Raw genomic sequence first — 72,089 nt, 5'->3', positions numbered from 1 at the left:
GCAAATGAACATTTTTTGGTAGATAAAGAATGTGAGACATTTGAATATGACTCTTTATTTGACTTCAGAGCAGCCAGGATGCTTGTGCCCTTACGTTCCCTTTGGGAATTCTTCACAGCGGAAACAGGAAGGTCCTAAGAGAGGCCGCAGCCACCACATTTACAGTTCCATATTTTTCATTCCCCTTATTCTACAGCATGGGCTACTTTTGGTTTTCCTTATTTTCTAAAAATTTTAAATCCCTACCACTGAACAAGCCTTCATTGAGATTCATTGAGTATCAGGAGTGGGACTGTGTTGCTAACTGCCTCAGCAGAGCTATAAACAAAAGCCCTGCTATATTAATATGTAACTATAGATATATTAATATTGATATAGATATAAATGATATAGGTAATATAGATGATATAAAAACAGATACAGATAGATGCAGATAAATATATAGAATCTCCTGGGAATAACCAAGCTTTTATCTTGCACAAATTAGGATTGAGTCTACTAAAAAACAAACACCAAGATATGGTTATTGGGCAAGAAAGGGCATTATACAAACAAGGAAGCTATTTGTCAGCTCCCAAGTGAGCTGATAACCACAACCCATGTAAAGGAACATCAAGCAACAGGAGATGATGTTAGAGCTGAATTGTGTATGGCAGGCACATTGTGCAGCGTTTAAAGGGACAGCATTGTTGGCACTGGAGTTGGGATGCTTTCGAGGGAGCTTTGTGCTCTGATTTGTAGGCACAAACATTGCACGCTGAGCGTATAGTGAAGCCTTGTCCAAAATCGCCATCCACAAGAGATAAACAGCTGCCTCGGGAGGTTATGGGGACAGAAACGGTGTGGTCCTCTTTACTCTCTTAGGGATCCACCACACCACCTCACTGTTGACTATAGCTACCAATAAAAACATCCACGACAGAGGCATGGGGACACTCAGAATAAAGTTCCCACATGCCCTGATGTGCTCAATCTAAACTACAAGACACACAGACAGCGTAGTTATGCACAAGGCCATTGGCAGACTGCAGAGAGCAGTCCTCAACTCCTCCACCCGGCTAAGTGATATTCTGAGCCAACCTCACTAAAGAACAAACACCAAGACACGGTTATCAGGCAAGAAGAGGCACTATACAAATAAGGAAGCTGTTCTTTCAACGTGGCCAGTGGGACCACTTTCCGGAACAGATGGGAGGTTATAAAAAGGTACTTGGAACTCTACTGTGGGAAGCAGGGAGTGGAGAGTGTGGAACGGGGCTTGCAGTAAGGGAGGAGCCAGATCTGCTGATGACAAGTGAGCCTTTTGTCACAAGTAAGCCTCAGTATCATTTGTCCTTTGGCTGCACTAGAAAGTACTCATGAGAGTGATAGTAACCGAATCACTAGGATTATTTTGGTACCCTTATTTCAGAGGAGGAAACATTGTTCTGTAATAAGTGAACACAACAGTCGCTGGGTAAAAATTGTAAAATGTATCTCAAATATTTATATATTCTCTGTGCGTGCCATTTCAGTGTGCATCCAGTTTATAAAATGTTAAATGATGACATGAACATGTTCAGCCCCTGAAGTTACATCACATGCACCCGAGAGGCTCTAAGGGAATATCATGAGCTGGAACTCTAGGCGAATAAGTGATGCTACCTTCACTCCTCTGTCAGGTTGGAATGGATAATGAGATATCTTTGATTAGCCATATCAACAAATCTTTTTGTGTCCTCATACTTGGTAGGCGCTGTGGTGGATAATGCAGGGATGGGAGTGGATGGTCCTGGCTCCCAAGAGCTTAAACATTAAAGGAAGGGACACTAAACAATTCAGGCTTTTGGTAGGGATATATGCAGAATGCTAGGGAAGCACTAATGAAGGGAGCTGTCCTGGATTTGCACGTGTGGGTGCAAATATTGAACCACACCATATGAGACATTTTATAGGCAATGCCTGTTACCTGGGAATTGAAAGATGATTGCTAACTAGCTAAGAATTATTAAGATATAGTCTAAAGACCTGGGAAGGTGGTTTAATTGGTAAAGTTCCTGTCATGCAAGGATGAAGACCTGAGTTCAGATTTCCAGCATCCACCTCCAGTGCAGAAAAAGAGGGAGGGATAAACGAGAGCCAATCATTTCCTGTTAAAGGATGTGTTGGGCATGCTGCCAAGCCACCTTCTAAATGTTTGTGTTTGTACATATCAAAATCTGCTACTCTTAACTTTGGCCAGAGAAGCCTCTTTTTGCAGTGGGTAATGATTAATGCAGAGTCATAACTGGTCAAAATGCCTAGGATGGTGTAGAGAGTTCCATTCCTTTAGAGATGTAGCCACGAGTAGGTTCTTCATTATGCAGTATATGGACTCACAGCCATGTACATATTAGGCAACACTAATTGAATGAACGGACTTATTAATAACAATAAAAATGGCATAAATTTGGTAGAAAGGTGGGCTGGGGCACTACGAGGAGCTGGAGGGAGATAGTGGTAAACAGCTGTGGATAAACTACATGCGGAGAGGACTGTGGGTGAAAGAACTGACGAGAAGCACAGGTATAGAGGCCCGACATTAGGCTGCTGTGATGGTGTAAGAATGGCCCCAGAGGCTCACACAGCGGGCTCTCAGTCCCTAGGGAGCAGAACCGTTTGATAGGATCAGAAGGATTAGGAGGTGGGGCCTTGTTGCAGGAAGTGTGCCACTGGGGGGTGCCCTTTGTGGTTTCAAAAGTCCATGCCAGACCCAGTCTCACTCTCTCTGCCTGAAGATCAGGGTGTACCCCTCAACTACGTCTCCAGCACCACGCCTGCTGTGCCTGCCACCATGCTCCCTGGCCATGCTGATAATGAAGCTAGCCTCTGAAATGGTAATCAAGCCCTTAATTCAATGCTTTTTTTTTTTTTTAAATAAGAGGTACTGTGGTCACTCGGAATCTCTTCACAACCATACAACGGTGACTAAGATGGAAACGTATCACAAGTGAATTCCCAGGGTTGTATACTTTGATAAGTAAATTTAGTTGTCCTTAAAAAGAAATTTAAAACTGCAGAGCATGCACAGACAGAATAGACCCAGTCTAAACAGACCATCTTTGTTATTGTCTATTTGTGTTTGCTTACATAATGACAAGTGTGCACATATGTGTCTGGAACTAGGGGAGCCAATAAAATGATGTTTAGGCAGTCGTTGTGTCCCAGCTCACAAAATGCCAGTCTTCCCAGTCCCCCGTACTCACTGGTTCTGTGACAGCAACTACTAAGAATGCACAGCACAGATGTGCTGTCCGGGAGAACCAACAGATTCTGTCAGGAGCTGGGTTTTGTAGGTCTCTTCTTTTAGAAAAGAAAATAACCTGTTCAGACTATCTGCTGAGTAATATTGCATGTGTGTCAATATCCCAAACACTGGATTTTTGTCTTTAATAGTGTCATATCTGAAGTGTGAGTCACTTGGATGTTCTCTATTGCTCATAAGAGCCAGGACATAATTAATTACTTCAAAGTCCTTTTCTGCCACTAAGCATTCTTGGTAAATTGTGAGGTTTCATTCACAACCTCCCACCACTTCTTCCCCACCAGCTCTTGTGGTCACACATATGTGTTTGGCTTTGAAGAGAAATGGAAAACTAAAAGGATTAGGTGACCTTGAACTTGACCAGGAGCATCATCTGCCTCCTGTTAAAGACACTAGGATTACACTCAGCCCGATGCTTCCCAAAGCCTGTGCCCTGGGTCTCATATCAAAATGCATGGCCCATATTTCTACACTCCACTTTCAAATTAACTTGAGATCTGACTTAAAAAAAAAAACTAAACTAAACTAAAGTTACTAAGCTTTTCATGACCTATCCTCTTGGAGAAGGTTACTGTTTTCTCATTCATTCATTCACTCATTCTATAAATATTTATTTACTAGGCCTTGGAAAGATAGGCATTTTGTAATTCAAGACCTGACATAAAACTCCACACTTAAGATGGACAACTATTCATGCAAACTGTGAATAGAATACAGTTAAAGAGGGGGTAGTGGGAGTGCTGCTTTCTGGGATTATCAGCAGCTTGGGTGATGAGTCCACTATCAGAATTTGGGGCAGAGGAGGGAAACTGCACCAAAGAAAGTGCGTGTAGAGGTCCAACTGACAGAAGACTATGACTTTCAGTTAAAGGGTGCTGTTAGCCCTCCATTACTGTGAAGGAAAAGCATTAGCTAGAATTATCCTGACTTCACCCCTTTCAATCTTTCATTAGTCTGTTCCATTATCAAACCCTGTCGATACTGTCAGCACAGATGAATGGCACAGGACACGGTGGTATAAGCACACAAGAGAGCGAACCTGGAGAAGCCAAGGGGGTTATGGAACATGGAGATGAAAAAGACAGGAGCCTAGGTCAGGGCTCCCACAGTTCGGCAGATATGAACGCAAAGGGCAGGGCTCATGGAAGCACATAGAAATGCCTCCAGGATTTTAACTCAGTGGATTCAGAAGGGACACAGGAAAGACAGCCTAATATTTTGACTGTGTCTCTTCTGCAGGTCACTTCAGAAGAGGGCTGGATAGCCAAACAGCACTAATGACATTCAGAGCTCAAGGAAGATCATTCCATCTTCTCATGTCATCTTCAATTCTTTCTTCAGAGTTTTGAATTTTTTTTTCAAACAAGCCCTTCACTTGCTTGGTTAGAGTAACTCCTAAATATTTTATATTGCTTGTGGCTAACGTGAAGGGTGTAGTTTTCCTAATTGCTTCCTCTGCATGATTGTCATTTGTATATAGGAAGGCTACTGATTTTTTTTTAGTTAATTTTGTATCCAGTCCATTTGCTGAAGGTGTTTATCAGCTGTAGGAGTTCTCTGATGGAATTTTGGGGGTCACTTATGTACACTATCATATCATCTGCAAATAGGGATAATTTGACTTCCTCCTTTCCCATTTGGATCCCTTTGATCTCCTTTTGTTGTCTTATTGCTCTGGCTAGAACTTCCAGTACTATATTGAAGAGATATGGCGAGAGTGGGCAGCCTTCTCAGGTCCCTGATTTTAGAGGAATTTCCTTGTGTATCTCACCATTTAATTTGATTTTGGCTATTGGTTTGCTGTATATAGCCTTAATTATGTTGAGGTATGTGCCTTGTATCCCTGCTCTCTCCAAAACTTTAAACATGAATGGGTGTTCGATTTTATCAAATGTTTTCTCTGCATCTAAGGAGATGATCATGTGTTTTTTTTATTTTCAGATTGTTTATTTGGTGAATTACATTGATGGATTTCCATATATTAAACCATCCCTGCATGCCTGGAATGAAGCCTACCTGGTCATGGTGAAGGATATCTTTGATGTGTTCTTGTATTTGTTTTGCACTCGGGGACTCGTGTTCGAAAAGATAGATCAGTTATTTTACACAAGAACCAACTGATGTCTGATATCTAACTTCAGTCTTTGTCTCTTTCATTCCCCACTCGCCACTCCCGGATCATGTGCCTTCATCCCTCAAGCTTCTCGTTACAGTGGATTGAATTCCTTCTCTCACCCCTTTCTTCCCATTTATCCTTTGCCCCAGTAGTAAGCCTACTCCTTGCTAGGCCCATGGACCAAAGCATCTCTCAACCCTCATCAGAGATGCCTCTATTTGTAGTAGATGGCAATTATCACAGAGACCCACCACTAGTCAAGCCTATCAACAGCGATGCAGTGAATGTCAGGCACTTGGCTGGCACTCAGTAAATACTGGATGGGTGAAACGCTGACGTCTGCTCTGTGTAGAGTTGTAGGGAAGAGAAGCTGTGGTCAGACATGGCAACCCGTAAGCGAGCCAGTCTGGATGTGAGTTCGAATACAAGAACAAGAGGGTAAATGCTTCCTTCCACAATGAATGGAAGAGATTTCATTGTTCTCAGAAAGTTGACCTGAGAATGTCTTTCTCAAGGCTCGAGGACAGCCTCTTTGAAATGCCAGTCTCCAGGCTTCTGTGGTTTGGTAGGAACTTAAGTTCAGTGGGGGCATCTTTCTCAAAACTGTAAAGCCCACTTCCATCCCTGAGGCCTGAGAGGTCTATTCTTCTGCACAGAGCCACTTAACTAGCAGTTCCTTCCATTTCTGGTTTAAGCGGGTTGAACTTTGTCAGAGTGCTGTCACCCCTCTTACCCTGGAGATAGTTGTTTGACTGGAAGAAGTGTAGATAAAAGGTTTAACTGTGACTATACAAAAGTGAAATTTCTTTCTTTCTTTGCCATCCCCCGTGATAAACCACATTGCATTTTGTTTTAATACTTATTAAATAATAAATGTTTTCTGTTTCTATGGCCTTTACAAGAGAGGTTTCCTGGGATGGGAAAAGATGTTGTTTCTATTTATTTATTATTTATATTGGAGACAGCGTCTCACCATGTAGCTCATGCTCACTTCAGACTCAGAATCCTCCTGTCTCAATCTGCCATATGCTGGGCTTACAGGTGTGAACTTGACTTTGTTTTCATTTCTGTGTCCACAGTACAGACAGGGACAGCTGGTGGAGAACAGATGGGAGAGCTGGAGTTATCAGAGTGAGAAAACAGAAGAGTGTTCCGGTCCTGTGAAAAGGGCACGGAACACCAGAAAGGGCTACAAGAGAGATGCACGGAGAAGCTCAGGACTGAGGACCCTCTCACCATAGGGCGATGTGGCTTCATCCTACGAGAAACTGAACAAGCAAGGTGGAGTTGCCATAGGCAACTTTAGAAATGGTGCTTTAGAAATGGGTGCTCTTGTGATGCGTAGAATGGAAAGAAAGGCATCGCTGGCTTATGAGGAGATGCGTTAGATGAGAGACCAGGGAAAAACATGGCTTTCCAGAAACAGTAGCTATAATAATCACACTAATTACAGTAGTTAGATACTTGGTATCCCCGATTGCTCCTGCACGGGGGCTTTCTTTTAAGCCAGCACGTGCATTCCCATAAAATGTCACAACCTTTTGGGATTTGATTTATTGTAATGCCTTTCATGATGAGAAAGCTACAGCATAAACCAAATAAATGGCAATTTTCATACTTCTTATGAAGTAGAGATGGAATTCATGAGGTCATTCTTTTAATCTCTCATCTCTTCTGCCTTTGATGGCATAATTGGAATTAAAATGATAGCAAAATGGCTAGGGCTAGAAAGACTGGTTTAATAATTATTTAGAAGTATGAAACAGAGCATGGAAGGTGGCTGGGTACAGAGAGTGATCGGGAAGAAGGAGTTTAAAATGTTGTCCACTTTCTCACTAGTGGGCCACTAGTGGACGCAGAAATAACAAGCATGTAGGGATTTTAGAGGCCAAGCTAAAGACTGTGAAGAAGCTGAGATGCCTCAGGCAGTGGTGTCAGGTAGCTCTGTAGCTAAGGGGAGCACGTGGATGGGAATGGCCGTTGTAGGAACAGACCAGAACCCCTGTGGACAGTGAACACGGCAAAGAGATAAAGCCCAGACAAACCGCAGGAATCACTCACACGCGACACAGGCCACAGGACAAAATAGATGGAAAGTATGGTGTTTGAAAATCTTAGCCAAAAAAAAAAAGTCTCTGAAGGAGGTGAGGCTGATGTTGTTAAGTGCTCCCACAAAACCTTTCAAATTCCAGAAAGAAGATAATGATGCAGTGATGTGCTGACAATGCAGCTCAGTTAGTAGGCTGCTTGCCTGGCGCGCGTACAGCTCTCGGTTCTTTCTCTAGCACCTCATAAGACAAGTGCGGTGGCACACACAAGGTGCAGAGGAAGTTTGAGGCCAGCCTTGGCTACAGGTGACCCTGTCTCAAAAACAAAAGCCAACAAGTAAGCAATAAAGAAAGGGATCCACCAGGCACAACACAAGCCTAAGCCGGCTTTTCCTGGACGTGTACCACGGCGGTACTTACACTCCGCCCTCTCTCTTTTGTACTAGATGCTTAGGCGGCAGTCGTTTTTGCCTGATTGCTATACCATATTGCTTTCCTTCTGTGAGGTGAACTATGTAATGTAAGACTTCACAGAGTTTCTCTTTCGGGGCCTCGGGAGAAAAAACCCAGAAACTGAATAGTTGTGTCATTTCCCAACGAAGAATTCATCTCCACAAGATCAAGACAGCAGACTCCATAGTCTCCCTTGAAACCTTTGCAAGCCCCGGTCGGGGGGGGGGTGGGGGTGCTGTTGGTACTGCTGTTTTTCCTTGGTTTTGACCCACATCTTCCTATTAACATCCTTTTGTAAGTTGGCGAGGATCTTGACATTTTCCTTTGTGAGCGGCTTTAGAGTGAGTTAATGATGTTTGCAGATGGGGTTTTGTTTTGTTGTTTCTTTTCCAAAATAGACCTGCTAATGGGATTTGTGCCTGCTTTGGGTGGGCTACTGTGGAACCCATTATTTTTTTTTTTTAAAATATTTTGATGAGTGACTGCATAACATTTTTATTACGTACATCTGGGAAGCTTATTTCATTCTGTCCCTTAACATTTAAAGTGGCTTTAGGGTTTCCTCTTCTCTCGCTTCTTATTTATTCTCTTTTAACCTTTCCCACTCTCCTTGCCTTACCCACTATTGGCCTGGAGACAGGCTTAGAATGTGATTTTCCATTTAGTTTCAAGTGGAATGGAATTTTTAAAGAAGGTTTTTTTTATCTTCCCTGCATGTGGGTGACAAAGAAAACTTTCTCCATCCAGGAAGACTGGGAAAGTACTGCAGTGTGTCCTCATGAGAGGGTAGAACCTGAAGCAAAGAGGCCTAAGCCAGTCCTGACTCATAAAGCCAGTCCTGAAGGAACCACGTGACTAAAGCTCTAATGGTGAGTCTTAAAGTGCTGCTCTGACTGTATTGGTCCCACAAGGAAACGGCCGCAGATTGGTTGATTCTGCCATGCCTGTTTCAACACTGGACATAGGCAGAGCTTGGTGCTTGATGCAGGACGTGAGAGAGTAGGCAACCATTCCCAGTTTTGCGATTGATTTGCTGACCGTCTAGCAAAACCCATAAGCATGGTTTAATCGCTCTTGAGATGCAGGTGCATAGTCACTGCAGGATCATGGATGCTTTGGGTTTGGAAATGGAGAAAGTTGCCCTGTGAGACAATTAGCTTATAACTTCTCTTTTCACTATAAAGTAAGGTCCCAATCAGGGTAACTTCTGTGGTGATGCCGGGAGATGCTGCCTGTCCATAAAAAAGTCGAAGCATATTCCTTTGTAGCCAGGGAAGCACGTGTATTCCCATGTGGCCAGGTGGAATCAAGCTAGTGGGGCTGGAAGAGGGTGAGGTTCTGAAGGAGCAATGGTGGGGCACTCAGTAGACCTAGCTGGGTGTGTGGGACACTCAGTATTCATGACATGGGATCCAGCAGTGTGTTTCCTGCGCCATCTGCACATGCCATGCATAAAGCTACACAGCTTCACACAAATGACCCAGAGAATATGATACACGATTTTGCTTGTGAGTAAATTCGAGTTCTAAAAGATTGTAAGAGTCACTCATCTGGTAAAGGACAGGAATGACATCGGAATCTAAGTGTGCCTGACATCAAAGTCCAGCCTCTTCCCAGCTAGCCTGCTGCCAGCACCCACTCTTTTCCCTGGCCTTATGGAAAAGGAAGACCACTGTGGGGTCCACGTGTTTTCTTTCCACACACTGGGGAGAGAGGGAGTCGGTTCTGGTTCTAGGCTTTAGAGATGAACACATGGCCTAGACCTGGCGACAGATTTCTGGGTGGTCGCTTGGAGATCGTGATTAGATAAGATTCGAGTTTCCATGGCTGGAAGCCCTGATATGTGGTACATATACACTATGGAATACTATTCAGCTATTAAAAACAAGGACTTCCCGAAATTTGTGGATAAATGGATTGAGCTAGAAATGATCATAATGAGTGAGTTAACCCAGGAGCAGAAAGACTCAAATGGTATATACTCACTTATATCTGCATATTAGCCCAAGGGGCATGTCCCACGAAAGCCTTCACTTACCAGGAAACTGAGACAGAGGAGAGGACATTCTAGTGGGATTCTAGATGAGAGAATCATGGGAGAAAGGCAAAGTAGAAGGACCCAGAGGGTCCTAGAAGCCTACAAGTAGAACATTATGATAGGCAGATTTGGGCATAGGGGTCCCGCTCAAACTAAGGCACCAGCCAAGGACAATACAGGCGGTAAACCTTAAACCCCTACCCAGATCTAGCCAATGGACGGAACACTCTCCACAGTAGAGTGGAGAGTGGGATATTACTTTCTCACATACTCTGGTGCCTCACCTTTGACCATATCCCCTGGAGGGGGAGACCTGATGGCACTCAGAGGAAGGACAGCAGGTTACCAAGAAGAGACTTGATACCCTATGAACATATAGAGGGGGAGGTAATCCCCCTCAGGAACAGTCATAGGGGAGGGGAGTAAGGGGAAAATGGGAGGGAGGGAAGAACGGGAGGATACAAGGGAAGGGATAACCATTGAGATGTAACAAGAATAAATTAATAAAAAAAAAAAAAAGAAAAAAAAAAGATTCGAGTTGATGAAACAAATCAGTCCAGCATCTAGAGCTGAGGAAAAGGTACTTCCGTTCTGGCAGGTGCACTAAAACTGAAGAATGCCAGCCCGGAGTGGGTACTGAGTGACTGCCACCAACATCGAAGGCTTCGACACCTGTCTTCTGCTGTACCTGAAGCTAAACTTTCCCTTGAAGTTTTCATTTATTGAGCTAGGTTCAGGTTTAAAAAAAATTCTACTAGAGCTTCCATTACTTGCAGCCCAAAGAACCTTGACTGTATGTGCGCTGGCAGAGGGAGCTTTTTACATTGTTTCTTTTATGTTTTACAATTAGAATATAATTACATCGTTTTCTCCTTCTCTTTCCCCTCTCCAAGCCTTCCCTGAAGACACTTATTTTTTCTCTTTAAATTGGTGATCTCTATTTTTCACTAATTGCTGTTATATATACATACATAGGTTTCTAAATACATAAATACAACCTGCTCAGCCTGTCTATTGTTACTAGTATGTATGTCTTCGGGGCTGACCACTTGGTATTTGATAACACTAAGACTGCAGTACTGGCACTCACACCTTGGAGGTAACAATCACCTCTCTAACTGGACTTAAGACTCACTCAACAAGAGGGAAATAATGCCTGGTACTGGAAGTCTAGTCAACCATCCACAGTTAGTGAAGTCATGGGTCCTGGAGGAGAACTGATAAACACTTATTTACAAAACCAGCATAATTTCTAACTATTTGTCCTTACACCCACAGGTTAGTATATTCCTTGCTTCACATCAAGAAAACTTCCCTTTGCAATAGACATAGACCATTACAAAACACCACAACCTATCAAAACGCAGAGTTGCAGAGCCCAGTCCCGATGGATACGTCTATATATGGAAGAAGAAGGAGTAGGTGGAAAGACTGTTAACAGCCGAAAGATAACGGGGTTCGCTACGATGTGGTGTCTCCTGGTAATGTCTGAGGATACATGCAATAAAGTCTCACCATGTAACTGCCTAAACATGAGCTGAACAAAGCAACAACAACAGATATGCTAACAGAGATGCGGGAAAGCCCACGATACCTCAGTCCTACACAAACAACTAAAGGGCGACTAGTGAACTACAAGAGCAGGAGAAACAGCCTTCCCCAGGGCAGAGGGAAATTTTAACAGTGTTTCATTCGTTGCCTTGGGTCTTTGAGAACTGGCAGTTCACTTTGAGCTTAAAACACATACTTCTGAAAAAGTTAAACGGCCACCGAGTGCTCCATTAAGACTTACTACTACAGTAAAGGTGAGTGGCTTAATATAATATTCATTATGGCACAGTTTTGCAGTCAGAAAGACTGACACAGGTGTAGTGGGGCTAAAATCTAAGTGTGGTGGAGGTGCAGTCCTTGTGATTGGTGCATCCTTGCTTTCCCCAGTCACCCACACGGTTTGCCCTTGCTATCTGCCTCTAACTTCCCCCATCACTGGCTGTTATCCTCCATACCTAAATGCCTTTGTAACTATACTAGACAACCTAGGGATCTCTTCCTAGTTTAAGGTCAGCTGAATGGCTAATTTCATTGACAACCTCACTTTGGCCTTTGCTATGTAAAATAACAAATTCACATATTTGGATACTCGATATGGACATCTTTGCAGAGTATAGCCTATGACAGCATTCTGCCTACTATTCACACACCCTCTATTCCCCCATCACAGCTAGGAACACGTTTGGTTTTGTTTTAGTCACCTGTTTAATTTCCTGGTTCTCCCACAGATTATCGTCATCTCTTGTCCCCAGTTCAGTCTGAATGCCAACGGTGGAGCCACGAAACCCTAATTCCTGCAGAAGATCAGCGGAACGCCAATTAAATAGGGAAGGATGGGCTTCCCAGAAAGCAGTGGATTTTGTTACTGCTATACCTTTGTTACCTAATACTTCACAGGTTTTCAAAAATCAAATCCCACAAAGGAGGGATTTGAGCTGGTATTTGGAAGGTGGGCACCATTTAAGGCTTAGTCTTTTAAAAGAATCCCGGAGCTAAGTGGAGATCCTGGGAAAGTGCTGGTACTGCTGCTGGTGCTGGTGCTGCTGGTACTGCTGCTGCTGCTGCTGCTGGTGGTGGTGCTGGTGCTGCTGGTGCTGGTGCTGGTGCTGGTGCTGGTGCTGCTTTTGCTGGTGCTGGTGGTAGTGGTGCTGCTGGTGCTGGTGCTGCTGCTGCTGCTGCTGCTGGTGCTGCTGGTGCTGCTGGTGCTTCAGAGAAGCAGAGATTGCACTAGCCCAGGCAAGGCCAGTGGTTGCAGCCGGTGTGAGGAAGCAGCCTGTGGAGCAAAGGCTTCTTTTTCTTCGCAGGCAATGAGCACAGCCTCCTGCACCAGGCCCATTGTTGATCTCATGCAGCCTCCATCAGGACCACCACCATTTCAGAATGTAGAGCTCCTTGAAAGGCTACATTCACAAACCCAACACATGCTGTTGTTCACCTACCTAAGACAAAACAAAACAAAACAACAGCAATGGGGGAGGGGGGACAGCTCAAATTCTTCAAAATAGACTTTGTATGTCCAGATGAAAAGTCCTGAGCTTCACTCTCCTTCCCCCAGCCTTCCACATGTAAATGAAGGGATAGTCCAGTCCTCCCTTCATAGCTCACACTTAACACAACAGAAAGTGCTACTTGCTGAACTTTAAAAATATTTCGACCATTGTTAGTCCCCATCACTCAGGATCACTGTAATGGCTCCAGGTAGCTGCTCTCACCCACCACTGCCCACTACTCTCTATAAAGTACCCAGAGCACTCTGTTTATGATTCTAATTATACCCTCATTCCTGCCTCCACTGGCTGAGAATCTCACATAGTATAAAAGCTAAGGCCTCACAAGAAATGTAAGTCTTAGCCCCTTTCTCTTTACCAGCCTGCCACGCCCCCTCGGCCTCAGATGTGCTGTCTGCTGAAGCTCCATAGGCATCACTGCTGCCCTGTTAAAGCCACCCAGCATCTTGGGACTTTGGCGCTGTAAGGTTCTCTTCATAGACTTCATGGAGGGAACAGACAACTCTTGTTTTTAAGGCTGGCCTCTCATTCATCCATTTCCTTCCAGTCTCTGTTAAAACATCATCTTCCCAGCAGGGCTTTTCCTTACCACCCATTAAAAAGTAAAACTCTCCTTCCCACAATCCTATTCCCCTTCCCATAATCCTTTTCCCCTTCCCATAATCCCTAGCCTTTTTCCGGGGCTTTCTTCTCCTGCCCCATCAATCACCATCAGATGAACTCTGTGAACTTGCTTAATCTGTGTCTTCTTCAATAAAAGTGAGAGCTCCAAAATGGCCAAAACAAGGATTAAAAAAAAAAAATCTTATACTCAGGGCCTGAACATAATATGAGCCAATAAATCTTTGCTGCCCGAGTGAATACAGATTGGAAAATAAGTGAGGGAGAGCCACCGAGTAGTCAGCTAGGGAAGAACGAGGTAGGAACAGATGACTCACACAGAGACTGAGACAGGGCCCCGGACTGTGCATTGAAGAGTAAGAGAAATCAGACTGAGACAAATTTGCAAGTGAGAAGCTTGCATAAAATGTTAGAGTGAACACTGTAAATGAAGATGAAAGAAAAACCAGGTGGCCAAAAGATTTGGCATGTCTACAGAATGTCCAGTTGGAGGACTTTCTCAGGAAAAAACAAAGAGGCTCGAATGGCGCCTGGCTTCTTGCAGGAGTTTATGAAGTTGATCCTGTTGGATGAGGAGGCTCTCCTTAACTACTCATACTCTAATGTATGAGTGGGGTATTGTATCCAGCCTAGTTTAGGAAGTAATCAGTGTGACCTGCTTAAGTTGCAGCATGTTTGGAGCTTGGAATGCTGGGAGTGATGACCCATGCAAAGTCCTAGGGAAGTGTCTGTGTAAATTATAAATAACCCAGTGAAGAAGAGCAGGAATGTGTTTACAAACGGTCAGGCCGCTGAGAGAATTGGGGATTTATTAGAACATCAGAAGACAAGAAAATATTATATCATATATCTATATATTCATCTATGTATATATATGATATATATAAATATCTGTATCATGTTACAAAACATGTTATACACATGTGTTTCATGGACTGAGTGACTCACGGTTGAAAAAATCTACAGTTTTACATTTACTGATATCTGGACTGTGTTACCCAATCGGGCTGTGCAGGAATGCGCTACCTCATAAATCTTGACTAACCCAACCACTGCATACTCCCATATTGCCTCAGCTGATAGCTCATGAGATTGCAGCTAAGCAGTTTTGTCAGTTAAATACTGGCAGAATCCTGTTTTCTCAGTACTCGGTGAAGGGGGTTGGTGGCCTCCTCCAGAGGCTGACGATGGGAGTGGAAAGCCTCCCATTCCTTCCTGGGTGAGGACGACTCAGGGGTCATCTGCTGTGGGTGTGGTGATGCCTCACTTCACGGCAGATCCTCATGTTCCGGGAGGGTAACTCACCACTTGTTACTTGTTACTTGTTACGTGTGAATCCTCATGAAATAATAATGTTCTCAGAGCAGCTGAACCTCAGCAGGTCTCTGACAGGGTTGTGGCGGTTCTCTTCAGACATGCTTTTGAAAGGGGCAGTGGTCTGTGTCTGGCTTGATACCGCTGAAACAGCACCTGTGAGTACCAAAGCGATTGCCTGCTTAAAATCTAACCTTGTGTGCCCCTTCTTCAATATATCATGTAACAGGGGTAATTTTGATTTTCCTTGCATGGTCCCTCCTTTCTGAGCCATGTTTTTGGAACAAGTGCTTTCTTCTCCCTGGATGGTATGAATAAATTCTCAGTGGTCATGCAAGATTGGTCAAACCCACTTTTCAGATAAGTAAATGACTAGTTTGCTATATTTTGCTACCTGAGATGGGAGATAACACAGTAGTGCCTTGCACAGCACGCTTACCCCAGTATTAGCATATGTAAATCTAAGCTGGCATTTATGTCCAACTTTCTATCTCAGTGTCTTGCCTGGGTCTTGAGGCTACCTAGAAGCAGGGATGCTCTAGCCTTCTGGGTCAAGCCTGTGACCACAGCCCTGTTCAAGCGCCATCCTCCATCAAACCATTGCAATGACCTGGATACCCAGCAGCATAACTTCTCAGCTCACAGGGATTGCCGGAACTCCTCTCAACAGTCTGCACTGCTACTTCTTCCTCCCCTCTCCCCTCCCTTCTGCCCTCCCATCCCCAACCTCGACTCAACCTGTCCTCTTCCATTATTCCCCTGTAGTCCCTTTACCACTGCATTCTATCTCCCCAGTCTTGAGGGCCCCCGACTCACTTGGGGGCCCCTTGCTTGTTTCCTGACCTTTATGGCTAGTCCATATTCTTCTTGAGGGGCTATGATACTTACTTTTCATAAAATCCTTAGAGGACACCCATATCATGAACAGAAAGTACAGTATGAATAGGAAGGTTGATAGGATCAGAGGCGGGTCACTTTTCTGGGTAGCATATTTAATTGGGAAGTTACATCAGGGTTCTTCCTGTATTTTCTCATCTTCCACTCTACCATGCAGATTGTCAGCAGTTACATGTCCTTGTCTCAGGGACAGCCTTTAAGTTTTTCACGGCCTGAATTTGCCTATCTTTTCCTGTATTTCTTCTAATTGAAAAGTTGATGTCAGTGTACCAGCTGGAATACTGTTAAAATGAACCAGTGTAGGAAGTAAACTTGTCAGAACCTCTGGTGTGGAAAGGAGATGGAGTCTTGCTTGAATGTGCCCTGTTGACATGAGCACCGCCATGCCAGAGATGCCAATGTCTCAGGCCCATGGGAATGGCAAAGCCTTCCCCTGGCCCATGTGTGACTGTTGGCAGTGTACAGAAAGTATGGAGTGTAGCTTTCTCATCCAGGTGATGGCAACTCGAGACTGCACCTCTCCAGAGACGCCCTAACTGAGACTGCCAGGGATGGGGAAAGGCCCATCTCCTGTTTCCTGTGTTATGATTCCAGGCTGCTGGCTTATCTCCGTCAAGGACTGCTTGTGTCACCTGTGACTGTCCTGTTTTCTTAATCTCCTGTCACCCCAGGCAGGACCATGACCCCAGCCATGGAGGTTGCACACTGGGATGCTGCTAAGGTTTTTCTAAGGAAATTTGACAAGGGTAAAGGCGAAAAGTAAAGCTTGCAGCCAAATTTAATGAATGGAGTCTGAAAGAAAGGATACACAGAAGCAAAGACTTGGTACTTTGAAAAGATAAAGAAGCTCACAAACCCAAACTAACTTAATTAAAAGAAAGAAAGAACGGAATCAGAACCCCAAAGTAATAAAATTAGAGATGAAAGGGGAAGAGTTACAAGAGACCCTGGCTAAATCCAGAGAATTTTGGGAATCCTTTGAAAACTCATCTTCTATTATATGTAGAAATCTAGAAATAGGCAAATTCCTAAACATATATGACCTACCAAGATCAAAAGAAGAAGATACAGACAACATAAAAAGATCCATAGCAAGAGCTAACACTATTGTCACACAAATCATTCCATAAAATAGACAGGAAACTGTTGTCACTCAATGTGTGGAACCAGAGTTCCCCTAATAGTCAACTCTGATAGGAAAAAAAAATCCAAGGCTATAGATCTATTTCCTTGATGAGGACGGATTTAAATATTTGCTGTAAATTACGCACAGATCAAATTGCAGAATCCATTCAGAAGACTGTATTCTGCGGCTAAGTAGGTTGGCTTCATTCCAAGGCTTCTTTCAGTAGGCGCAGCTCAGTAGACGCGATCACAACACATAACGAAGAGAATGAAGGGCACTGACATCTTCACACACAGGAACAGCCTTTGATAAGGTCTAGCATCTCTCCATGAGAAAAGTTCTGGGAAGCTAGGAGTACAAAGAATATACATCAATCTAAAAAGGTTATACTCAAAAGCCCATTACCAATATTATATTAAATGGAGGAAATTGAAAATATTTCCTCTAAATTCTAGAGCAACACAGGATGCCCTCTTTCTCCACTCTCAGTTAATATATTGCTTGAAACATTGGCTAGAGTGACAATATATAAGAAAATTTAAAAGCGTACAAATACAAAAGGAAGAAGTCAGAGTATTTCTGTTTGTAGATGACATGAACCCATGGTTAGAAGAGCATAAGTATCTAACAAAATAACTCATAGATAGGCTGGAAAGATGGCTCAGTAGATACGAGCATTAGAGGCTCGCCAGAGACCCAGGCTGAATTCCCAAAACCAACATGGTAGTTCACAGACACCAGTTCCAGAGGATCTGATGCTCTCTTCCAGCCTCTACGGGCACTGCACACACATGGTGTCTGTACAAAGGCGCCTATACATATGTAAATAAATAAAGAGAATTCTTTGATCTAATAAACACATTTGCCAAATAGCAGGATATAAAAATCTACATTCAAAACAGGGTCTTCTCTATGTGCTAATAACAAACTTGCTGAGAAAGTATTAGGGAAAATGGCCTGTTAAAATAGATGCTAAAAGACTTAGAAATAAACATAACCAAAATAAATAAATAAATAAATAAATAAATAAATAAACTGAGATTTATGCAATGAAAACTTTAAGGTAAGAAAGAAAATTGAAGGTGCTAGAAAATCTAAAAAGTTAGCCATGGTCATGAACAATGAGGGCTAACAGGGTGAAAACATCTGTGTTACTGAACTCAAGTTGCAGATCTAATGCACTTTTCTCTAAAATCCTAATGATATTCTTCTCAGAAATATAACAACAACCTCAAGATTAGTAGGGTAGCAATAAGACACTGAGTACCCAAAGCAATCCGAATGCTGGCGGTACCACAATACCTGATCTCAAACAATACTACAGAGACACGGCAACTAAAGCAATGTGCTACTGAAGAGACGACCCAGGGATAAACCCACACAGTATGGCCGCCTTTCAACAGGGGTAACATAAGCCTACATTGGAGGATAAAACACTTGAACAAATGGTACTAAGACATGTGCCTATTTAAAGGAGTTCCATGTCAACATGCTGCAGAAATGCCTTATATCCATGTGTATTGCTGCACTGTTCACTAGAGCTGGGAAAAATTTCTTCTTACAGCTTAGGTACCCATCATCAGATGAATAAAAAAGAGAACGTGGTACCTTTGCTTTACACAATGGGATGTTTTCATTCTCTAAAAAAAAAAACGAAGTCATGACATTCGAAGGAAAAATGAAATTAGATCTATATGTTTCATTCTGCACAAAAATCAAATTAAAAAAATGGAACAATGACCTTAATATAAAACTAGTAGCTGGAATTGTTGGAGGAAAAAATTAAGTAATATATTTAGAGATATAGACATAAACATGGATTTCAATAGCCGAGGGAATGACCCTAAGAATTAATAGGTAATAGATAGCATTATAAAATCAAAGGCCTTTTGTACAACAAGGAAGCAATCACCAGCATGAAGAGAGAGCAGGTGGAATTGGTGAAAGGTTATACATCACCGAAGGGTTGCCTTGGTTACGGTTCCTACTGTGATAAAACACCATGACCAGAAGCAACCTGGGGTGGAAAGGGTTTATTTCATCTGACAGCTTGTAGTCCATCACCCAGGGAAGTCAGGGCAAGAACTCAAATCAAGACCTAGAGGCAGAAACTGATGAAGAGGCCATGAAGGAGTGCTGCTTACTGGCTTGGTCCCCAGGAGTGGCACTACCCAGAGTGGACTGTCCTCCCATGTCAATTATTAATTGGGAAAATGCACCACAGACTTTCTCATAGGCCAATAGAGTGAGGGCATTTTCTCGATTGAATTTTCCCTCCCCCTCAAAAAAATACCTTAACTTATCTCAAGTTGTCAAAAAGCTAGTCAGGTCAGGAATTTTAAATTTAGAATAAATAAGAACTGTAACATTATGCGTCAAATATGAATAGCTCTTCAAATCAATGATGGCTAATTAGAGTAATCAGTTCTCAATAGAAGATATTCAAATGTCCAGTAAATATATGAAAAAGTGGTCAGCATCCTTAGCCATCAAGGAAATACAAATACTACCTTACTAGCAGTGTGTCTCACCCACAGTTAGAATGACACAAAACACTGAATGCTGGAGAGGTTATGAGGAGAAGGAAAACTGTATTTGCCACCAGTGGGAATGAAACCTTGTGCATTCTCTTTGGAAATGAGAACAAATATTTCTCCCCAAATAAAAGTAGAAACCAGCTATAGCCATCTTGGGTATGTATCAAAGCTGCCTGCACATCTGTGTTTATAGCTGCGCTGTTCACAAGAGCTAGGAAACAGGATCTGTGTGCTAGCCAGTGACTGAAAAAGAAAGTGTGGTCTGTCTTTGTCTCTGTCTCTGTCTCTGTCTCTGTCTCTGTCTCTGTCTCTGACTCTCTGTGTCTCTGTCTGTGTCTGTGTCTGTGTCTCTGTCTCTGTCTGTGTCTCTGTCTGTGTCTGTGTCTGTCTCTCTCCCTCTGTCTCTCTGTCTCTCTCTGTCTCTCTGTGTCTCTGTCTCTGTCTCTGTCTCTGTCTCTGTCTCTGTCTCTCTCTGTCTCTCTCTGTCTCTGTCTCTGTCTCTGTCTCTCTCTCTCTGTCCCTCTCTCTCTGTCTCTCTGTCTCTGTCTCTGTCTGTCTCTGTCTGTCTGTCTGTCTCTCTCTCTCTCTCTCTCTCTCTCTCTCTCTCTCATGTGCATATGCATCATAAGACTAGAAAGGGACCCGTCAGAGGTTAGAAGAGATCTTAGTGAAAGTAAGGAGGATGGGAAGTGGGTGATGGATCACATGTGGTTTAAAAGCAGATAGGAAGACTGCTGAGGCATAGGAAGTGTGGAGATTTGAATGAAAATGGCCCTCATAGGGAGTGACACTATTAGGAGGTGTGGCCTTGCTGAAGTGGGTGTGGCCTTCTTGGATGAAGATGGAGGGCATTTTGAGTTTTCAGATGCCCAAGCCAGATCCAGTGTCTCTTTCTCCCTGCTGCCTGTCAATCCAGAGTAGAACTCTTGGCTTCTTCTCTAGCACCATGTCTGTCTGCATGTTGGTTGCCATGCTTCCCAGCATGACACAATGGACTGTACCTTTGAACTGAAAGCCATCCCCAGTAAAATAGTTTCCTTTATAAGAGTTGCCATTGTCATGGTGTGTCTTCACAACAATAAAACTCTAACTAAGACAGAAAGGAGCTAGCAAGAAGGTAGCACAGAGATAAGAGAGTGCAGTGAGGGAGTGAGAAGGAAAACAATGAAGTGTGTATGTGTGTGCGTGTGTGCGCGTGTGTGTGTGTGTTATGGACATGCCAGAGCGAAATCCACATCTTCTTAATGCTAACTTTAAAAATTAATTTAAAAGGAAAATGGAAACCTTTTTTGAAACACTAGAAAGATATATATATATATATATATATATATATATATATATATATATATATATATATATATATACATGGTCAGAGTTGGGAGGCCTTTAGGAGTTGGATGAGGGTGAGTGGGAACTTCCACACATTTTGCTTCATTCTGCTATATTTTTGGTTAGTTTGTGATGAGCACTCCATCCGTGCCTCACTTACATAGTAAAAGGAAAGAATGTGGAGCATCTTCTACTGTACATACAGGACACACAATCAAAAAAGTCAGAACTTTGCTATCAAGCAAACTTGGGTTCTACATTAGTGGGTATTTCTTGCTAACTCCACACGTCACCCAAGGTCCCTGAAACTTCATCTAAACATACTCATTATCAAAATTTTAATACAAAAGAAAAACGTTTGCAGATTGATTTGCACACAGTAGGCTTGCAGAAAAAGAGAGAAATAAATAAAGCAGAGATAGGGCAGAGTTGTCTTCTTGGAGAAGGTGAAAATGAAGAATGTTTCCGTCTCCCATTGGTAAGTAGAGACGAGCCACTCTTAAATAGAAATAAAGGGTAACTTGATCCAAAATATGTTTTAGGAAGACAGGTTTGGCAGGTCTAAAGAAGTAAACCAAACTCAGTGGCGTAGCTTTGTCTCTCTGTTTAAATGGTGACTGTAAAATCGAGAACCCTCTGATGTACTATTTGTCCTACAGTGAGACAAGACAAATAAAGTTTCCCAAGGATGCCTGTAACTGTGGAGCTTTGGATTCTTCTCATCAGCATCATCGCTAAGCTGCAGTGTGGGCTGTCTCTCAGTTGCTCTTCACTAAGGTTCATTTATTGCTCCTTGAGATTTCTAAGCTCCCAGGGCAGGAACCGAAGGGCCGCTAAATGATCTCTAGTAAGTTGTAGGAGATGGACCTTGTTCACTTGGAGCACAAAGTTGGGTCATCATAAATATCCCAAGAGAGATTTTTCAAAGTTAGGACAGAAGGGACTGGAAGGAAAGTGGCATTCTAGAAGGACCTTCCCACGTGGCATGCCCATCTCTGCCTAGCTGAGGCCCAGCACTCACAGGTTCACCACTCAGGGTAACCTTCCTGTTCCAACCCACGTCTCCTAGAGAGCTGCATTTAGTGGAGACCAGCCTAACGGTAAGAACTGCAACAGCGATGAATCAATCTGCAGGGCATTTTAGAGTTCAAAAATCACACACACATTTATCGGCGGATATATGGAATCCCCTGCGCAATCCTTCAGGGTGTTCAGTTTATTGGTTCATCTTCATTTTCCTTCCATGGCATAAGTCATCTGACTCACCCTCCATCTCATGCCAATACTGCGTTCAACTCAGTCTTGGGAAGGTGCTAGTGTGTGTGTGTGTGTGTGTGTGTGTGTGTGTGTGTGTGTGTGTGTTTGTTTGTGTGTGTGTGTATGCACGCGCTTGTTCAATGTGCCACTGCCAATCTTGGCTTCTAAAGACTCAACTAATTTTTTATTTTCTGAAAAAAAAAAAAAACCCATGAACTGGGTGAAACATCAGATGTTAAAAGAGCAACTATTGTATTTCATAGATGTCTTGTGCATCATTCAACATCTTGCTCCAAGAGCAATTGCTTTGCAGGGTCGTCTGTGTGTGTTCCGTGCTTTAATGTAGGCACGGCATCCACACCGAGGGCTCTGTGCAGAGACAGTCTGAGGCACTGTGCTCTCTGGAAGATGGGGAGGCAGAAGGAAGCTGCGGGAGGCTTGGAGGAAGACAGTCTTGACCGTAACTCACAGAACTCAAGATCAAACTCTCTGTAATTGCCTTAAGCTGGCTCTTTCTTTTTAAATTTTGCTCTTTTGCTTCTTCCTAAAATCCAGTCTAAGTATCACACATCACACTCTTGTTTAAGAGCTTTTTTTTTTTTTTTAGAACGCAGTGCATTATATGGAAGCAATTCCCAGAACCATATTGTCTAAGCAAAATTACTTTTCTTATGGGACTAAAGTAAAACGTCTAACACACCCTAGTCCTTTTCCTATCTGGCAGGACCGTCTTACTACCTGCTTCTTCACTTGATCCATGTAGCCTTGCACCTGATTTCTGACGCACCATTGTCCCAGAAAGGCATCCTCCACAGCCAAAGAAAGAAAGATTTATAGTCTTGTGTTTCTGACCAACATAAATAATGATATGGACTTATTTTCCTGATTAAAATATCTTAAGATAGACAAATTTTATTTAACGGATAGCTCTAAAGACATTGAACATCAAGCCATGATAAGCAGTGGCCCCTGAGAATAAAAGCAAATAAAAGATATAATTACCTACGTCACTGACCAAGAAAAGATCACCAGGTCTGGCCTGACTATGACTATGGAAGTCATGGGCCAAGACTTCCAGCACATGAGGGCAACATGGAGTTTCCAGTATAGCACCATTCACTGGGGTGACCAGCTAGTGACTTAGAGGAAGGTTGACTATATTGGACCACTTCCAGGGTGAAAGGGGTAGTGCTTTTGTGCTTGGTGTAGATACTAGCTGTTGTGCAACCCCACAGCATTGCTTCTGATGTAGACACTCTCCCGACAGGTAAAGACGTGCAACCATGGGCTCATGCTCATCAGACTCGCCGGTCTTATTATGTTGTCTCCTACCCTGAAGCAGCTGGCTTAATAGAATGGTGGAATGGCCTTGTTAACAGATGTTCCAGTGACATTAAGGTGGTGGTAACCTGGGTGGTGGGGGCATGGCTCTCTAGAAGGTGATATATGTCTTGAGTCTATATCCAATATCTGGTACTGCTTCTCCAATAGCCATGGTTTGTGGGTCCAGGTACCAAGAGGTGGAAGTTGGGAATAGTATAATCCACCACCACCCTTATTAGCCCACTAACATTTTTGTTGTTTGTTTCCTCAAATTTATATATTCTGATAGCTTAGAAATTTTTATTTCAGAAGAGAGAGTGCTTTTGCCAGAGGCAAAATAAATTTTCTTCTTTATTTTTACCCATATTTTTAAAAATTAAAATTTCCCTTTAGATCCCAGTCATAAGTCTCTCCCTCCTCTCCTCCTGGTCCCACCCTCTGTCCCTTCCCTTCCTGTTTCCTCTATCCCCCCCTTCTACTCCTCATAGAAAAGGAAGATTCTCTACCCACCCTCCCCAAGCACATCAAGCCACATCAGGACTGAGCACATCCTCTTCCCCTGTGGCCCAGTGAGGTAGCTGCTCCAGGGGGAAGTGATAGAAAAGTAGGTAACAGAGTCCATGTCAGAGTTAGCACCCACTTCCCTTAGTAGGGGACCCATATGAGGACTGAGCTGCCTATTGGTCACATCTGTGTAGGAGGCCTAGGTCCAGTCCATGCATGGCCCTTGATGGACGCTTCAGTTTCCTTAAGCATCCCTGAGGCCTGGTTAGTTGGCTCTGTTGGCCTTCTTGTGGATCTCTTGTCCCCTCTGAGTCTTTCTATCCTTCTCCCCACTCTTCCACAAAACTCCCTGTGCTCCACTCAGTGTTTGGCTTTGGGTCCCTGCATGTGTTCCCATCAGCTGCTGGGTGGAGCCTCTCAGAGGACAACTATGCTAGGCTCCCATCTGCAAACACTGCAGAGTATCATTAATAGTATCAGATGTTGACTGTGCCCCATGGGGTAGGTCTCAGGTTGGGCCAGGCATTGGTTGGACATTTCCTCAGTCTCTGCTTTGGTTTTTGTCCCTGCATATCTTGTACTCACTTATAAGTGGATTTTAGTCATAAAGTACAGGATAACCATACTACAATTCACAGATCCAAAGAAGATAAGTAACAAGGAGGGCCCAAGGGAGGATGCTTTAGCCTCACTTAGAAGTGGAAATAGAGTAGACAGTGGAGGTGGCTAAAGGGAGGAGTAGAGTAAGAAGAGGGAGCACAGAGAGAAATGCGGGTTGATCTCAGACCTCGCGAGAGCACAGGCAGGAGGACTGTGGGCTTGCACAGACAAAAGAAAAGTTGGGTGGGGCTTCTCTGCAGCAAGCTGTAGACCTACGACAGGACAGGCTTCTGGGAGGATATGAGGGCGACTCTAGCTGAGACTCCTAGTAGCAGGGGTCATGGAGACTTAAGAGGCCCTCCTCTAACTAGACACGACTCCTAGCGGAAAAAGGGGAACACAAACTTGCCCACAAAAACTTCGACCCAAAACTTACCCTGCAAAATAAACGTTCTATTGAGCTGGAAGCTAAGACTTCCCATTAGCCACTGTGGACCTCCAATATCTATGAATCAATAGGCTGGTAAAGGAGTTAGTTTGGGCAAGAGTGGTTAAGTCCAGACTCCCAGGAGGGAATTAGGCTGCTTCTCCACATGGAAGCAAGGAAGAGTATGTGTCTAGAAAACAGGAGATCCTGTATGGCACCTCTTGTTATTACCACAGCCTGTGATTAAAGCTAAAGGGAAACTACAGCACTTTATCCATCATGACAATAAATAGCTCATGCTCTTCAGCAATCAAGGTGAAAGTCACCCTTCCAGGCAAAGGTCCACGACCTTCTGAAGTGCTTACCGAGGGCAGCGGGAATCCGAAGTAAGGAGTATAAGAATCCAAATAAAGGCAACGTGACCTGTTACAGCAAGGAGGATTGTAATTGTCATTAAGTGTTTTTGTCTAGTTTGTTTAAAATATGATTGCATACACTTGCACAAAAATGGATAGTTTAGATTTCTTTTCTCTATGTTTTTCTATATAACATAACATAACATAATATAATATGGTATCCATATAATGTAGATACCATAAGTAGGTAAGTATGGTAAATCTGTATGGTCATATTTAAGTTGTGGGATACTGAAAGACTAAAGACCCTACAAGGGACTTGGAGATTTGTTTTGGGGGAAATAATTGTGCATTTTCAGTTGTGTATGGAATAGTTTTATCACGTTAGGTATATTGACCTTATTATTAGAAAATTATGCGTGACATAAGGAGATACGATTAGATATCATACTGACAAAGGGTGAACCTGCGATGTCTAACCTTGATCAATAACTTGACTGGGTCTGGAACCAAGTTAGAAACATGACTCTGGGTAAATCTATGAGAGTTTTTTGAAGAACAATCAACTGAGTGGAGAAGACCACTCTCTGAAGTAGACAGTACTTTCTAGTAATGGCCCAAATATAAAGAAGTCTAAGGCAATGCAGTGCTGCTTCGACTGCTCATCTTTTTCTCTATGCTGTAAGTGCATTTACTCTGCTGCTGCCACTACTGTTGGCATGCTTTGCCAGCATCACTAGAACTCAGCTTCTTTGGCCTCCCAGCATGGGCTAACACCATCAGCTCTCCAGGAGTCCTCCAACCCCTCAGGGCCACAGTAGGGTTGTGTAGGCTTCCAGCATTGTGGATTCAACAGCTGCTCGGTTCTTAGCCAGCCTAGAGTGTGGACAGCTATCTTGGACCGCCTCAGCCCATACCATGTAAGCCAATCTAATAAGTTTCATTTTAAATATATATCAATTCAATCAGTTCTGTCCTCTAAGGAGCCGTAACTAGCAGAGGGCACAAGCTAGTGTCTAAAGGGAGAGCTGTGATAAAGCCCATATCTAACAATATGGGCCTGGATGTTTGGGGTGGTCTGTGAAGCTAGAATTAAGAGTTAAGGAGAAACAGATGGCCAGGAGAGAGAAACTAGAAAGTCTTCTGCGTTTCCTTAAACAGAGTATCCATATATGAAAACTACCAGAGGCTAGGGAAAGGACACCTGGAAGGATTAGAATTAATGGTATACGTAATTTACAAAGGGCTGGAAACAGGGTGAGTTCTCCAGCCAAAATAGAAACCATGATGCCCCGGGTATCAGATGGAAAACCAGTAGTGGTCTCATCTCAGTAGGGAGCGGTGATTGCCTCTATCAAAAAGCTTAAAGACAAAACCTAAAAGGACCAAACTCTTCTCTAACAAGATAGTTACATCCCAGAGGAGTCCAAGATGGTAGCGCCGAACACGCACTATATCTGATGGACAGGGAGGAGACTAGGGATCTGACTGGGAGCTACAGACTATAAGACCTGGAAAACTCTAAGTGAGAGGGTCCCACACGGTACAGAGCACAGGTGGGTCTGGCCTCCAGTTATCCAACGGCCCATGGAGGACAGATGCCCAGTCCCCAGAGTCTGGCCCTGAACCCGCCTGCCAACTGCAGCCTTGCTCTATAGCACGAACTCCGTATCTGGGACTGAACTCTGGGTGGTGAAGTACCAGAGCTCCTGGGCTGGGGGGAATCTCAGGAAAACAGGTGGATATAACCTCAGACTCACCCTACCTGCCCTGTGCCAGTCCACAGAAAGCCCCAGGAGTCACATGGGGGGTCCAAGTGGCTATGGACACATTACCCAGCCACAGCTTTCAGGTCTGAATGAAACTGGGCAGAAACCTAGCTACCTGCCCCAGTGAACTGATTGTTCCTGCACATTTGGGCAGAATTGATCCGGCCTAGCCAGTCTCCACAGCTCAGCAGGGCCTCCCATGCTCTCGGGAGAGGCTGAATTGGCCTGAGAGGATAGCGCAGAAACCTGGCCAACCAACAGCAACCAGAAATGATCATCCTGAGTGAGTTAACCCAGACTCAGAAAGACTTACATGGTATATACTCACTTATAATAGGACACTAGACCAAAAGGGATGTCCCATGAAAGTCTTCACTCACCTGGAGATTGGGATAGATGCGGGGACTTCCTAGTGGGACTCTTAAGTGAGAGAAGTATGGGAGAATGGGGAAATAGAAGGATTCAGAGGGTCCTAGAAACCTACAAGAAGAACATCATGACAGGCAGATCTGGACCCAGGGGTGTCAGCTCAGACTACTGCACCAACCAAGGACAATGCATGCAGTAAACATTTAACCCCTATCCAGATCTACCCAATGGACAGGACATTCTCCACAGCTGTGTGGAGAGTGGGGACTGACTCTGACATGAACTCTGGTGCCCTATATTTGACCACTTCCCCTTGGTGGGGAGGCCTGGTGGCACTCAGAGAAAGGATAAGCAGGCTACCAGGATGAGACTTGATAGGCTGTGACCATATGGTGGAGGAGGATGTCCCCTTCTGTCACAGACAGGGGAGGGGAATAGGGTGAAAGCAGGAGGGAGGGAGGAATGGGAGGATACAAGTGAGCAGAAAACAATCGAGATGTAATCTGAATAAATTAAGTAAATAAAAAAATTTTTTAAAGCTAGTTACATCCCTCACTAAAGGCAATGGGAAATGTTAGGAAGACACAGCGTCCTCCAGCTACAGTGGATTAGCAAGGCCTGGGGTCCAATCCATCATAGCAAGGCTTCACGAAAGGCAGGCAGCCCTCAGTGGAGGAGGAGATGATTCAGTGTAAATGGCGAAAGTTGTCAGGGTAAAAACAGAATCATGTTTGTTAAAGATATAAAATAGAGGTATCTGAGAGGTTGTGAAAAGAGGTATATCATGTACATCTGCATAATAATAAATTGTCATTTTAAAATGCTATAAATTACAACATCATGCACACGCACCTGTACACACACACACACACACACACACACACACACACACACACACTCTTCTGCAAGGACATCCATCCAATAACTGCCTACCTAACCTTGGACTCATGTCATGCCTGTTATTGATCCTTGAACAAACTTGCTACTAATCATGTGGCCAAGGATCCTGTTTCAAAACAGCTTATGTAATCCTTCTCACTTTGTCCTACAAGCTTCCCTTTGCCCCATCCTTTCTGAATATGCTCATTATTTCCATAAGCTGCATAGTCTACCTTCCAGTGCTCCTCCGTTGTTCCAAAGTAAATATCACATTTCCTTAAAGAATCTGTCTGTGAAGTGAGTAGGCTGACCAGCCCAGAGGTAACAGAGGTGATGAAATTAGTGGTCAACAACAGAAATTTTTGTAGGACTCTCTCCTTAATGTTCAACAGACCGGAAGAAGCATGAACATGCTCAAAGAAGCACAGTCTATGTCAAAATAAAAGCCTGAACATTAAAACATGTTTTTAGATTTCAGTCTTAGGTGAAAGTATACTAAGTAGGGTTAGAGAGTGGAGAGCAGAAGACTAATGAACCTGATGATGCAATAAAAATTAAAATGACGCAGAGAAAAAAGACTCAAGTGATCAGACCATCAATAAATAAGACAAGCTGAATCAGAAAAAAAAAGAAAAGAAAAGAAAGAAAAGAAAAGAAAAGAACTGTGCCTTTAATGCCTGAATCACGTAAGGGAGAAATAGGCATTGTGAGTGGCATATGTTTTAATCTTTTCATCCTAGCACTTGGGGATCTCTGAGTTTGAGACCAGTCTTGTCTACATAGTGAGTTCTAGGCTAGCCAGTAAGAGAGGGGATGGGCCGGGGGATGAGGGCGGGGCGGACAGACAGAGAGACAGAGAGTAAAGAACGAAAGAGATACACAGAGAGATACAGAGACAGAGAGAAGAGTACTTGAAGTAAAGATGGATGGCAGTTTAAAAATTCATTGAAATTTATAATTCATACATCTAAGAACCTCAATAAAGCACAACCAGGAGAGCCAGTGAGATGGCTCAGAGGCTAAAGGCACTTAGTGTAAAGACCAAAACTCTCACTGTAGAGCAAGAAACCCAACAGCATCCTGTTAAGCTGCCCTCTAACCTCTGCGTGTGCACCACTGCACCCCTCCCAACTAGGCAACTGAAAGTAAATAGATGTAAAGTGTCTGCTTTCCTGAAGACACATCTGATGATTGGCTTCTTAATAATCGCCTCTGTAAAAGAATCAAATGTCCTCTAGCTGCCAGGCAGCCAAGACTCAGGCACTCAGCCATGTGCTCTTGCCAAGGATTCTTGGCTAGTTTGGGGGTTTTCCCAAATGAGTTGGATACTAGATACTTATTATTCAACCTGTGATGGCTTTCTGGAACCACAGGTAGTTGGTTGTACAGCTTCCCCTTTGTGAGCAAGGAATGCCCCGTCGTTAGCCCACATTCTTAACCCTTCTCTCAAGGGTGTCAGTCTCTGGAAAGGGGAGAAATGACTTGAGGGCGAGAAACGGGCCTTTGTATTGACACACACACACTGTGTGGATTGTCAAGCAAGACAGCATTTACAAAAGGGATAATTATGCAAGGTCTATTTCAGAGATGAAATCTTTTTATTGAAAAGAATGTGCTAGGGGCAATGTCACTCACGCTGAATTGGCTAAATCCTTGGTCATGAAATATTCTCAGAATGTTGGCAATCACTTCTGGGTAACCCCACTTACACAATAGCCCCAAATGCTGCCAAACACGTTGGTATGAAATGCTTAACTAAGGTCAATAAGCAACGTGGGAGCTCCTTGCCTTTCTCTGAACTGTTTCACTGACTGGAGATAGAGAAGAACTTGCCTAATCTTTCCTGCTACCACAACACGCAGCGGAATGGACCTTGCTACATTGACCCAGGCATATGGCACAGCCCCAGCAAGGTTGTAGGTGTAACAAATGTAACGTGTGGCCGTGTTGTTTAAATGCTTCACATCTATTTATTCCCAGGCTCCTGACTCGAGAAACAATGGCAAACGCAGCACGGCATTTTGAAAGGACAGTTCAGATCTCACTCCGAAATTAGTGTCATGCCTGGCTTCATGCTAACCAGACTTAGTGACAACCTGTCTACAAGATGACACACTCTGAGCACAGGTGCGCTGCTTAGAAGTGTGGCAGACATTATGAAACCTGAGCAGGTGTACAGGGATGAGAATTCCTAGTTGGTTTTTTTTGAGAGGTGCAATGTGCCTATATTTATTGACATTTCATTCCAGCAGGTTCCACTCTGAGCCTATGACATGCAGATGCTTTATTTCTATTTCTAACCGTGTTACTTCCCCCTCCCTCTCTCCAGCAGTTGTCACTATTCTCAGCATGACCTCAGATGTCTGTGTAAATACAACGTGTTTAGGAAAAGAAGGTATGGCAAAACCCTAAAATTCAACGAGGACTCTTTTTCAAAGTCAGCTATAAGTTGTAGTTTTACCTCAGAATTTCTGAGCATTGGGGAAAGCTGGAAGACTGAAGACATAATACTCAGCCAATTTAATATGCTCTGGGTTTACACATACCTGGTTCTGTGCAAAGATACTTTTTTCAACATTTGATTTCTTTTTGTACATCCCCCCAAACATGCTGCTTAGACAAATTCACAATATATGGGGCTCAGGTAAATTAGTGGAAGCATATAACATTGCATTTTGAAGTGATTTTTTATATAATATTTTTTATTTTTACATATATATTTATATTATTGAAAATATATAAAATAAACTACATACAGCAAGAAGAACCATGAAACAACCAGGAATTATATTAATGTTACATTCATAGTGTTTTGGCTATTTGTATTTGGCAACCTTGAAGTGATCTTTAGTAGACAGTGGCTGAAACTACAGAGAATGTGTTGAAAACAAACAAAATAAAACACTGGAGTTGATTGCAAATCTGGGAGAATGCAAGTTACAGACAAACATGTACTAAGCTCTTTTCCCCTGTGTTTGCTTATTTGGGGCATGGTGGATGGGATCCTGGGTCTCTAGCCTGCACTCCTGGACATAGTCATTCTAGGAGCACTGTGGATCAGAAGAGACATTCTGATATACTTAAAAGTAAACCAACCAATTTTTTTAAAAAAGCCACACTGGAAACTAGTCAGAGATGGCTTGGTTAGGAGGCTAATCTTGCCTCCTGTATTAGTCAAGGCTCTCTAGAGTAACAGAGCATATAGAATCAATATCTCTGTGTCTCTCTGTGTGTGCCTCTCTGAATCTCTCTCTCTCTCTCTCTCTCTCTCTCTCTCTCTCTCTCTCTCTCTCTCTCTCTCTCTCTCTCTCTCTCTCTCTCTCTCCCTCTCTCTCTGAATTGCTTTTTCTGTGTCTGTCTGTCTGTCTCTCTTTCTCTCTCTCTCTCTCTCTCTCTCTCTCTCTCTCTCTCTCTCTCTCTCTCTTCCTCCCATCTGGATATATGTTAGAATGACTTTCAGGACAGTGGTCTAGCAAATCCAACAATGGCTGCCTATGAATGGAAAGTCCAAGCATCCAGTAGTTGTTTGGTCCGTGAAGCTGATGTCTCAGCTGGTCTTCAGTATACACCAGAACCCTGACGAATAGACTCCAATGCCAGGGAAGGAACGGATTCACCAGCAAGGGTGAGAGCAAGCAGGCAAAGAGAGAGACAGCTTCCTTCTTCCTTGTCCTTATAAGGACCTCTATGCAGATCTGAACTAAAGATGTGCCTTCCCGCCCCAAAGATCCAGATTAAAAGTGGATCTTTCCACTTCAGATTAAGTAAAAAAGCCCCTCACAGATGCACCCCCATCTGGAGATTTTAGCTAATTTCAGATGTAGTCAAGTTGACAGCCAAGAGTAGCCATCACCTGACCCTAACCCCTGAGTCTGTGGTAGCTGAAACAAGATAGAATTCAAAGACTGTGGGAAGAGCACAGGCCAAGGCGGTTAAGAATGCAGCTTGATGACAGTGACCACGCCCAGGCCAGGACACTTCTCTCTGATACTGTTTGAACGGCCTTTTGAGAAGTTTCCCACTGCCTCTCGGAGTACAGTCAGGGTGGCTGCCCACCCTGCAGCCTCCTGCCCTGCTTGCAAGCCACATGGAACTCCAGTCAGGAACTCAGCGAAGTCCAGGAGGTAGAGTTCGTGTAGCGCTTTGTTGGCATGGGGCTCACAGCTTTAAAACTGCTCTCACATCTAAGATGGATTGGCTGTCATCTCTTTGGCCGTGCCCTAAGTAAAGCCTTGGCCTGACATTAAATAATGACAGAGTCTGTTGAGTTTAAGATGAACGGAGAATCGTGTCATTATCAGGCAGTGTAGAAATAATCCAGCAACTGAGCCAAGGCCGTTGCCATCTGTCACCATCCTAAAGAAAAGAAAACAGCCTGTGAAAGAATAACTGCTTTTCTGGACTCCGGGCTGCTTGACGGCTGCCCTGGAACTAGACCACTGCCATTTCACCCTCTACAGGCCCAGAGGAGGATGGGTGTACATGTTAGAAGGGATGCAAGCATTAGATGCTACAGCAGCTCTTGGGGAAATGAGAGTAAACGCTTATTCTAACTGCTGAACATTGATGATAAGATTCTCAAAGCCAGAAAGCATGACATTTTTCTGTCTCTTGGGTCACTCTTGATATAACTTGTATATTTAAAAGTTATATTTATATATTTACATATCTATATATGTATAGAGCCTTCTCTATCTGCCTCAGGCTACCTGGAAGTAAAAGTACATTAATTAAAGTAGCTACAAAATCAGAAAACCTAGGGCTCCGAGGCCCCTACTCTGCCAATAAACTGTGTGAACTTAGAGAACTCAAACTTTCAAGATGCATGAAAATAAAAATATGAACAGATTCTACTTTACAGAAGGCCCATGATTCTAACACCCTAGAAAGCAATAGAGAGATTAAAATACAATGTTCGGGGGGCATTTTGTTCCTTCATAAGTAGCATGTTTACAAAGTGTGTTTAGTGCCTGATTCTCAAGTCAGGCTTCCAGCGAGTGGCTTGTCAGACTTATCTGATTGCTATTCCCATATAAAATAAGCAAAACTGTGTTACTTCTTCTACTTAGGAAGAAGGTAGAAGCCTTTGGTTTTGTTTTGTACTGTATTGTTTTTATTCTTCTCTCTTACACTGCATCCTGACAACAGTCTTCCCCTCCCTGCACTCCTCCCAGCTCCCTTCCCCCCACCTCCTTTCTCCCTGAGCCATGCCTCCTCTGTTTCCCTTCAGAAAAGAGCAGGCTCTCAGTTATATAGGGGGAGGAGGTCTCCCTCAATCACAGACATAGGGGAGGGGAGAAGGAGGAAGTGGGAGGGAGGGAAGAATGGGAGGAAACAGGGGAAGGGCTAACAATCGAGATGTAATATGAATAAATTAATTTTAAAAAGAAATATTAAAAAAAAAAAAGAAGACTAGGCTGCTTGAGGCAAACCCAGAGGAGTACGAGGGTCCCAAGAGCAGGCAGAGTCAGAATCACCCTCCACTCTCACAAGAACACCAAGCTACACAACCATATTGCATATGCAGAGAACCTAGATCGAGTGAAAGTTCTAATAATTCATAAAGAATAACAAATAAGAAATAAAAAACAATCAATTGAAAGCACTGGAAGTGATTTTTTTTTTTTTTTTGCTCTAGAGAAAATGACAATTCCCGTGAGATTTAAGTGTGTAATGTGTGGCGAACACACACAAGGAACAGATGAATCTACTTGGCATGGCTGTGCAATGACATTTGGAGTGGATGTAATATTTCCAGAATAACGATACTTATTTTCATGCTTTCTGAGAAGATGAGCTTAAGGTGGAAGAAAGACTAAGAGGAATATTAATGTGAAGATGACATATTCTAAGTGTACGACTCACCCCTGCTTTCGTTCAGTAAAGGTTTGGGGTGAGTGCTCCGCGGCGGGAAACTAGCATTCCCTTCGGAGGACAGTTGCGATCAGATACTCACACCTACGTGGTTGAGAAGGAACGAGAGACCTTGTGCTGCTTTTCTTATTGCATATACACTACCAGAGAGAAGCAGCGTGTGCAGTGGTTAGAATCATGGGACACAGACTAATCACACCATTCATGATTTACCTCTTAGTAGGTGAGTGGCTGTCAGCGTATTAGTTAATGTTTATTTCTTTTACTTTCTGTTTTCTTTGTAGACCAGGCGGGTCTCGAACTCACAGCGATCTGCCTGCCTCTGTCTCCCTGAGTGCTGGGATTATAGGCACGTGCCACCATGCCTAGTGTTAATCTCTATTTAAAAATCATTGTTATAATAGGACCTTAAAAAATTGTAAGGATTAAACGAGCTAATATTTATACATAGTTTGGAGGAACACCAATAAAGTGTTACTGGGTAGCTCTGTCATCTTGGATTGTGGCTCATACAGACATACACACTCACACACAGACACACACACACACACACACACACACACACACACACACACACACACATACCACCACCACCACCACCACCACACCACCATTTGTAGACAACTGGATTCATGGAATTAATACATTCTATGACTGTTAATATTTTACATAAAGGGGTTATTGAGCGTTTCCTATGCCGCATCAACTCTCTACACACTCGTCTGTGAAATAGTTTCAATTTTGACTTCGTATAACTAGAAAGGGAAAGTGGGGCCCTGCGTGGGGAAGCAGCAGAGTGCACTAAAGAACAGTGTGCCTCTTTATTCCCTGGTTTCCAAGGGAAGCACAGCCCCTGCCCTTCCCTCTCTTCCATCCTCATGACTTGTATTCAAACAACCACTGCTGAAAACAAACCTTTAGTTTAGTTTAGTTTAGTTTTGTTTTTGTATCTCATTGGAAAGCATGAGGGCAGAGATGACATAGTTACAATAAAACCACCTTGAGAGTTTTGTCTCCTGAATTAATATTTCATTTGAACAAACATCATTTTTAGGTCCCACCATCTATTCACTCAGACCATAATTTATTTCTCTATCTAATCTCAGGAACCAGGCTTGGTTTGCAGAGTGCTCTAGTGTTGGCTGAATAGAGCTTCCAAACAACCTTATTTTATATGTAGCAGGAAATAGCAAGCTCGTGGTTGGAAGTAAAGGATGTGAAGCTGTATGCTCTAGATCAGAGTGGAAATTTTTTTCTCAGATAGTGACCACAATTCGCACTTGATGGGAGAGACAAGGAAAAATACACTTGTGTCTTTCTTTGAGTTGTGGTATTTTTCTTTAGCTCTTGAAATCCAAGTCATCACATTACTATATCACTCTCATCATTTTATACCTAAAGCTACAGAAATTGCTTGCACTAGGCCATGCATTTCTGGACCAGTGGTATTGACAAGACTACAGATGGTTGTATAAATTGAGATTAATTTTAGCTGCATGTAAGAGAACCCCCCCCCCAAAACAATGCTCAAATAAAACACATGTCTTTTATTTCTTCGTTACAAAAAGGATTACAAAGGTAAGCATTCAGGAGCTGATGGGGTGGCTCCACAGAGTCCCAGGGAACTCAGGGTCCTTTCAAGTCTTTGTTCCATGATTCTTGGTTGTAGCATTTGTCCTTAAAATATGCAAGAACCCTCCAGACCGCACTTAAGGACTGGAAAGCAAAAATGAAAAGCCTCTTTTCCACACTTTGGGGGGGGGTGTAGCTTTGATTTGTTTTGCTTTTTGCTTTTTGTTTTGTTTTGTTTTGAGACAGGGTTTCTCTATGTAGCCTTGGCTGTCCTGGGCTCGCTTTGTAGACCAGGCTGACCTTGAACTCACAGTGATCTGTCTGCATCTGTCTCCCTGAGTGCTGGGATTACAAGCAAGCACCACCACACCTTGTTGGATAAGCCTCTTTTTTTTGAGAAATAATGCTTTTTATTTAGAATGCTTTAAAATATGCAATACTTGTGTTTGTCATAGAAGCCTATTTTTAAGGGGAAATTTCCATCTAACAATTATATTTGCCTCTCCTTGAAAGTTAACAACAGAGTTCAAACTTGCTACAGGAAAAGCTAGTTTTTAAAAAGTAAACTAATATATCCTTTAGTTGAATGACACTCAGCTAAAGATTTGACCTCAAGAAGCAGAGCAGAAATGTAAAGGTTGGTCAATAGCTTCTGTACAGAATCTGTGGTAGGGTCTAAAACTAGGGATAAAGAGAAAAAAAAAGACTCTGTGAAATAATGTCTTACATTTGAGAACATTCCATTTGCACTTTTTATTATTTCTAATCATGTTGCATGTAATATATCCAGGTTAGCACATTCTATCACCATGTAATATACACAGGTTGCCATGTTCTATCTCCGTGTAATATACACAGGTTAGCACATTCTATCACCATGTAATATACACAGGTTGCCATGTTCTAGCTCCGTGTAATATACACAGGTTAGCACATTCTATCACCATGTAATATACATAGGTTACCACATTCTATCACCATGTAATATACACAGGTTGCCATGTTCTATCACCATGTAATATACACAGGTTGCCTCATTTTATCACCGTGTACTGTACACAGGTTACCATGTTCTATCACCATGTAATGTATGCAGATTACCACATTCTATCACCATGTGATATACACAGGTTAGCACATTCTATCACCATGTAATATATGCAGGCTAGCAAGTTCTATCACCATGGCTACCACATTCTATCACCAATATAGTGAAGGCCAAGAGAACTGAACTGGAAGCTGATGTGCTCAATCCTCTCAGATCTCTCCTCTGCTGATGCTTTGCCCGTTATGTGGCAGGACATTGTCATTGTCAGCATCCTGCTCATACAGACGCTTGCTGATTTCTTCAAAGACAAAAGATAAATGCATAGGCAGGGAGAAGATGACTCTAGGTATGCGGGGACGGACTCAGATACCTCATCACAGTTAGGACGGAGCCTCTAGATCTGCTACTCAGTTGATTAACAACAACAAAACACTCTAGTGCAGCCTAGATGGTTTAAGAGAAAGCACATCTGGGCTGACCACCACTCACCTGAAATTCCTAGGATCAGAAGTGTTACAGACATCACACTTTCTTTGGACTTTAGAATATTGGCATATATAGAGTTGGCACATAATACAACACACAATAATTTCTTTAGACTGCAAAGTATTGGCAAATATATAGTGTATATAATTAGAATATACTCATCAGGCCAGAGACCCAAATCTAAGCAAAACATTATTTATATGTCATGCATACACATGTATAGTAAACATATAGCCTGAATATAACTTTCTTTTGCTTTTAATATTTTTAATAACGTGAACGTCTTCACAGATAGCATTATGTCAGCAGTCAAAAATTTCAGGATTTTAGAACATTTCATAATTTACTTCTGGAATTGGAAGTCTGTCATACTTAGACGAAACTATGTGAAAAGCAACGGTGAGGAATACCGTAATGAAGTGAACTGCACAGAAGAATTTTACACACTCCTGGACGTCACAAGCAAGGGCCTGTGACACAAATGAGGGTCCCAGGTGAAAGACTAAGTGGGGGGTTTCCCCTGGCTGGGGTGTCTCTATAGCTGTTTCTCATCAGAAAGTTTATTTCAAACCTTTCGGAACTTAGCACCGAAGCTGTGGAATTAAATAGAATGTAGAATACAGCATTATAAAAGAATATAGGGTGAACTTAGAGGATTCAGTAATGAAGGGGATGAGAGGGAGGATAAAGGAGGAACTATGGGGCACCCAACACTAAAGGCCATATGGAAACATCCTACTGTACAAGCTTCCTAAAACATACACATATATAAGAGGAATTTAAATGGAATTATTATACAATAATTGTAATAATGGAGACCACTCCCCATCTAGACATCACATGCTACCAAGTAAAAAGATCTCAGCACCAGGAATGAGCGACACCTTTTTGGGTACCAGGAATGGGTTACACCTAAAGGCATCCTGTAAAGAACCCCTAACACTGTGGCTGTTGCTAACGGTGTTGGTTATCCTCCACCAAGACCCTATCACTGAAGATACCACGTATTTGTATCATGAGGAAATTGAGTGGTGCTGAGCTAGAAGCTTCACCTCTACTGGGCCAGCATCTGCAGTGCTGGGAGAGGTGCTCACTGCCAAAGGAGACAAGTGAGCCTCCGTGTCTAACAGCTACAAACTCTGTGAGCTACGGCAGTGACCTGCGTGCAAGATATACCAGTGCAACATGGGCACGAGTGTTAGGGGGTGACATAGAGCCCCCACTTGACGCTGCTAAAGTGGGCAAGGACCTGAGATTAGATAGGGGGAAATTCTCTAAAAGGATGTAACAATAAAATGACTCCTAAGGACATACTGCTCTACCCATTGATCGATGCATCGCTCGACTCCTACGTGAGAAGCTTCTTATTTCAGCTGATGATAGCTAACACAGAGACCCACAGAAGGACGACGTGCAGGAAGTGCGAGACCTCAGGGCCCTCAGCCATGCATGGGATGATGCCTTTATCAAGACCATCCCCTCAAGGCTCAGGGATAGATAGATGCAGATGAGAAGGTGGAAAGACTTTTTAGAGTCAGAGGTGATCGATGCCTCCAGGGAACCAAAGAGCATCTTCCAGACACAACAGGGCTGATACACGTAGGAACCCACATAGATTGTGACATGCAAAAGACCTACATAAGGTCAAGTCAGACAAAAATCCCAGAGTGGAGAAATGGAAGTAGCCAGAAAGTTCCACCCTTAACCAAGAAACTGTTTGCAGTTGATACCTATAGGGAAGGGAAAAGCTAGTTTTTTTTCCAATGCAGTGTGTCATTGGATATATCGGCCACACTCTAGGGCAGGTACCAATTTCAGGAGTAGTTGTCCAACGCAAAGCTAAGTTCATGTTTGTGTGTGTGTGTGTGTGTGTGTGTGTGTGTGTGTGCTTTTGTTGTTGTTGTTTGCTTTGGATTGGTGTTTTCTTTTGCTTTGTTTTGTTTTGAGAGAGAAATTAAATAAAGTCATATGACTATGGATGAAGGAGCATCTCAGAGGAGTTGAGAGGTGTAAGAATATGATCAAAATATACTGTATGAAAATTAAAGATGTTCAATTAATTTACCTGCTACTCTAGAAATAGTTAAGCAAGCAACAGTCAAATATGTTGTTTCATGAAAGCTCACCTGTGAGGTTTAAAGTGGAAACTCAGAACAGAAGCGCAGCTACCCACCCACGGGCGGATCAGAGGAAGGACACGTCTCTTGGAGTCTTTTGTTCTCTATTCCAACTGTAGGAGACCCTACCTCACACAGAGCAGACTGGGCTAGTGGCCCTGGGTGACCTAAATATATTCAGGGATTCCTGTGAAAAAATGCAACCCCGCTGACTTTACAGCTTTATTTAGTCTCACTCTAAGGGATGTCTTCATCTCTCACGATGACCTGAGGCAACCCCTCTGTGCTGCAGCCTTGAGAAAATCCTCAGTAAGCCCTCCAGTGAGGAAGGAAAGCAAACAAATGGTAAATGTTCTACTTCTCTTGGTTCCAAAAGTCCCCTCCGCCGTGGTTGAGCAGATCTGAGAAAGAAAAGCCAGTGTGCCGAGCTTTCCCTCAGGTCTGGACCACCCTGACACCCAATCCTACAGCTCTTCTCTTGATGTCTGTAGAAGGCATACTAGGAAAAATAGAACAGGAATCTACAGGGATGATTCTGAATTCCAAGCCCCACCCCTTTTATCTTCAGATCATACACCTTGATACGATTTCCGGTTCTAGACTTGTTCCGACTCTAACAACTAGTGCCGGTGCAAAAAAGCACGGTTACCATGTTTCTTGTGTCTCTGTCGTGTGGTTAGCTGAAGGCAATACCTTCAAATCCTCATGTTTCCCCTCGCAGACTCCAGTGTGGTATTTGGAACCCTTCTAGGTAGGTGGGAGCCCTCACTAAGCCTGATTAGAGAGGGGCTTGGCATGAGAACACACAGGCCTGTTTGTGAAGGTCTGCTTCTTCTGCCCTACTACTTGGTAAAAGGCAGCAGAAATCCAGAAAAGGGAGCCTAGCACAGCCTTCTAAGAGTTTTAAGGTTAAAGCGCTCACCCTGGAGTAGCTGGTTCTCACTGGTGCACTCCGTCTCCCACTTCCTCTGCCTGTCACACCATCATGGACAAGAACATCGGCCACTTATTGACTGGGTTAACATATAATGAGGATCGTTTTACCCAAACACCGAACTCGGGACTTAAAATAATGAACCGGGGATAAATCGGACCGCCTCTCACAGAGCTCCTAATTTCATGAGGGAAACAAATTTTGAACAACAAAGTTCTTAAGTGATGAGAGAGAGTCTCCAACTTGTGATGACTCAAGTTATGATATTTCAACCTTATGAATGGAGCACTCCGTGGAGGACGGAGAGGACTTTCCATTTTGATCCTCCTGCGAGGCACAATAAGCCGGTCTCTGCCACGATGCCGGGAGCAGCAGCCAGCCACAGTTTCGGGTCACCCAGCTCAGGAGTGCAAACAACCCGCACTCCAGAGATGTGCCACCAAGCTGGGATGTTTGCTAGATCAGTGTACAAAGAGCATTTTTGACTTACATCTGTCTCAGCGTACACAGGCTTTCTCAGGGTGCTTCCTTCCCTGTCCTAGGCTGAGGAACAGCTTCGTTTACTTGCAGTTGCGCTAAACTGCTACCCTGAAACAACCAGTTATTGAAAAAGTACTGGCCCAGCAAATGGGTCAGGAAAGGCTTCTCTGAGTTGTTAGGAGGTTTGCCTCAGTGGCTCAGGCAGAAGGAAGAGTTAGCCTGCAAGAGTGTGCTCCTGGCAGAGGAGATGGGGACGGAGCACACAACACTGGGAACAACCTTGACTGAGAGGGCAGGGGAGCACAATGATGGCGGCCCTAGCCCTGCAAGAAAGCTGTATGGGGACTCACGCTGCCCTCCGTCCTCTGTTTCTGTATCCGCTTTGGCGTCTGCAGCCAATACACTCTACACGAACCGCAAACAAAGCTTTAACCTTGGTGTAAAAGCGAATTCTCATATGAGATGAATAGTAAGCAAATGCTTAGAAGTACAGAAACCAAATTAATGTTTTCATTTCATTGAATACATCTATAATTCAGTAGATTTGGCCTTGGCCTTGGACTCACGTGCCTCCAGAACATTGTATAGGTGTTTTAACCTCCAATTTATTTCCATTCACAGCTCTTTGAATCAAGAAATAATATTAAAATTTTGAGTAAAGAAAGAAAACCAGATTTACATGGATTTAAAAAAAAAACCCAACAGCTTTATTCCACATATATAAACTTAGTGGAAATTAAAACGCTTTTGCTGCAAAATTGGATGTCATGTTTTTCTCGTGGTGTGAGAAAAATGTGTGGACATTAATTCTTCTACATGAACAAAAGTTGATATAGAAAGAAATGTACTCATAGATTTTGGCCATTTATTAGCCTACTTGAAGCTTCCTCAATCTGTCCCTGGGACTTACAGGGTTTGTGTTTCTTTCTTCAACTCCCGTGTATCTAGAATGTTTAGAAGAATAACCATGACATGGGCTTCTAGCTAATTTCTAAACCCAGCACCTGTCTCTTCCCGGAGCACAGCTCACTACACTGCCCACCAGCTGTCCTGTGTGTGCAATGTAACGGGCATGATGTGCACCATTTCTAGGCCTGCCCCAACAGACTGTGCTCTTGCACTTCAGGGGCTTTGTAGGAATAAGCAAATTGTCCCTGCACAGTGTATGGTGAGAGACTGAGCCTTACATCAAGGCTAATAGCAAAGAAGCCTGTCCACCAGGCACTCGCTGCTCAGAGCTCTGACTGGGTTCGCTCTTTCGTTTCTGCAGCAGGACAACTTCCTTTGGTGCTCAGCAACGGCACAGCTGTTTCACTTGGTGTGTAAATCCAGGTGATTGCGTTACAGGGACAGCGCATGATAGCTAGTTCTGTCTACAGCTTTGCTAGAACTGGAACGGCACATATGCATGCTAATAAGAAGCAAAACTGACCATTTAAACCACTCTTTAGGATCTTTAGTGTCTCTTCCCTCGCTGCCAGTCACAACTCATCATATTTAGTGCAAGTCAACTCTCTTGTCGGCTACTGAATGACTTGGCTTCTTTACTCATAAGCACTGTGGATTACGGGAAAGAATTTATAGTTGATGCACCCACACCCTGAGAAAAGGGACACCTGAATTAATTTCTTTGCTTACTTTGTTTTGCATTTTTGAGATACAGTCTCTCTATAACCCTGGCTGTCCTCACTAGGCAACTCGCTAGGTAGACCAGGATGACTTCATAGTCACAATCTGCTTTCCAAGCGGTAGGATTAAAGCCATATGCCACCATGCTGAGTGAGACACATGGATTTAAAGTGCAATAATATTTGAGTAAGTTGGTTAAGTTCCCAAGTGGAATATAATCTCCAAAATTTGTAGTATACATTATGATGATGGTGGTGATGGTGGTGATGATGATGATGGTGGTGGTGGTAGTGGTGGTGATGGTGGTGGTGATGGTGATGGTGGTGGTGATGGTGATGGTGGTGGTGATGGTGGTGGTGATGGTGATGGTGGTGGTGATGGTGATGGTGATGGTGGTGGTGATGGTGGTGATGGTGGTGGTGGTGATGGTGATGGTGATGGTGGTGATGGTGGTGGTGGTGGTGATGGTGGTGGTGATGGTGATGGTGATGGTGGTGGTGGTGGTGGTGATGGTGATGGTGGTGGTGGTGGTGGTGATGGTGGTGGTGATGGTGATGGTGATGGTGGTGGTGGTGGTGGTGATGGTGGTGGTGATGGTGATGGTGGTGGTGATGGTGGTGGTGATGGTGATGATGATGATGGTGGTGGTGGTGGTGGTGGTGGTGATGGTGGTGGTGATGGTGATGGTGATGGTGGTGGTGGTGGTGGTGATGGTGATGGTGGTGGTGGTGGTGGTGATGGTGGTGGTGGTGGTGATGGTGGTGGTGATGGTGATGGTGGTGGTGATGGTGGTGGTGATGGTGATGATGATGATGGTGGTGGTGGTGGTGGTGATGATGATGATGGTGGTGGTGGTGGTGATGATGATGAAGGAGGAGAACAACAACTTAGGAAACAATGTGGTAATTTATAAAGAACAGCAACACAGACGGTGATAAAGCAAAAGGAGTCATTATAAGGTATGGTGTCACACTGTGACTGTAAATCAACCATCCTCAACTCACCATTTCCTAGCTGTATAATTTAGGCAGACTTGTCAAACCTCCCTGAATGCAAGCTTCTTATCTGCAAGTGTAAAATGTCAGCTATCTCATAAAGCTGATGCTTGGTTAGGTGTGACTGCATGTGTAAATGACTTCACACAGTGCATGAAGGTAAACATAGAATACATCTTATCATTTGCTGTTTTATAAGGAGAGGAGAAGATAAATGGCAAATGTGTTCAGTTCCTTAGATTTCTTCCAAAGCTATCTTGTTGGCTTTCCTGGGGGCCCCAACTCAGCTGCCATCTAACTGCTCTGTCCACTGACCCTTTGCTTTATTGTGACTTCTAAGTCACAAGCCACCTTCTGAGTCAGAAATCAAAGACTGAGAAAATAGCCAAAGTAAAAAGTCATAATAGTACAATTTGACAAGTCAAGTCTCTCTGTCTCTGTCTCTGTCTGTCTCTGTCTGTCTCTGTCTCTGTCTGTCTCTGTCTGTCTCTCTCTCTGTCTCTCTGTCTCTCTGTCTCTCTCTCTCTCTCTCTCTCTCTCTCTCTCTCTCTCTCTCTCTCTCTCTCTCTCTCTCTCTCTCCACCCCCGAACATGTTCACATCACTCCTGCACAACAGCCACCATGGTCTACTAGTTGCCAATATTATTTTTTGAAAGATCCAACCCATCCTTGCCCATTATCCTATCTCAGAGTCAAGATTCAAATAGAACACATGCTTCTGAGTCCCTTGGATGCTTTTCAGAAGCTCCTTTGAAAAGATGCAGCTTCTCACTTTAAATGCACTTAAACTAAATGTTGCTCTAACAGAGTTCAGCCATTGGTTCCTTAGTACATAAACGCAGTGAGTGAGTGGGGCCTCCTACTCTAGTTTCTGTTACTGGGCTATCATTTTTAGGCCATTATCTTCCTTTTTCTTATGACCTCAAGCATCCTGCAACAGTTTTGTGTTTTGTCCAAATTTCATGAGGTTTTAAAATTTTTAGTGCTAATGAGATTTATGAGTCACTCTTTGGCAAAGTCTGCAGCTTTTATCATCTTAATGTTGGAAAAAGACTCTGAACAAGATACAAAGTTGAAAAGGAAAAAAAAATGATCAATTTGAGAAGTTATAGAAATAGACCAAAGGGGCAAAGAGTTCTTGATTCTGCAAGAGATAAAGATAGAGAAATGAACAATATGGGCTGCATTCCTTCTGTTTAAACAAGTGGGTTTTTTCTTTAATTTCCCTCCTATGATTCCTCTGGAGAAATGAACAATATGGGCTGCATTCCTTCTGTTTAAACAAGTGGGTTTTTTTCTTTAATTTCCCTCCTATGATCCCTCTGGGTCCTCACCTTTTCATTCATCCACTAAGCGGTCTTGTACTGACAGTGTCATGACCTTCCGTGCAAAATTTCCACTTTCCCTGATCTCTTACACTAGAAAAAACAGACTAGAAGAGTTGGAACTTGATCTCTGGATGTCAATAGATACCTGATCTTACTCATCGTGTTATTCTTATCTAGTCAGCCACAAACACAATCACTTTCTCTACTTCATATAAGGACAAGAGACTAAGCCAGAGAGAAACGAGAGCTGGCTTTAAGAAGATACTTGCACCCAGAGCATCGTTTCTAACAGAGTTAGCAAGAGAAACTCTTGTCTAGTGAGTCACAAATGTCTTAAGGATTTTGATACTGAAGTGTGTGGCATGTCCCTCCTAGTAGCAACTTAGTGGCAAGTCAGATAAACCTAGCCCGTGTCCCAAAGTGTGGGGTGGGGAGGGAGGGAGAGACTCAATATTCTACTGATAGCTGGTAGTACTGAGAAAATATTATCGCTAAAACATGGCACAATAGCATCTTGATTTGTTATGATCATATCATGATGGGTCTTGCTACAATGTGTAGTATAGTGTTGTCTCATTCATGCTGGTCCTTGTGAAAAAGAGCCCTTCACATCAGATAGCCCTGTGGTGAAGGCTTCCTTTTGCTTAGACTCATTAAGGATGCCTCTCTTTAGTATGGTCCCATTCTTGTCAGCAATACTGAAATGTAGATTGGATAACTGAAGTAAAAAGCCTACCAGTACTTTTGATCACATCTACTTTTGGACAACACATGAGCAAGATAACAAGAGCCTACTTGATTTTTGTACACCCCTCCCACCTCAGCAGAGCCCTGAGTACTGTTTCAAGCATGTCCTCTAAAGGCTGTACTCCTGTGTTACACAATAACACAGTCATTTTTACCAGAGAATGAAGTGAACAGATTATGAAAAGACAGATTTCTTCTGTAGAATTTCTCTGGACAAGGAGTGGCTAATTAAGATGAATTTCTAGCTACATAAGGTCCCTTGGGTAAGACCATGTTTACACTGTGGAGTATTGACGCTGGCAAAGGGGGCCACACTTTTGGCAGGGTTTTTTGCATAAACAATGCCAAGCTGGCGAACATCCTACATTTCTCAATTTTTTTTTTAAACATTTAGAACACTTTCCAAGAAATTAGTTTAGGCCAGTCAGAGTTTATTCTCGATATTTCTGTGTTTGTTGTGCACAGAAATTTTAGTCAGAATCCATTTCTCTTCAGATGAGTCAACATAACACATTACCCTTTCTGCTCTCTGAATGAAGACAACTGGGGAGTTCGAGGAAAAAAACACAAATTATCTTTCTGGCTAACTCAAACTGTCCATGATGCCACTATCAATTCTGAAGTTTTAAGGGAACAAAGGTTGACAAAAAGAAACAAATGTAGCCATCACCCTTAATGACTGAAACAAATGTGCTTAGGAGGGAAGAGCACAGACTTGTAGGCAAGTGTGGATTTGAATCCAAGCTTTTACACCAACTAGTTGTGTAATACAGTTATGTGGGATACAAATGGTTCCGTTTGAAGATGCTAAATCAATCTACACATCGGTTCATCGTATAATAAATGTTTAGTTAAAAAAGAATTCAATTATTATAAAAATGTTCTTATTAGACTTTTTAGTTGATGAGCTTTGAATTTGCAACATTGTGTCACAGAAACAATACATTTTAGTATGGCTAGGTACAGCATGCATCCATGGCAATTACATATAAATATATAGTGCTACAAAATCACCAGGTAAAGTAAGAAACTATTTTTGAACAGCTATGCTAATCTAAGATAAATAGACTTACTATGTGCTTTCTACTCAGATATTAAGTATTTATTTTTCTCTAGTAGTAATTTATTGAAGATTTGCTGGAAGAGTTTTATGGAAGTAAAGCCGTGAAGAAAACCCCAGTGCAGTACTTTAGAAAATCCTTCTTAAACATTTACAGAAGCCAGTTTAAAATCATCCTACACAAAATTAACAGATTGCATAGTCATTTTGTCTTACTCCAGAATTTTACTGATAGAATGTCATCATGTAAATGGATTGTGATTTCCTGTCTGGAATATGTCCTCGTGTTGACAAGTGAATATCCAGTCATCTGTAATACAACTGAGAGGCAGAGACTGGTTTTACTGCTGTAACACTGATTACATTTGATTGAGTCCTTGTGGTTTACTTTATCATTGATCACCAACTTGCTCAGAAATACTAAAAGTCTTGAAGACAATCTCAACTTCCACGCCAGAGTCGAAAGTTAACTCAAAGAGAGGATTCTAGGCTGATGCTTAGCTGCCCAAGAGTAGGCAATTTACTTAACGTCTAAATCTTTACTTTCTGACCACATCATCACACCTCTTTTTTTTTCCCACACCTCTTACTAGACTGTTTTGAATGCAAGTTACACAGTAAACACACAAATTCTCTACAAGTGATGGATTTCTATATGTAAACAAGGTATTATCCTTTGTTATTGCACACACCAACCCATTTTCTCTGACACAGTTGTAAGGGCACAACAGTGTACCCAGGCTATTTGTGCCAGTGGATTCTTGACTCCTCAAGATGCTCATCTTAGCTTCAAGAGACCTTCTGTAACACTTACTGTGTACCTTGCCTCACTCAATGCAGCCCACTTCTGACTCCATATGTAAAGTCTGCTAAAGTTCTTCCTGTCCCGAGGGTCTATCTTAACCACTGTACCCAGGTTTTTATCATGTCATCTTACGTCCAAATATTGCTTCTCAGTGTTGGTCAATAGATTCAGAATCGCCTTTAGGATCCTTCACCGTTGAGTTCTAGCTTACATTTCTAATTTTGTTGCTATCCCACCCATTCTCTGTGGGCCAAGTAAATAAGAACGTTCATTTTTCCTCCACATAACTCCTTGCTTCTCTGCATTAGCACTCGCGTAGAGAGATCCCATACTTAGTAAGCACATACAGCATGTACTGTATTATCATGTGCACACACACACACACACATATACACACACACAGATACTTATTTGTATAAATATATTTCTGCAGTTCACATTATATAAACAAGACAGGCTCTTTAAAAAAACTAAACGACTCAGGTGTCTTAGTTACGGTTTCTATCAGTGTGAAGAAACACTGTAACCCATAATGACACCCCACAGCTGCTGCTGTCCCTGGCAGTCATACTGATATCCCCAGGCTTCACTTTCACCAATAGCTTTCCCTGGTCTCCCTTCAAGGACTCTGACCCTGCCACATGCTGCCAAGTCTCAACGTCTCTCCATGGCCCCTTCAATCCTGTGCCTTCTACTGCAACTGAGACTTCATCTTCACCAATGTCATCCTGGCTTCTCTTCAGGGACTCCAGCCCTGCCACACAGGGCCAGACCTCCACTGCTCCCCACAATTACTTCATGACTGTGGGACCAATGACAACTAGGTGACTCTCACACTACCAAATTCAGTTGTCCACATTAGGTACAATGTTGGCCATCTCTGTACCACAGCTTCTGTTGCTGACCATGAAGAAATACTCCAAGGTTTATGATCCTCAATGATGCTGATCCCTTCTGGGTTTTTTTATTTATTATTCTCTCATATATTACATCCTGACTATAGTTTCCCTTCTATATAGTCCTCCTAATCTCTTCCCCCTTCACCTCCCCCCCCCATCACTCCTCCTCCATTTACCTTCTGAAAGGGGGAGACCTCCCGGAGATGGTAACCAAACATGGCCTAACAAGTTACAATAAAACAAACCTTGGACTAAGGCTGGATGAGGTAACCCAGTAGGAGGAAAAGGTCCCGAGAGCAGGCAAAAGAGTCAGAGACACCCCACTCTCACTGTTAGGAGTCCCATAAGAACACCAAGTGGCAAAACCATGCATATGTGCTGAAGACCTAGGTCTGACCTGTACAGACTCCGCAACTGTTTGCTCAGTCTCCGTGAGGCCCTACGAGCCCCGGTTGGTAGATTCCGCGGGCAGTTTTCTTGTGGTGTCCTCAACCCCTCCAGCTCCTATAATCTTTTCTCCCCTATTCTGCAGGATTCCCAAAGCTCTGCCTAATATTTGCCTGTGGGTCTCTCTGCTCTCATCAGTTGCTGGATGAAGTCTCTCTGATGATGATTATGCTAGGCTGCAGTCTTCAAGTACAGCAGAGTATCATTAGGAATCATTTCATTGACTTTTTTTTTTTTTTTTTGCCAATCCTGTTTGGTTCTATTCTGGCCTCTGGGCTATCCAGCCTCTGGTTCCTGGCCCACCAAGCAGTGTCAGGTATGAGACCCCTCTCATGGTGTGGGTCACAAGCTGGAGCAGTCATTGGTTGACCACTCCTACAAATTCTGTACCATCTTTACCCCAGCACATCTCACAGGCAGGTCAAATGGTAGGTCAAAGGTTTTGTGCCTGGGTTGGTGTCCCAGTCCCTCTACTAGTAGCCTTGCCTGGTTACAGAAGTTGGTCAGTTCAGGTTCCATATTCCTCATCCTTGTAGATTCTACAGAATTTCCATTGCGCTAGGTTTCCACGTCATCCCGCAAATGCCCCCCCTGCCCCAATTCCAGTCATCTCTCCCAGTAGTCTCTTTTACCCGCCCCGCCCCCCCCCCCCGACTTGATCCTTCCTGTTCTCATCCCTACCCACCCCGAGTACAGCCAGGAAGTCTATTCTATCTCCCTTTCCTAGAGAGATCCTTGTGACTCCCTTAAACCCTCTTGTTACTTAGCCTCTCTGGGTCTGTAGATTGTAGCATGGTTATCCTCTACTATACACCTAATATGCACTTAAAAGTGAGTGCATACCATGCTTATCTTTCTGGGTCTGAGTTACCTCACTCAGGATGATATTTTCCAGTTCCAATAATTTCCCTGAAAAATTCATGATGTCATTTTTTAAAAATCTGAGTAATTCTCCATTATGTAAATATACCACATTTTCTTTATCCATTCTTTGATTGAGGGATATCTAGGTTATTAGTTTCTTGCTATTATGAATAAAGCTGCTATGAACACAATGGAGTGTGTTCTTGAGGGAGGATGGAGCATTTTGGGGGTATATATTCCCAGGAGTGGTAGAGCTGGGTCTGGAGGTACCACTATTCCCACTTTTCTGAGATATATTCATGGTGACTTGCAAAGTGGCTGTACAAGTCGACACTCCTACTAGCCGTGGAGGAGTGTTGCCTTGCTCCACATCATCACAAGTATGAACTGTCACTCGTGGGTTTGATCTTAGCCATTCTGTTGGGTGTGATATGGATTCTCAGAGTCATTTTGATTTGCATTTCCCTGATGGCTCAGGATGTTGAGCATTACTTTAAGTGTCTTTCTTGTTTGTTTGTTTGTTTTTTGTCTTTTGATATTCCTCTGTTGAGAATTTTTTGTTTAGATCTGTACCCCATTTTAAAATAAGTTACTTGATTTGTTGATATCTAATTTCTTGAGTTCTTTATATATTTTGATGAAGATCTTTTCTCTGTAGACAGTCATTTTGTCCTATTGACAGTGTCTTTTCCCTTATAGAAGCTTTTCAGTTTCACAAGGTCCCATTTATTAATTGTCTAAGTGCCTGAGCTGTTGGTGTTCTGTTCAGAAAGTTGTCTCCTGTGGCAATACATTGAAGGCTTTTCTCCACTTTCTCTTATATTAGGTTCAATGTATCTGGTTTTATGTTGAGGCTTTTTTTCCACTTGGACTTACATTTTGTGCAAGGTAGTACATAGAGATCTCTTTGCATTTTTCTACATGCAGATATCCAGCTAAACTGCACCATTTGTTGAAGATGCTTTCTTTTTCAATTGTATTATTTCTGGCTTCTTTTTAAACAAACAGACAAACAAACAAACAGGTTTCTATAATTGTGTGGCCTTATATCTGGGTCTTTGATTCAATTCCATTGACCAACTTGTTTATTTTTATGCCAATACCATCCAGGTTTTTATTACTGTATCTCTGTAGTACAGCTTGAAATTCGTAATGAGGATACCTTCAGAAGTTCTTTATTTGTACAGGATAATTTTGGCTATCCTGGGTTCTTTGTTTTTCTATATGAAATTGAGTATTATTCTTCAAGTTGTGCAAAGAATTGTATTAGAATTTTGATGGGTATTGCATTGAGTCTGTAGATTGCTTCTGGCAAGATGGTCATTTTTACTATGTCAATCCCATTGATCCATGACCCTGGGAGATCGTTCCATTTGATATATCTTCTTTAATTTCTTTGCTCAAAGACTTAAAGTTATTATCATACAGGTCTTTCCCTTGCTTTTTTAGAGTTACCCCAAGATATTTTATATTATTTGTGGCTATTGTGAAAGGTGATTCACTGGTTTCTTTCTTGGCCCACTTGTTGTTGTTGTTGGGTTCTTTTTTTTTTTAAGAAATATTTTAATATTATTTATTATATGTAACAAATACATTTCAAATTCTTCCAACCAGTTATTGTTCTTGGCTTTCCACCCTTTCCCAGGTTTCCTCTTTCTATCAATCACACCATTACTACCTACATCTATACTTTTCATGTTTAATTGTATCCCATTGTATCATTCATTTCTCTTTTCCTAATACTTCTTAAATTCTTTCCTTTATTTTTATAATATATTTTATTAACTTATTCATATTATATCTCAATTGTTATCCCATCCCTTGCATCCTCCCATTCTTCCTTCCCTTCCATTTTCCCCTTACTCCCCTCCCCTAGGACTGTGCCTAAGGGGGACACAGGATGCTCATAGGGTATCAAGTCTCTTTTTGGCAGCCTGCTATCCTTCCTCTGAGTGCCACCAGGCCTCCCCATCTAGGGGACATGGTCAAATATGGGGCACCAGAGGTCATGTGAAAGTCAGTCCCCACGCTCCACTCAACTGTGGAGAATGTCCTGTCCATTGGCTAGATCTGGGTAGGGGTTTGAGGTTTACTGCCCGTATTGTCCTTGCCTGGTGCTATAGTTTGAGCAGGACCCCTGGGCCCAGATCCTCCTGTCATAATGATCTACTTGTAGGTTTCTAGGACCCTCTGGGTTCTTCTATTTCCTCATTCTCCCTTGCTTCTCTCAGCTAGAATCCCAATAGGAAGTCTCACTTGTTTTTATATAGGAGGGCTACTGATTTTTTGAAAATTAATCTTGTATTCAGCCACTTTGCTGAAGGTGTTACTCAGCTATAGGAATTCTCTGGTAGAATTTTGGGGTCACTTTTATGCATATCATATTATCTGTGAATAGTGATATTCTGACTTCATCCTTTCCAATTTGCATCCCCTGGATCTCCTTTGGCTGTCTTATTGCTCTAGCTAGAACTTAGTACTATACTGAAGAGATATGGAGAGGCTGGGCAGCCTTGCCTTGCCCCTGATTTTAGTGAAGTTGCTTTGAGTTTCTCCCCATTTAATTTGATGTTGGCTATAAATTTCCTTTATTATGCTTTGGTATGTCCCTTTTATCTGTGATCTCACCAAGAGATCATGAAGGGGTGTTGGATTTTGGATTTTTCAGCATCTAATAAGATAATCATGTGAGGTTTTTAAAATTTTTTAATTTTGCTTATATTAATAGATTTTTGTATATTGAGCCATCCCTGCATGCCTGGGATGAAGTCTACTTGATGATGGTGGATGATGTTTTTTATGTGTCCTTTGATTCAGTGATGTTTGTGAGGGCAATGGGTCTGTAATTCTCTTCCTCATGGCTAACTCCTCAGCACTAGCTGACCAGTATCCATTGTCCCAGAAAATCAGTTTTCTCTTAGTTATTACTAGTTCAAAACATTAACAGCCCTGGAACTCTCAAAAGGACACTCAAAACTTCCATCTGGAACTTCAAAAGCCAGGCCTCCATCACCTCCATTGCTCTTAGTAGGATAATCACATAAGTTCTGAGTACTTGATGGTTTTTCCATCCAAAAGTTGGAATGCCACTTCAATCATCCCAAGACACACAGTCGGGTCACAGAAACACACCATGATCCTGGTGCCAATCTCTGTCTTAGTTGAGGTTTTTATTGCTATGAGAAAGCATCATGACCAAAGGCAACTTTGAGAGAAAAGGGTTTATTTCATTTTACTCCCAGGCCATAGCTCATCACTTAGGGAAGTAAAGGCAGGGACCTAGAGTTATAAACTGGCCCAGAGGCCATGAAGGAATGCTGCTTACTGTCTGGATTTCTCCCTCATGGCTTCTTCATCTTGCTTTCTTATAACACTTAGCATTGACAGCCTCTGAGTGGTACCCTACCACATCAATCATCAATTAAGAAACTGCACCACAGGCTTGCTCACAGGCCAGTCTTATGGGAACAGTTGCTCAATTGAAATTCCCTACCTGAATTGACTCTGGCTTGTGTTGAGTTCGCATAAAGCTAGTTAGCACATCAGGGCTGAAGAGACAGCTCAGCGGTTAAATACACATCCTCCTCTTAAAGTACATGAAAGCTTGGCTCCCAGAACCAACATCTGTTGGCTAGTACTGCTTGTAACTCTAGTTCAGTGGCATCTGACACCTTCACTGCGTTCATGTGTACAGACCCCGACTCTCTCTCACACACACACATGATAATTAAATACATATGATAACTAAAAATAAAAACCTAAGGGGCTGGAGCGATGGCTCAGCAGTTAAGAACACTTGCTACTCTTCCAGAAGTCCTGAGTTTAATTCCTTCCAACCACACGGTGGCTCACAACCATCCGTAATATGATCTGAATGCTGTCTTTGGGTGTGCATGAAGACAGCATACTCATATACATGAAACAAACAAATAAATCTTTTAAAAATAAATAAAAGCTTAAAAGTAAACCAGTCATTGCTAGAAATATAATTTCCATTCAGATATCAATGGCACTCTTTACAGAGCTAGAAAAAGAAATCCTGAAATCTACATAAAACCACAAGGCTTCCCGAGTAGCCAAAGCCATCTTAAGTATTGTATTGCCTAACAAAACACACTACAGATGTATACCAGTCAAAAAAAATGCCATAATATTGGCATAAATTCAGACACGTTGAACAATAAAAACAATAGAGAACCAATAAATCAATTTACATGTCTTCAACCAAATGATTTTGACAAACATGCCAAGTACATGGATTGGAGAGCAAACATGTTTCAGTAAGTGATGCTGGGCTGTTGGGTACATGTTTCATTGAGTGATGCTGGCCTATTGGGTAGTTACTGCACAAAGATAGAACTAGACTCCTAACTTTCACTGGTTACAGAGGCAACTTAACTTGGACTGAAAACTGAAATGTGAGACCAAAAACTAGAAAACTCTGAGACAAAACAAAACAAAAACAAACAAACAAAAAAACCAGGAGACGTGGTTCAAGGTTTTGGGATGGGCAAATAATATTTTGGACAAGATATCAAAAGCACAGGAAACAAAATCTTAAACAGATAAATAAGATTACATCAAAAACCCTCTACAGAGCAAAGACAGTCAAGAAACACCCTACAGGTTGGGATAAATATTTGTAAACCAGATCTGGCTAGAGATTGGTATCTAAAATATGCAAAAAAACTACAAAATCTTGGTATCAAGCAAACCTGAAGTAACATGAGTTTGAAATGGGCAGTTTACACAGACAACATCAAATGTAAAAAATATGCAAAAGCAAATGAAAATACTCAACATCACCTGTCATAAAGAAAATTCAAATTAAGAACACAATGAACCCAGTATAGTGGTACAGGCCTTTAATCCCCGCACTGGAGAGACAGAGGCAACCAGATCGCTCTGAGTTTGAGATAAGTCTGTTCTATATCTCAAATTCCAAGACAGCCAGGCCTACATAGTAAAGAAGGGTGTTACCAGAGAGACAAAAAGTTTAAAAATACTAAACATATTGAGCGTTCTTACAGATGAGGAGAAAACAGAATGCTTTGTACATGGTTAGGATATAAATTAGAATATCTGTTGCAGAAGACATTTTCCATATGTCTTCCATATGATTCATAAATTCCACTGCTTGTATGTCCAATGTTTGTAAAACCAGAGTTTCAAAAAACACACCTGCAGCACTATTCACAACATTAAGGAAATGGAAACAAAAAGTCTATCAACTGATCAATGGGTAAAGAGAACATGGCACAATGCATTATAGAATACCTTTCCATCATAAAAGGGATGACATTCTGTTGGTTGCAACAATGTGAAGGGCACTGGAAAGCAACATGTTAAATGAAGTCAGCTGGCACAGAAGGATGAGCAGATGAGGACCCTGTGGATGGTCACCGGAGGCTGGAGAGAGGGTAGGCAGGGAGAGGTGGAAAAGGCTAATCAGTGGCAGCTAAGCTATAGCTGGTGCATGCAGGAGACTAGCTGTAAATAACAATAACGTATAGCATGCTTCAAAAAGCCGGAGAGAATGACTGAAAAAATTTTAAAGACAGCATTAAATGATTAAGGATACAGGTATGTTTAGCTTGGTTTAGGCATTGCACAACGTCTCCATATACCAAAACATTACATGGTGCCCCATCAATGTCTACAATTCTAGTGCTCTAATAAAAGTATGAGTTAAAAATAAACTTAAAGATAAATTGGCCCCTGCCCCTGCAAGGAGCAAAGAGACACCTTGTTGCTGGTGTTCTTCTATCAGTCAGGGGGCAGAGCAGATGGCCGTCCTTTGCCCATCCTAGCTTGATGCCTGGCTTGGTGACCAAAGCTGTCTTATGCTTAGGACTCATAAAAATCAAGTCAAATCCAAGCAGCACAGCGTAGGAGGAGCAAGACAGACACAGATCCGGGGACCACCATGACACCCACAGACCTGCCCTCCGGTTCATGGCACAGGCTGGACATAGACACCCGTTTGCTGCCATACCATGCAGTGTGAATGAAAGATGCCACCCACGGACCCACCAGCTTCATGGCCAGCCTGCAGCAGCAACAGACACCACAATATGAAGGAGAGAGAAACTTGTTTTTAGGATCCCAAGTGCGGGATCAGAACGGTCTTGTGAGAGAACAAGTGAGGTTAATTCATTAGAAGACCAATCACCTAGTGCAGGAGCTTGATTGTTGCCAGCTGAAAAGACCTCGTGAACAGACTCTGGGAGGAGATATATAAATGAGCCCAGAACTGGAGGTGGGGCTTTTTGGAGACTTGGGATAGTTTTGGCTGTTCATTGCTGCACTTCAAGACGCTCCTAGAAAGAACCGCTTGAGGGAAGGCTTCGGGGCTCCAGCTCCTGGTGAGGTTCTGGGTTCTGGTTTCTCCAGGTTCCAGCAGAAGAAATCCTGCTGATTACGCCAGGAGAATCATTCCTCGGAAATGATATCCTTATGGTTTTGATTTTGTGTTCGTTAATCCTCTTTTACTATTGTTTTGGTTAGTCGGGTTACAAGTGATGTATGCTCGGTTAATAAGTTGTAATAAAATATATTGGTTAAAAAAATTGAGCCTACAACAATATGCGAGTGTGTGGTGGCCAGATGGGAGAAAAAGAGAAGTGGAGCTGCTTGAGAATTATGAGGAGAGATGGAACAGAAGATGTGAGGGTGGGAAGGAGTAGCCTGTTGTGAGTGGCCAGCCCTGTCACATGGGGCCATAGTGAGGTCCTAGCCTAAGATGCCACTGAGGGTCATGTCTAAGTCCATGAGGACCAAACCCCAGGGGTCAGTGTTGATGTCTGAGGCTCATATTATCACTAGAGAACATGTGACTGTCCCTGGTTGGGAAAGCTGCTGTGGACCATATGAATGTGTAGGGGTTGTGCATAACCGGCCCTGCCCCTCAGTGGATGCGGAGAGCTGGCCCTCTCTCTCAACAGTGGCAGCATTTGGGAGAGTGGGCCCTGCATCTCTCCTGGGAAGTACAGTAGGGCTGGCCCAAGTGCAAGGGGTGTAGGTGAACCAGCCCTGAGGACATGAGTGAGGGAGAAGTGGCCCCACCACTCCTCTGCCATGAGGTGGTCTGGGGGGGCTAGATGTCTTCCCCTACCCCACTTCTCACTCCCTGAGGCAGTAGGGAGAGCTGACTCAGAGGGCCCTGCACCTCACCTGGGTAGCACAGTAGAGCTGGTTCTGGTTTGGGTGAGCTAGCCCCTGAGGGTGAGAGCACAGGAGATCTGGCCCCACTACTTGTCTGGCATGAGGTGGCATGGGTGCAGGGATAATGCCCTCCTTCTCCCCTCCTCACTGCCTGCAGTAGCTAGGAGATCTGGCCCTGGGGGTCATAAGAGCAGGAGAGCTATCCCTGCCCTTTATTGGCTGTAGCACTCTGGAGGGTGGACCCCACTGGTTGACTGGGCAACAGAGTGGAGCTGGCTCTGGAGGTGTGGGTGAGGGTGAGCCAGCCCTGAAGGCATGAGATCAGGAGAGATGACCCTGCCTCCTGCCAATGTGGACATTGGGTGGCCTAGCCTGAAGAGCACCAAAGAGCTTGCCCTGGTGGTGCAGATGAGGGACCACCAGCATGCCGATCAGCTCTGCTTCCACCCAGGCCCAGATACAGGGCTCTGAATTGGCCCACCCCAAAAATCTATATCATCTGAGAACGTTTGGGACTTGAGAAGGGGCCAGTCCTGCTGATCCAAAGCTGAAGGATCTCCATGCACAAAGTAACAACAGGATAACCAGGAGTGCCGATGAGGATCCAATATTGATGATGTCACAGAAACCAAAGAACTTGGACCAGACCAAGGACTCGTTGCAGTGAACATTCAAAGTGAATATGTCTGGACAGAGGATACACTTTGGACACACTGTGACCTACTACAGCTTCTATGGTAAGATGCTTTCTATGCTGCAGTTTTTGTTTGTTTGTGTGTGTTTTATTTTGAGGGGTTGCAAGGGCAAAGGGCAGATATGAGGGGATGAAGAGATGAGTGAGACTGGGGTGCATGATGGGTAACTCACAGAGAATCAGTAAAAAGTTTTTTTTAAAAAAAGATAAAATTAAATCAATTCATAAAGCCATAGGAAGAACGTAGCAATTACTTGGATTTTCACTTTCATCATAAAAACTATGAACATTTCAGTAACTTTTCTTCTTTGAACTTCTTTATGTGTGAATATGCACACATAATTGTCTTGTTTTATGGGTAAAATAAAATCATGTCTATTTTTACCATCTTCTATTTCATTAGCAATCATATTTTGGCTTTGCTTCGCATATTTCAGTGTTCCCTTCCCATTGTATCCAGCTCCTCCCTCTAGATCATCACAAGTAACAATGCTTTAAAGCATATTTCTTTACACACACGTGATCTTGTATGAACCGTATCTTCAAAATAGATTTTATTTAATAGGTTGTGGGGATATACATATAGAATTTTCCCAGATGACTTAATAGAGAATTAAGCCATTAATTAAAAAACAAACAAACAAACAAACAAAAAAACTCTGTAGCTGGACTTTTGGCTCCTTTTTGTTTTGTTTTGTTTTGAGTTTTGGCTACTTTATTGGTTCTTTTATCTGCTACCCATCACTACCCTTCTAATACCCACCCCCCAATAATAGGTAGGAAAGAAAGCTAGAGAGGAAAAGGGACATCAATATTATTAGACTATTTCTTGCTGATTGGAGGTGGGGCATCAATATTGTTAGACTACTTCCTGCTGATTGGGGGCGGGGCATCAATATTGTTAGACTACTTCCTGCTGATTAGGAGGTCAAGTTCCTTAGGTCAGGGTTGACCTTCACCATCAGGACATCCAATTTCTTCTACTCATCTCTTTGCACACAACAACTTGACAAACTACAAAAATTGCAACCACCAGCAACCAGCAACCAGCAGCAGCAGCAGCAGCAGCAGCAGCAGCAGCAGCAGCAGCAGCAGAATCAGCAGCTGTGGCCCCTCTCAGGGTTCTAGCATTTATATGCCCTCCCGAGAGTTCCCAGAATTTCAAACATCATTCACTTGCAGAAAGTATCTGCAGCTGGCAAAAATCTCACCCCTGCCAGAGCACAAGGCAATCATAGTCTGCTGCTGTGGACAATCGGAAACAACCTATCTCTCACACCTAGGATTAAAACAAAAACATATCCCCATGACATTTCTGTGCTTTTAAGGAAAGCAAAATTCTCACTACAAAACTCTTTGTTCATGCAGCCACAAATAAATATAAGTATGTACAAATACACACCTTTACTTAGACCTATACGTAGCATTTATGCCATCTTTATTTTGATTTGCTTGTTGTTGTTGTTTTCTCTGTTTGCCTCCTTTTCTTTCCGTCTGGGAGATCTGGTTAGTTTTCCATCATCTTGGCATGAGCCAGAGTGGACTGCTGCCAGAGTTCATTGATTAACTAACTGACCAGTAACCTTCAGGGGTTCTCCTGTTTGTGTCTCTTGGTGCTGGGACCACAGGCATTTCTGTGGGTCACATGGCTTTTTATGTGGGTCCTGGAGATCCACGCTCACGTCCTCAGTGAGTACTTTACCAACCAATCATCTCCCTGAGCCCTTCCAGCCTGTGCTGTTGTTGTTTTGGTGTCTTCACTGAAACAAAATGGCAGCCATATGTGTGGTTGTTTTTAGTTTTCTGCTTTAAATTTTAAAACCCCAACAGTCCATGTTTCTACTTTTATATGTTTATTTTTATATTTTGTGTGTGTGTGTGTGCGAATGGATGAATGCTCTAGCATGTGTGTGCCACCTTACATGTATGGAGGACAGAGGACAGCTTTCAGGAGTCACATCTCACTTTCACCTAGTTGTGACATGAGACAGGATCTCTTGTTTCTGTTATGCAATGTCCTCCTAGAGATCTTTCTAGAGAAATTCTCCTGTCTCTGCCTCCCGTCTTGTAGTAGGAGTGTTGGGGTTACATGTGCATATACCCTTACGTTTGGCTTCTCATGTGTGTTCCTGGAATGAAGGTTGGGATCATATACCGTTTTCTACGCGGGTTCCAAAGATGGAACTCAGGTCATGTGCTGCTTTGGCTGCTGGTATTTTTACATCCTGAGCCATCTCCTCAGCTCTATTCTGTCTATTTATAATCGACATTGACAAATCGCCTTCCAAATGACTACAGCACTCACTTTCATTAAGAGTGCGTGTGTGGCATTCTCGTCTTTATAAATCTGTCCGGGCTTCACATGAAAGTTAGTGAGGCCACTGGAGATGAGACCCTCCCTCACAGATAATAATGGTCATTTTTATCTGCTCCCATGGGTCTTGCCAATTCTAATCTTCATATTCATATCTTTTTCCTTTTCTGACACACTTGTAGAAGCATGTTGTATACTAATGTAGTACACAGCCTTTTGAAATGGCTCCCAGTGACCTGGGCCCTGATGGTCCTCTGCTCAGTGTGTGCTGGATGGACCTAGTGACTTCCTCCTAGAGATGAGTATGCAGTTAAAGTGGTCATGTTTTACTTACATCATTGGGTTACAAAAGACGTGACTTCTGTTGTTGTAGTATTCTTGCTGTGGCCTTTCTTTTCATATGTTACTGTGAAGAGAGTGCCCTGGTGAGGAATTACCTGACCTCAATCCAACATCCTGCAAGCATAGGCCCATGTCCTGATACCCTACCATAGGGATGTGCACTTGATTCGATGGAAGCCTAGAAGCAGATCTGTCCTTACTTAAAGTCCTCAGATGACACCGTATCTGCTTGATATTGATTACGTTTCATGAGAAACCCTGCAACAAAGAAGCATGCTAATCCATGCCTGGATTCCGACCTACAGAAACCCTGAGATAGTGTGTTGTGTGTTGCTTTAAGTTGATCGGTTTAGGAGTCATTTCTTAGAATAGGTGGTATTGCAGTATTAGATAATCAGCCCAATTCCCTGAGTTAAAGTTTTAAATTAATTTTATTCTGTTGGTGTTTTTCCTGGGTGTTTTTTAGGTGCACCATATGTGTGTCTGGTGCCCACATAGGCTGAAATTAGGCACTGAATTCCCTAAAACCTAAAAAAACCAGACAGGTGCAGGCCACCATGTGCATGCTAGGAACCAAACCGAGCTACTGATCTTAACCACTGAGCCATCTCTCTAATATGTTAAAATCTTGTCTGGAATGCAATTTACAAATATTTTCCCAGCCACTTATTATCTAAATTTCTAAAATCATGTAATTAAATATGTATTCTTATGGTTTTTAAACTAGACCAGACAGACAGACAGATGTACATTACACTATATGCCTTGTATATGTGTCTCTTCCAAACCTCTGTACTGGGTCTGCAAGCAGAAAGTAGTAAAGGAGACAGCTGTCTTTTGCTTCGTGGAATCTTTGTAAAGGCCTTAATTGCGTTGATGCATATGTGGTGAGTAACCTGAATGGCATATGATGACCATACATGTCAGGGACTTTAGCAACGATCGTGATAGAGCAGGGAAATTTAATCTGAGAGGTGAAAGGTGAATTAGGAAATCATGGTAGAAGAAAGTTCCATGGAGGGAAGCACTTCTGAACCACTTTCAAAATGAGAGAACGCTGCACCCAACTGAGGACATGAAGAGGACAAAATGGATGGTCCACAGCTGCACCTACAAGTGGGCAGCACCAGCTGAGCCTGGTGAGCCAGGCAGGGGGCAAGTGCTGAGGGGCCTGCCTCGTAAGTCGTGCTGCAGACTCAAAACTTCACCCTAATACAGAAAAGGGAATTTCGGATCGAGAGTGTTGGTGGTGTGTATCTTAAAAGTTACCATACTTGTAGTTTGAAGAATAGAGCAGAGCAGAAACTAAGTCAAGGAAATCACTTAAGTACCATGTGTGCTCTGCTGTGTTCGGGGGTTGCAGGATCACAGGTTTCCATGTAGCTGTTTCGTACAGCGTTTGGGTCAGCCCTTCTTCTGATCCCTCGCTTCCCCGTGCCCGCCCTGCCGCCCTGCTTGAGCATTTCCACCCCTGGCCTTCCCAACTCTACATCCACTTTACCCATCACTAGCTAGACAACAAGATTGCAAACAACTTTACTTAAGTTCAACTAGGAAGGAGAGGTGACGTGGCGCTGGTTGTAGAAGGTGAAAAGAATTGTTTGGGTTTGTTTTCTTTGTTCTGGTTTGTGTTTGTGTTTGGTTTGGTTTTTTGTTTTCTGTTTTGATATGTAAGATGGGCCTGAGCATGATGGAAATGCCTAGTTTAGAATAAATGGTTGATGATACAGGAAAGAGCAAAACAAGCTCAGACCATCACAAGCTAATAATTTTAACTCCTAGCAAGATGATATTTTTAAATAGTTGGCAAACATCTATATAATGTGGATAGGAGAAAATTCATTTGTAATGTAAAATAAATATAATTTTTATAAGATTTTAATTCTTTTTTTTCCCCTTGAGACAGGATTTCTCTGAGTAGCCTTGGCTGTCCTCGACTCACTTTGTAGACCAGGCTGGCCTCAGACTCACAGAGATCCACCTGTCTCTGCCTCCCTGAGCACCCGGCAAGATTTTGATTCTAATGAGGTATCAATTTTAGAGACTAAATTTTATGTATAATCTCTACTATTTGGAGTTGCTTTTAACCATAGCAATTTATGTTCTAGTCTAGGTTTGTAGTCAGCCTTATCCTCTGAAAATTAACTTTAGTATTTTAACTACAGGTTTTGTTCAAAATACACTTTGAAGAGTTTCTTTTGCTGAACCTCCTGCTGGTGAAAAGCTTCTTGGTTGTTCTGTGGTTCTTGTTTTCTGCCACTATTGTCTGAATGAGATAACGTCCGGCATGTATGCGCTAGGTCAGTCATGTTCTACTGAAAATGGCGTTGCTCTTCATAATACAAGGGATCTCAATCTAGGTAGGAGCTGGTTCTTACGTTCCAAGTGATAAGTTTCTTCAGAGTAATCTTGAGAATTATTGCAACTGAATATAAAGCGAAGTACACATGGCTCGGCACCTTTAGCTCTTCATAGTGTGTGTACTTATATATGGCTGCACTACACACTAGTGCATGGGATAAATAATATCTGCACGTGCAAAATATTTTGCACGATTTTAAATGATGAGACAACAGGAGACTGGAGGCATTTAGAAAAAAGAAAACAATAACCAAGAATCTTCACTGTATAACCTGGATATGTTTGCCTGGCTCCGAAGATAATGCAGTGATTCTTCGTGCTGACTTATGCTGGCAATAATGATCACGCCAGTGTCTGAGTGTGAGAGTGAGGTGATAAAGATGGGCACCGAACTCATGCCTTGGATTAAGTCTCTTCCCTGCTAACAACACTCTTTTAGTTTGTACAAGTAGTTAGGGGACTGGCAGCGGAATTGCTCATAATATTTAAATTGTCCTTTGCTCAACTCTTGGTTTTGTTCCTTCTCTTTGGTGGCTCACGTATAATTTCATATAATCAAATGTGTGTTTGGTTCATCGCCAAGCATTTTAAGGGTTTCAACTGACTCCAAGTAGCTGTCAACTGTCTGGCTTTGATGCTGGTATAAAATTACTCTGCTTATGCACCCATGCATGCTGCAATGGGAAAGATCACAAGACTCGTTTGGGATGGGCTAGAAGCAGAGCGGAGTATGCCTGCTTGTCATTTGCTTTACTTCAGTTTGAGTTTTTATTCTGTAAGAGGGTCTATTTTTATGTATTATGTTTTAAATTTATTAATTTATTTACTCAACTTTAAATCCCAGTCATAACCCCCTCCCCGCCTCCTCCCTGTCCCACCCTTCCTCCCCCAACCCCCTTCCCCTATTTTTTAGAAAAAAAGGAGCCCCCTTACCCACCCACTCCAGCTCATCAAGTCACATTAAGACTAAGTTCATCCTCTTCCCCTGTGGCCTGGCAAGGCAGTCCCATCAGGGGGAAGTGATCAAAAGGCAAGCAACAGAGTTCATGTTAGAGACATCCCCCTGCTCCCCTTTCTTGAGGACCCACATGAAGCCTAAGCTGTCCATCAGCTACATCTATGTAGAGGACCCAGGTCAAGTTCATGCGTGGTCCTTGGTTGGTGCTTCAGACTCCACAAGCAAGAGGGTCTATTTCTAAACGTGTGGCTATATACCTATTTGTAAAAATCTGTGTTAGTTGATCTTCCTACTTCTGTGATAACTTATCCCATGGGTGCTTTATATTTGGGGTGCTGGCTTCTGCTCAGATGGCCTTCCTTCTAAAGCAGATGTGACAGCAGTCAGTGGAAGCTTCCTGAGATGTCAGATGCTCTGTTGATGCAGGTGGGCTGTGTCTCAGCTGGCCCTTGCGGGGAGGCGGGCTCCCTGTAAACCATAAACAGAGAAGAGGGGAATGAATGTAGATATGTAGCCAGCTCACGTTCTTCCAGGCAGATGGGAGTGTCAGAAGTTTGAGAATTTTTGACATGGACAAAGGAAAAGGAATCAATCAGGGAAGCATAGGTTGCCATGGTTCATTTTCAGAAGCCAACTGAGTATGATGATCCTTCCCACTTACACAGTCAACAATCTGCTCCTCTGTGGATTGGTCTTTAGCACCTGTGTTTAGTCCTGGAGAAGATCTTCGCATGGGTGGATGGTATCAAAACCCAAGGAGTGAAGACTCCTAGACTAAGATGAGTATTAGTCTGTTCTTGCTGCTGTAACACAATGCCCTTGACCAGGTAGTTTATAAGTAGAAATCAGTCTGTGACTGTGAGTGAGAAGTTCAAGACCAAGAGTGCCAAGAGGCCCAGTGTCTGATAAAGAATTCCTCCTGCATCTTGCTCTGAGAAACCATCTTCGTGTTGTGTCCTCAGATGGCAGGAAGGTTGAAGGTGCCAGGCAGCTTTCGAGGTCTCTTTCATGGAGGAAGGGCAGAGTGCTTTTATATAACACTTCATAAAGGCTCCTCTTAATGCCACCTTGATGCAGCTTCTGCTTCACCATGAACTGTGGAGGGATACAGACCTTCAAATCAAAGCAGAAAGACTGATTCAAGTTAGGAAGTGTGCATTTGTTTGTTGGTTTTAATTTGCTCACTTTAAATCCCAGTTGTAGCACTCTCCCTCCAGGTCTCGCCCTCCCTCTCACAGACCCCCTCCACTAGTCCTCAGAAATGGGGAGCCCTCCTTCCCTGATATCTGACCTCAGCCTAGCGAGTCTCATATTGACTGCTTATATCCTCTGGGGCATGGCTGCCCCAACAGGGGGAAGTGGTCAAGGTGTGGGGACCGGAGTCCATGTCAGAAGTAGTCCCTACTCCCCATATGATGGGACCCACAAGGAGACTGTGCTGGCTATCCACTACATCTGAGCAGAGGGTCTAGGTCCTCATCATGCATAATCTTTGGCTGGTGCATCAGTCTCTGCAGCACTCCCTCCTCTGCCCGGATTTGTTGGCTCCACTGGTCTCCTTGTGGAGCTCCTGACCCCTCCAGGTCCTTCTATCCTTCATCTCTTCCATAAGACTCCCTGTGCTCCACCCTGAAGTTTAGCTGTGAGTCTTAGCATCTGATTGGATCCCCTGCTGGGTGGAGTCTTTCAGAGGACCTCAGTGGTATGCTCCTGTCTTGCTCTTTCTCTTCTATTTGCCATTCTAAATGAGAATTATGCATCCTCCCTAGGGTTCTCCTTGTTATTTAGTTTCTTTAGGTCTGTACATTGTAGTATGGTTATTCTGTATTATGTGGCTAATATCCACTTATAAGTGAATATATATCATGCATGTCTTTCTGGGTCTGAGTTACCTCACTCAGGGTGATCTTTTCTAGTTCCATCCATTTGCCTGAAAATTTCAAGATTTTCTTGTTTTTAATAGCTGAGTTGTATTCCATTCCATTATGTTTCTTTATCTATTCTTCAGTTCAGGGACATCTAAGTTGTTCCCAGATTTTGGCTATTATGAATAAAGCTGCTATGATAGTTAAGCAAATGTCCTTGCTGTATGGTGGAGCATCTTTCGGGTATATGCCCAGGAGTGGTATAGCTAGGTCTTGAGGTAGCTAGAAAATTATTCACAATTTTCTGAGAAAGCATCAGATTGATTTCCTCAGTGGTCATACGAGTTTGCACTCCCATCAGCAATGGGGAAAGGAATTCCTCTTCCTCCACATTTTTGCCAGCACATGCTGTCACTTGAGTTTTTTATCTTAGCCATTCTGATAGATGTAAGGTGAAATATCAGAGTAATTTTGATTTGTATTTCCCTGATGACTAGGGACATTGAACATGTCTTTAACTGTTTCTTGGTCATTCAATATCCCTCTGTTGTGAATTCTCTGTTTAGTTCTGTACCCCATTTTAAACTTGATTACTTGTTTTGTGGTGTTTAATTTCTTGAGCTCTTCATATATTTTAGATATTAGCCCTCAGTCAGATGTAGGCTTGGTGAGGATCTTTTTCCAGTCTGTAGGCTGTAGTTTTGTTCTGTTGACAGTGTCTTTTGCTTTACTGAAGCTTTTTGGTTTCATGAGGTCCTAGAAACAAGCAGGTGGATCAATGGAATCAAGTTGAAGATGCAGAAATAAACCCACACACCTATGGATACTTGATTTTTGACAAAGATGATAAAACCACCCAATGGAAAAAAGATAGCTTGGAAAAAGATAGATAACAAATGGTGCTGGTCTAACTGGATGCCTACTTGTAGAAAAATGCAAATAGACCTTTATTTATTACCCTGCACAAAAGTAAAGTCGAAGTAGATTAAAGATCTCAACATAGAACCAGACACACTAAATCTGTTAGAAGAAAAAGTGGAGGGAAAACCTTGATCTCATTGGCACAGAAGACAACTTCCTGAACAGTACACCAATAGCTCAGGTTCTAAGATCAACAATTAATAAATGGGAGGTGTGTATTTGTAAAGCAGGGAATTGAGATTCCTGACCCAATGTTGGGATATTAACTATCTGGTTACAATTATCAAGAAGCTACAATGTTAATGGTTGACATAGTCTTGAAAAGGCAGCCTGATTCTGGCAGTAATTCTTGGAATATGCACTCTTAAGTTTTTCCAATTGAAAGTGTTAGTTATGAAATTTGTTATCTGAAAGAGTCGCTTCTACCTTTTGAGTCATAACAGGTTCATATAAGGAGGAGGGAGGGGAGGTACCAGCTGGTTCCCTTTTACTTTAAAGAGTTTTAAGTCAACTTCCAACCAAATATGCAGGAAATATCCATAGCTGTGTGACTCACCCAAAAAGGAGCTGGGTGAAGGCACGATAGGACACATGTCCTACCTAAAAGTGTGCTGCTGGTGTATTTTTAATCAAGACTCAAAGAAGATATGCAAAACAGATCCTTTTAGTCCCTGATCATAGAACATAATGGTGGAAAAAAGTCTTTATTTTTTTCATAAATGGCCCAGCTGAAGCTCTGACATTTGCGTCTTGTGAGACTTGGAGAAAATTCTTTCCCCTCGATGGTTTAGTAGTTGCCTTTAGAGCCTGAGTTTTCATTTGTGGGTTCAGATTCCAGCATCTCTCTATATAATAATAGACCTATGCCCACAGGTGGGTTATTTAAAATTTTTTTATCTTTACTTTTTGACATGACTCGTGGCAATTGTCATCTTGATGCATTACCTAGAAGACGTATCTCTGGATGTGTCTATACAGGAGTTTTCAGTGATACTTAACTCGGGAGGGAAGACCCACACAGAATATGGTAGCATCATCTCTTCATCTGGAGTTCAAGATGGTACAACAAAGAAAAAGAGTACATGAACTGTATAACCGTGTCTCTCATTCCTGACTACTAATGCAATGTTCCTAGCTCCTTCCACTGCCTTACCTACCTATGCTGCGATGTACTATAGCCCTTCAAAAGATGAGCCAGAACAAGCTTGTGAGTTCTTGGTTTTGTTATAGTCAATTTTTATGATGCTGTGATAAACACTGACAAAAATAAACACAACCAAACCAACCAAATAAAACCATCTTATGAAAGAAAAGATTTATTTCATCTTATACATTATAGTTTGTCATCGAGGGAAGCCAAAACAGGAAATCACAACAGTAATTTGAAGCAGAGACCACAGAGGAATACCACTTTAGTGACTTGTTTCCTAAATTTGGCTTGGCCAGTTTTCTTATATAGCTCAGTTTCTGTCTCAAGGGATGTTGCTGCCCACAGTGGGCTGGGCCCTACTGCATCAAATATCAACCAAGAAAATGCCTCTCCAGACAAGCCCACGGGCCAATATGATAGAGGCTGCCACTAACCAAGACTCCCTTAGATCACTCTGGACTATGTCGAGTTAACATCCAAGGCCAGCTAGGAAACTGGTATTCTGTCATCACAGCAACATAAATAACAGACTCGTCTATAAAATAGAAATAACGAGTATGGTTGCACATGCCTATAATGCCATCATTTGGGAGGCTGAAGCAGGAAAATTGTGAGTTTCAGGGCAGCCTAAGCTACAATAGTGAGACCATATCTCAGAAAGCCGCTGCCACTGATACACTTTCCACATGGCACAGCTTTCATTGGTTACACCAGCACTGCAGGTTCTTAATGGTTACAGTCTGTCTGGTCAGAGATCCATCCCTGTATCAAGGAGTCAAGTGAAATAATACTTGCTAAGCTCAGAACTTGGCAAATAATAAACACTTAGTGAAAACTGACTCTTCCATGGGACTGTTCTCTCTTCTTTAAAAGGAACTTACTGGAATGCTGTCTTATTGCCCTGACTGTAGCTTTCCTCACTTAGTGATGGAAAGGCTTTTCTTGAATTGTTTGGTGTTTTGGGTTTTTGCTTTTGCTCCCTGGTAAGAGTCAGCAAATTTCCTCTAGAGAGATCTACAGTTTCTGTATAGCCATTCAACCTTGACATTGGAGTGTGAGCGTGGCCACCAGGAACCCCCAAATGAACTGAATACGGATGCAGTCTAATAAACTATTACTTACAAAACCCGGCTGTGGTTTAGACTCGGCTCGTTGCATTATGGGCTGACCTCTGTTATATAGAGCAGAAACATGTGGAGAAGAGAGACGTGCAGCTTGTGATGGAAAGGCGATAGAGCAAACCGCACTGCAGAACCGTGTAACTTACAATGTCTGCTTAGCTTTAAAATGTTCTTATATTGAGCACGTGAAAGAAAGTAGATGTTCCACAACAGAGGTGGATGATAAGATGCAAGCAATAGCTTCCATGAGTGTAAATATTTACAAACCCAAGCATGTGTATGTTAAACAAATGAAGTCCAAAAAGTGGCCTCAGAATTCACATTTGCTATACGTCAAAACAATATGGGAAGATGGGAGGTGAACAAAGGCATGACATTCTTAGGGCAGACCCTGCGGCTATATACCCCTTTAACTGTCTAAGTAATGGGACAGCCGTGCTATGAACCGGCTCAATCATCTGCATGGGGACTATATGGCTTTCAAATCACCTTTCCTACCTGATCTTGTCATCTGAGCATTACTGTGACTAAGTCATGAGTGGTTTTCCTTACGAATCTGGCTAAATGACCAGTGACCTACCACAGGGCTTCATGGCATCTGGTACAGTGGCCAAGAGTTGCCAAGCGCACAGTGGCTAAGCTGTGTATGTAAAAAACCTGAAAATGTGCTGGGGAAAGATAAAAGAACAGGAAGAAATACAATGGGCACAGAGACATGAAGCGTGGAAAGTAAAAATGAAGAAACATTATTGGAACAGTGTAAATTCAAGGGAAAAAAATGCCTCATTTGGGCAACACTCTGGGAGATCAGCAGGAGATAGTTTATGGGTTGTAGCAATGACTTCCTCTCTGCAAGTCCTCTGCAGCCCCTCCCTCTGCAGCCCCTCCCTCTGCAGCCCCTCCCTCTGCAGCCCCTCCCTCTGCCGCCCCTCCCTCTGCAGCCCCTCCCTCTGCCACCCCTCCCTCTGCCGCCCCTCCCTCTGCCGCCCCTCCCTCTGAAGCCCCTCCCTCTGCAGCTCCTCCCTCTGCCACCCCTCCCTCTGCCGCCCCTCCCTCTGCCGCCCCTCCCTCTGAAGCCCCTCCCTCTGCAGCTCCTCCCTCTCCAGCCCCTCCCTCTGCCGCCCCTCCCTCTGCAGCCCCTCCCACTGCAGCCCCTCCCTCTGCAGCCTGTCTACTGCTGCTTTTGTGCCACAGCTGCCCTTCTCCCTCCCTCCCTGTGCTTCTCTCCCTGTAGTTCCTTTTCCTGCACGGTTTTCCTTAACAAAAGAGTGAACAGGATAATGTGATGGCAAATTGTTTACTCTGTTTTTTTCTTCTCTACGGTGCAACACAGAACAGATGGAGCCGGTACCCATATTGGTTGTTCGCCATCGACATGAGCTTCCATCACAGTTCGCCATGTTTGACCATGGAACATACTATTGTAACATCCATGTCATTGAAGTTACTCAACTAGGGTTTGCCCTGAACATACTCAGTAATTAGTCTGCATTTTCTAAATGCAACTTAGTCATTCTATAGATTAGCAAGGTTCTCCTCAAACGTAGAACCCTTAAAGCCATCAGATGTCATTTTGGTTCTTTGAGTCCTTATGACTCGTGATTCCTAGCATTTCTATTACTGAACATAGCCAGAGCTCTCACGTCATACAATCCCTTCCTAGAAAGTGGATCAACCACTTTCTTCTTGGCCCTCTCCTTTCTCTTTTACATTCAGTGCTTGTTCTTGTGCACAGAGACAAAGGGCTGAAGTGCAACTCTCCCAAGGAACTTGGGTGAGCAGGGAATGCTCTCTGTATGACCTTTTCTCTCTCTATGGAAATTTCTACCTTTGAAGAAATTATACCAAGTATTCCAGAGAGAAAGAGAGAGAGAGAGATGGGAAGTTTAAGGTACAGAAGAAAGAGAAAGTTTTCCCGGACATGAACAGAGGCGAAAGTTAGAGGTTCTTGCTATTATTAGGGCCCCACATCTGAGCAGAAAGCTGAGGAAAGGAAGAGCCATCAAGGACAGCCAGGACATCTAGGAAGCTGGTCCAGAGCCCTGACAATGGCTGCCCCAGCCAGTGGCCATGCTGGACATAACAAGCATCTCTCAGGAGAAACCAGCAGGATTATGACCATGATCAGTGGAGTCAACACTGCATCCCAGACAGAGGAAGAGAAATTCTTTCACTCATCTCTTGACAGCAGACAAGTTCAATAATTGTAGAAATTCTGTTTCTCTCTATCCTTGACTGAAGGGAGAAGGCAAGCTCAAAATTAAGTTAAGTATATGAACAAACATAATGATTCCTGTGTTTTGAGGTAGGACCTCACAATGTAGCCCAAGCTGTCCTGGAATTCACAATGTAACCTAGGCTAGCCACAAATTACCAGTGACTCTCCTGACTTGGGTTGGGACCATAAAAGTGAAACACCGTGCCTAGAAATGGTATGGGTTTTTTTTTGTTTGTTTGGTTGGTTGGTTGGTTTGGGTTTTTTTTGTTTGTTTGTTTGGTTGGTTTTTTGTTTGTTTGTTTGTTTGTTTTTACAAAATAGTATCTGTGGGCTGATATTTATGTGCCCACAGATGTTTGGAAGTAAGGTCTGGGAAGGAAGAGACACTCTCCTATTCTACATGACACAGTCTTCGATTCAAAGCCAGCAGCAGGTCCTACGGGAGCAGATGAGGCATACAGGCATAGTGTGGCCGCAGTGGGTGAGAAAGAGCGGAGAGGTGGCCATCTTTAGAAACCCCTCAGAGGGCAAATGAGTGCCCAGAAAAACATGCCGAGTGGGTGGGGTAAAGTAATTGAAAACAGCTGAGCTACTGAGTGAGTCTGATTTTTTTTTTTTTTTTTTTTTTTTTTTTTTTTGGTCTTCACTAAGAATGAGTAAAATGTCTTTTAAAGAACTGGATATAAAAATGAAACCAGAAGATAAAAGAAACCTGCTATATTTAGCTGCTCGCACACATGAACACACAGCTAAAATAGTAGCCATGTGATCCATTAAGATAGTCATCTCCTGCACTTTCAGTAGCTCATCCGCTGTGCTCCTTGCAGGCTTCGGAGCAAAGAGAGACAAGCTGGACCTGTGGGCCCAGGATGGAGCCAATGGTCTTCTATGTAATAGCTACGCTTTCTCCCCTTCTCCTCCTCCCCTTCCTTCCCTCCCCCTTTGTTTGCTCCTCCCCGCCCTTCTCCTCCCGCCCACCTCCCTGCATAGGTGTGGCCTGTGAATGTGGAGGCCAGAGGAGAACAGTAGGCATACTGCTCTAGCCCTCCCCGCTTTGTCCCTTTAAGACAAAGCATTTCACATAACCTGGCCTAGGCTTGTGGCCAGAAACCCCCAATGGTCCTTCTTTCCTCCTGTCTCTGGCCGCCCTGGAGCTGAGTTTACAGGCATGTGTCCCTGCCCAGCGTTTGATGTGTGTGTAGGGGGGAAACTTAAACACGTGTGCCCATGCTTGTGCAGTGAGTGCTGTGGCCTTAGACCCGTCTCCGAAGCTCACTCTATGCCTTTGTGGGGGAAAACACGCAGAAGAAAAGGGTGGGTCAGCAGGGGCACTAATTCATGGAGACAAGATAGCTGTCAGTCAGGACCACCTTGAGAGGAGAGAGCAGTA

The sequence above is a fragment of the Acomys minous genome (assembly GCF_964271855.1).
Source record: "Acomys minous genome assembly, chromosome: 4".
NCBI classification, from domain to species: Eukaryota; Metazoa; Chordata; class Mammalia; order Rodentia; family Muridae; genus Acomys; species Acomys minous.
Note: the sequence above shows the minus strand (reverse complement) of the source record.